Genomic DNA, 71,062 nt, shown 5'->3' on the forward strand with positions numbered 1-71,062 from the left:
CATAAAACTTATTGTAAGCTACACGTTGTGCTTACTTCAGGCAGGTGTGGTTAGTCGTGATAAATAAAATACACATGGCAATATATTGTTCTTTCTCCACCAATTTTCTTTACCCTAATTAACATTTTCATTATTATCTAATTATCATTTTTTCACAGTACACCTGAAGAAGCAAGCTTATACTTGCAAAAGCTCGTGTCGAAAAGTATAAAGTTAACCTTAAGAGTGCCAAACTAAGTATCCCGTTTCTTATTTTACTTTAAAATTTGGTTAACACGGTTCAGACAACATCACCCTAATTAACGTAATACATGCGTGAGGAGGTAACATTTGAACGTTTATGAACATCCTGCATGGCTTGAAACGTCATTTAGATGTGCAGTATTTGTAGGGATGGTGACAGAGCAATGTCCAAGACAATGCTCCTGCTTCTCTCACCGTCGGCAAGAGCAAGACAGAGTTTCGCTATCTCTTCGTACCTTACGGCGGTTTTCGATGCTGTGTATTTTCAACAAAAATCTAATTATTAGTTAGCGAAGCACACAATTAAAAGTAGATAGTTACGTTAGGTGGATATTTTCAGGTAAATTCGAAATAACACTATTCAAGGTTGGACTAACCACAATTTTGTGTCTGTCTCATAGTCATGTTTAATGCACCTTTGCCGGTTAGAAACCATTAGCATGCATGAAATTGGTCCGTGGTATAAAACATTGGGGACCGCTCACTTAGTGTGTTAGAAGTGTACCGTGTTAAGTATTTCCTTTTAAAAACGTTGTATAAATAAGCTGTAAAAATAATTGCAAAGACAATAACGTTGCAAGTGAAACTCTGATAAAAGGCCAATAATTTATATATAAATATATATATATACATCGTTTGTACCAGAACGAAGGACCCAAGATAATGTGGTGCAAAATTTGTTCCGTCTGCCCGTTGTTTCGGATATTGTGACGTAGAGATGTTGCAAGACCCAGCGTAAGTTTTCCGCTCAAAATCTTTGAGATTACCGTCGAGTTCAGGAAAAACTTATAAGGATTAAGGTTAGAAACTTCACGAAGAAATAAGAAAACAAAACTTGCAAATTTACAGGGAAAGCAAAGTTATTGTTCCGAAAACTGACGCCTGCTAATGCGGCATGTTTACGTCACAATACCCAGAACAAATTTGGCATCACAACCTCACAATTTGCAATCAAAATAACATTTATAAAGCGTTTTTTTTTAGAATTTTGCCCCATCTGCCAAAAATATTGCTTTGCCCCTTTTTCAAAAACATGCATATGTAAACAGTTAGTGTTACAAAGTGTGAAAAGAATCAAAAACTTAAATGTATACAGTCAAATGTTTTGACTATATGCTTATAGTGAGAGGCAACTTCAAAAACAAGTTGGTCTTAATTCAATGAGTAGTTGTCAATAAATATACTGGAGAAAGAATTTGTACTAAAATGTACGGATTAAGCAGTTATTGCCATAACTAAGTGACAAAAAAGCGCAAATTCATCGCTTAATTATGCCGCAGATCAAAGCTTTTATTACGTCACAAGAAAAGAAGGCTGCCACTATTTTACTGGAAAAAAAATGTGCGTTAAAAGCTTATTTTTCAGCTTCTTGTTAACCTAACGTAACTTAAATGTTATAACGTAGTAACTTAAATTTACCTTATAACCCAAATCTAACTCCAATGAAACCATACATAGCTAAAATCAAATTTCTGCATACCCATTCTCCTAACCTTCTACTGTATCTGTAACACCAGGCAGCATGAGTCGTTATTATGGCTACTAAATTGCCAAGTTGATTGTATATGGCAGGGGTGGCCAACCAGTGAGAGACAAAGAGCCTCACTTCTTACTGTGTTAACCACAAAGAACCACATCATACACATTATGATTTATGACGCTTTTTCTTATTACGTCATAATACTGCATCAGGTTTTGTTTTAGTTTCATCATCTTTATTCTGGGTCGAAATCTGATGTAATCAGTCATTATTTAGCAAAAACCAATTGAACATTAGCCAGTAGAGATTACTTTTCTGTATTATTTATCTGCCTAAAATGGGTAAAATGTGCTCTCTTTTGGAGATTGAATATGAACGAAAGAGTCGCATAATACCGGGCAAAGAGCCGCGGTTTGTCCAGGCCTGGTTTATGGGTTTAGTGATCGTGCTAATTGTCACCAGCAAGTAGGTCTATAAGCCTACTTTTGAGCACGTTTTACGCCTTTTCGGATTTGTTACTTTTTCCCATTCGTTAACTCATGCTAAAAACAACTGGCTTGATTTCTTCAATCCCACCGCTCTTTTGACAACAAATATAGGCTAATGATTGATTTTGTGAAGACAGCAGACAGTCTCTGCCAAAAGTGTATACTGGCTTGACTCATTTATTCTTTGACAATAACTGCTGCGACAGATCGCTTACCCAGTTATCTATGGCCACTACTTGAAGCTTTTTCAAGGATGTTACGCGTGATAATATATTCGGTTCTGCTTTCAATAGTAGTGCAATACTACTTTTATGGTTTTCCGGCAAGTTATGTTTTTAGGATCAAAACTGTAAAGGACATAGGTTGGAAATATTCTGGTAAGTGAAACGGAGTGGGATCACTGGAAATCCGGGAAACTTCTCGTTTACCGCCCCCCCCCCTCCCCCCATAATGGACCATGCGTTTACGATTTTTGTATGTTGTATATTACAGTGTAACTTTTATTCTGCTCTATTACAACTTACAATAGATGAATAGACACTTTCTGAGATAATGTCTGGGTGGCAAGATTTTTTTTGGTTGCTTATAGCAGTGCGGTCGGCAAACGTTTATTACGATGGCCCAAATTTTCATTTCATTAGTGAATGAAGGCTCAACATCACATGTGGAATATACTTAGCCTAATACAGTAAATATTTCTAGCTTATTATTAATTTCAATGTGATTTTTGCTTTTTCTCAGCAGACGTTATTTGTTAAAGCTATTAAGATAACTTCAATTAACTTTTAACAGTCAGTTCCGACTACCCTAAATTTAACATCTTAATTATGAGGTATGAAATTTAGATTCAGTTTTCACATTTTGTTGGAAATTATCGTTACTGATGAAATAAAGCTTGAACCTCTGTATATAACTGTTCGCTGACTGAAATGTGACTTAGATATCCGTCCAACACTCACTGAATTATTCAATTATTGTCTAAGCCACAATTGTTATAGATAAGTGGTAGGGTAGTGAAGGATTAGCGTTATAAATAAAAATAGGCTTGCATTGGAAGATTACTGGTTGTGTTTTACAGATGTTTTCCGTTATAGCTGTAGTTAACCTTTACTTAAGATGGAATAAAACCACCAAGAAGTGGATTGCCAGTGCTTCAAGTTAACCAGGCTGTAATGATGTATGAATGTGATGAATGTAACGAAGTTATTATAGGTAGTAAGCAAGATTTGTCGCGTTTAGTATGCAAGTGCACAACCGCAGGATGCCTTTACTAGACCCCAGCTACTCAGACTGTGACATCATCTGGTTGTGCACTTGCTCATATGGAAAGAAAGTGTAGTGCACCGGACATCTCTGGTGCACAAAGTATCTATCTGGTGCACAAAATAGGTCAAAAAAGCTACTTTGTATGCTAACTAATTCCCAAACAGGGACATGTAATGCACACTCGCACATAACAGTGTACAATCTTTGTTCTCATGTTGGTTCACACCAGTATTTGACATCTTTTCTGTAAATTTCTTTTTAACTACTTTCTCTGCTTGTGATTGAACTTTGTACTGGAGCCAGTGTACGAAAAAAGATCAACTATGGAAAAATGCAATGTTATTGATAGCAAATTAATGTTAATTGATGTCTATATCTTAGTATATAATAATATATAATATATCTTAGTTGTCAGTATACAAACAAGCAGAGAAAGCATGCTCATGTAGTCAGCTTACACATACCATTGGTTTTTGAATATTTCCAATTGGATATGGCCTATTTTGTTTGGCTTATCTAAAAGTAGATTATGTAGGATGCATGTGATGGTATAAATTTTGTTGTGGTACGTTGAGTATAACATGTTTTATGTTATTTTTGTTTGAATCAGCAAGGTAGAGTTATTTTTCGTACACTGGTTACCTAACCCTAGGACAACTTAACAATGAAAATTGTCAACCCACTTTGATTCTTTTTTAAATTACAAGCGTTCTGGGCATTGGATTATAAAGATTTCACTCAGGTTGGTAGCATATGAATTTCTTTAGGGGATAAAAAAGATAATTTGAGAATATGTTGCCTTATATAGGGTGGCCACGGTATTGCACCCACAAGGAAATGCATCCACATGGGATTGCACCAATACGAAATTGCCAACAATATGGAATCAGAGAGGTACATATAGGGTGCTCAGTGCCCTGGATCCGGGAACAGGGCAGTATTTGCTCCCCCACTTGTCATAATAAATAGAAAAAATACTCAGAAGAAGCGAATTATTATGGAATTTGATAAATTTCTGTGTTTGGCTAGCCTGTCCATAACGTGGAAAGCTCAAATTATGAAATGTATTCTAATATTTATACATATAATAATAGCTTTAAACTTATGGTGAACAATTTTGCAAGGCTATATATAAAGATTTTGTAATGTCATGTAAAAATATTTTGATGCTGTGTAACCCACCTGTTAAGGTATATATGCATATATATATGTTTTCTTAGGTTATATATAGAACTGATAAGCAATTGCACACAACAAAACATGATAAACGAAAAAGAATAAAAACGTGAAAACACCGATGGCCTCTAAAATGGTGTTTGTGAAAGAGCATTAGAGGCAATAATGCCCCATATAGTGCGAACAGCATTTCGCAACCTGACAGTTCAATTATAAAAAATTCTGTACATGTGATCATATTTCCTTATATATTACAGTGCTTGCTTGGTACAGTTCCGAATCCTTAACATGTGCAATCCAGTGTGGGTGCAATTACGTGTGGGTGCAATACTGCAATTACGTGTGGGTGCAATCACGTGTTGGTGCAATCACGTGTTGGTGCAATCACGTGTGAGTGCAAATATGTAATTACGTTGGGTAGAAATGTGCAATTGAGTTGGGTGCAGTCACTATGAAACCGTTGCCTAGTTGTTATTTTACAGTGGTTTGAATCCTACACAGTGGACTTTGTTCGATATGGCGGGTAGATAGGTGATCACTGATCAGCAAAGTATGCGACGTAAAATGCGTAAGCGTTTGCATGGTATATGCGGTGCGTTTAAATGTAATAATTTGGTTTGTATTTACTTCTAGTTGATTATTTCTCACTTTTCGCTTGACATGCAAAACAAAAATTGCATATGTAATGCACTACTTCACTGCTCAATGGACTTAATTTTGAGTTATTCACCGAGTTTGAAGTTAACTAAATAACTTTTTTTGCAAATCTCCCTGTTTACATCTTTCACATTCTGTTTCTTTATACTGTAAATGTAACCGTAGACAAAAGCAACATCTTTGGTGCAAAACATGCAATAGTATATTATAGCTGATAAACAGTTCCAGTTTCAGTAATTGCTTTGTTACTAAAGTCCTAACATTAGCACTTACTTAGGGGGCGGGGGGCCATGCCCCGTAGGAATTTAATCAATAAACCATTTTAATCATTGCCTGTATGCATATGTTTTGCTATGTAATTGTTGCAAGCATTTATTACTTCTTAACGTCTTTCGCATGTATGTTTGTCTCATTATATTATACCATTTTGTATATTTAAGGATCTTCCTATTCTGAAAATGAAATTCGTCGAGTTTTTGCAACAAACTATCCTGAAAATATATTTAAAGAGGCTCAATTTCCATGGCTACCTTCCAGTGCAGGTAAGGAAATCTGACTATGTTTCATAGAATGTGTTTAAAAGTAATTGCTGACTGTAAATTTAAAGAATAAAGATGTCTTTGTTTCTTTACTCTTTAAGTTGTTTCTGGAAGATAGGCTATACCTCGTATAATTTTTCTTGTTAGTTAGAGTAATAATACCAATTATGTATCCATTTGTATGCTATAGCATAGCTATATGCTATTTGTTTGTTTTTTCTGTTTAATAGTAAACATTTTAATCTTGAAACCCTTTTTTTTATTTATGATACTTTTTTATTAGTTATAAAAATAAAATTCTGTGCCAGTATAATTTTTTAGCTTCAATTTTCACTGGTAGTGTTTGTTGTTGTATTTTATTTATTTCCACTGACTGAGAATGCCCAACTGTGGCCGAATCATATTTCTGCTTTTTAAGACCCTACACTAGCTGACTTTGGATCCAATTAAATATTTATGCAACTGATTTTTCGTAACAAGTTCTACCCACAATTTTGCAGCATGTTGTTTTTTGTGGGCACAATGAAATTTCGAAAAAATCTTAAATATTGAGTACATGCTATATTTAGGGGGCGTGCATGGATCTATAGCATTGTTGTATGCTTCATTCACAGAATTTTTAGCACTATATCATTCAGAAATCGAATCAACTGGGACTACAGGTGTGTATATTAGTTTGAATTGCTAGCAGAATCAGTAAAGTATAGTATTAAATTGGAGTTACTTACATCATCAAAAGTCAAGTATAAGTTTGTACATGTCTTGGCATATCATTTGTTTTATATTAACTCAAGGTCGTCACTTCATGAACATATCTGTAACTGTGTTGCAAGGAAATCTGATGGAGTCAGTTGATAATGTTGCACCAGCAATCATGATTTCTCCAGGTATTTAAATCAAAAAATGTCGAACTTGTCAACATTTGAATGACTAAGAAAGTTATTGTATGGCTTAAAGTGAAGGGCAGGTATAAAAACAAATTGACCTTAAATCCAAGAGTTCATTTAGTATCTCAAAGAAACAATTTTTTAATAGTACAGTAGAATGTGCATAATATGACCACCCACTTTATATGACCATTTTGTTGTGGTCCCGAATTTTACTATATATAACTCTCCTTTTACTATGACCAGTCTTCGGATATTATGACCACATTTTCCATCTATTTCAGATTTTTCTATCAACTTTTTGTGTCAGTTATGCAACTTGACTGTGACGGTTGTGCCACTTGTATTTCCAATTCACCTATTGATGTTCTTTTTAATGTTACTACTTAATGTTAGTGAATTAAATGATAAATTTGACATACTTTGTTATTTATACTAAACTGTATTGATCCTGATGTGGTTAATCAGTACTGTAGCAGTTTTGGTTATTATGACCATTCGGATATTATGACAAATAATTATACTAATTAATTATTTACTAATTACAATAATTATATTGTTTTTCAAAATTATGATGTCACAAGGTGCATGACTGTGGTCTCTACTATCCAGATTGTGCAGGAGTAAAAATTGCTTCAATTTTTTTATACTTGCCCTTGACATTAAGTTCGCTCAAGAATCCCCACCTTTTCTGGGCTTAGTGGCCATGCCAACCTGCAGTTTTATACCAAAATTGTAGTAGTATTATCATTTTGCATGTTTTGAAGCCTTTGGTGTTTTGCAACTTTTTTCGGCTAATTAGCTGTTCATGAGCGCATTCTTTATTGTACTATATTGAATGCCACGGAGTTTTCAACAGTGATGACTTAATTGCGAGCTCAGTGCTTAAACCATCTAAAACTTAGCTATCTGTAATGTCTTTAAATGTGCTAATCTTTTTCCTTTCAGGCAATAGTCATGTCTTAAGATCAGGAAGATCCTCTACTGTTAAGCTTTCCAGTGGCACAACGTTACTTCTTTATGGTAGGGGCTTTCTTCCACTCTCAATGGGACACGGGATCTCCAATTCATTGTTCAGTGATTGTGACATTTTGCTGGTATTGGCTACCATATGGCATTATCTCAAAGGTAGGCTTGTGCAAATATCAACAAAGTTTGGGTTCATGATAACCCAAATTATGTTGATATAACAATCATTCTTAAGAACAGTCGTATGAAGGCTCCCAATCAAGAACAAAAAAATTTGGCAGTGCTACGAGTGTTCTATGTGGTGTTCTTGGCTGAGTACAGTGGTTAAACTCTTGACCCAACAAATAATGTTTGTGACGTAATAACGAATTTTTATGACCTGTTTGACACCATCAGCATAAATATTAATAGTTTTATTTTATAAAATTAATAACTTATAGTGTAGTATTTCAATTAATTGCATAAAAACACTTTTCACTTTTCCTGATACAGTGTTTCTCCATACACCCTTTCCAGTCATACATTCTAAAAGATTAAGACAAAAAGTTAATTCATAATTTAAAAGTTGATAGTAGGTTAACAGTGTTAAACCAGCATATAATAAAACGTTTTGATTACCTTCATATTTTGAAGTTAATGTAAAATGTAAAAGTTAGTAATATGCTGCCATCTTTCCGACTACTAAGCTACAGCGCAGAACGTTTTTCTGCAAGGGTTTGGCTATTCTGGATCTTTCAGCATTTTTTTGACAATACCGGTTACGTTTTTTTGCAATGACCGCATAGAATACCGAAATGCGAGTTTTCGGCCAAAGCAGACACTTTGTGGTTGTATGAACATCTTAAAATGACTGCCCCCTGAACCTAGCTTTAATGTGTGACGTCATCATGAAGGAAAGAAAATTTAAGTTTAGGCAAAGCGCCTTTATAGATATACTAACGCCTAGGGCTTGGGCTATATGTTTGGTTAGTACGTATGCTACATATTAGTTATCGTATTAAATGAAACCAGTTGATTAACAGAACAGGGGCGTATCCAGTGGGGGTGAATGGGGTGATCAGTGCATCAAAAACATTTTGAGGAACAACATACATAGGCGAAGAGAGGCTAAGTGGTTTAGCCCTGCAGCATCAACACAGGGATATCCTTGTTTCAACAGATGCCAATACTAATCTGTTTCTGTTTGTGAATTCTCAAGGTCTTGGTTATTGACTGATTGTCTTTAGTTATTGCATATATCCTGTACAGTATATGATTTTATTTCATAAAGAAAAATAATGATTTTTGCTCGAATGTTCTGTTTGATTTGACCCTCTTCAGCTAACGCATTTTTCGGGATCCGTCTGTGAGAATGATAGATCTTATTCATGAACATAATAACGGTACCGCACGCAAAAAAATAACTGCCGATAGCAAATAATAGAACACGGAGTTTGCAATAAAGTAAGCTTATAGTTTATTAGATTAATTCTCCCGCGGCAGCTATACGTAGCCTACATATCCCAATTAAATTGCGTTCCTTTTGGTAGTGTTTCGTTTTAGTCACAGGAGAAAAGCCAAAAGTTGCTAACATCGAATGTCAAACAGGGTCAAAATGTTGATAAAATTATGATAAAACGAAAAGAACTATCCTGAAAGCGATTGAAAGAACACTTTATGGCACAATATAAGTCTTTACGTTTCTTTTGAAACGAACTCTCCCACAGTAATAAATATTCTTACGAAAAAGTAACGCTTTCGATAAACCCGAGAGTGAAGCGGTGGCATTCGGGTAGGTGTTCAACACATCCCTGGCTATAGGTGTAGGCTACCTGTCTTGTAAAATACTTACGTGAAGTGAAATACAGATATAGCATCACGTCATTCTTTGCAGAGGCAATGGCTTTCCACTAACTATGGAAATCAAGTATAATTTCACTCCCCTTCCCTTTGTGTCTTCATCAGCATATTTGTACCACTCAGTTAAACAGCTTTATGAGATTGCAGCGCGGAAACGTGTCAAAGAAATATGTAAACATAACATATCATAAATTCTTTTCAGCTCTTGCAGTTAGCCACTTATATCTTTGGAAATGGGCAGAGAACTATGCATTATATCTATGGGACGCCTTATCTGGATCATACTTTTTGGGTTGGTTTTCTGGACTTATGAAGAGAATTTTTGTGACGGTTCAAACTGCATGGAATGTAACGTCGCACGTCGCGCAGTAAACAGAAGCAGAGAACTCGAAAAGTCGAATGTAGCTGTGCATGAGAACAGATCTTGACTGTGATTTGATGCGTAACTGCTGCTGTCTTTGCGCTCCTGACATACCGCTTTCCAGCTAAACGTTTTTGCTTGCCTGTTTGTGTCAATATTAAACGCATTGTACGAAATACTGGCAAATTCTTTTATTATTTGATTACATTTAATGGTTAAGGGTTCGAAGTGCAGCATGTGTTCTCTAGGGAGATCACGCCTTCGCATTCTTATATTAATAAATTGCAGACAGATATTTCAGAAACTTACTTGTTTGTGCAGCACTCACTTTTGTACAAACTGGTCGATATGTTGCTTAATCTTTTTCTTTAGATGCCATCAACTGTGTAATACTAAGATCTCTATGTTTGTGTTGGACGTCTTAAGAAAGCATTTAAATCAGTGGTTCCCAACTGCTGGTCCGCCTAATTTTTTTGCAGGTCCGCAAAGTATCTTACTTTCTGCCAAGCTAGTTTTAATATGGAATCATAAGCATTGCAAAGTTGTTACTCCCTGTAAAACACCGAAAAATTGTTTTATAATAAAGGCTTACCTTCCAATGACCTAGAATGTCTTAGATTATATGCCGTTTATGATTGTTTCATAACACTAGGCGACATTTTTCAACTTTTTTTTTATTTTTTTCAAACAATTAATTGAGTTTACCTAATTTGACTATGCTGATTCTGAATTTGCAGTCAGAATTCACCCATCACGTCACACTTTTTTGCAAAAATTGAATGAAAATTTTACTCAAAAATGGTTTTATTAAGGGCGCTTGTGCCCTATTACAGGCCAAGAGCTCCGTACGTGAAACGAAACACAGCCTACAAGGCGCTTAACTTACTCAATTGGATTTGAGATTTTGTTAGCTTAAACCTTTACCCTCTAAACCTAAACCCTAGACCCCAGTAGCACATAATTATGTTCATTTGATCAATAAACTTTTGATTCAAACAACTTTTCTTTCTTATAGGTGTTTGGCATGTATTTTCTTCTTTTAGCTTTTCTTGCAGCCTCACTCTTCTCGCAGTCGCGTTTCAGGCACCAACAGTAGTCCGCCATCATCGTTACATCCCATCGCCCTTGATACCGCGTATCCATGGCTTTGATGTCCTGGTGAAAACGTTCACCATGCTCCTCACTCATGTCACCCAAGTTTTTAGGAAAATAGTCCAAATGTGCGTGTAGAAAATGAACCTTTAAGCTCATTAGACAACCAAGTGCTTGATAAGAAACCAACATGTTTTCTGCAATATTTTGGTAATCCGGATCTTTAGTATTTCCAATAAATTTAGATACAACTTCGGTAAAAGAGAGCCATGCTTTTTTTTCCACATCCATCATGGTAATAAGAAATTGGGGGTCTTTGGTGAGTGTTCTGATTTGAGGTCCAACAAATACACCCTCTTTAACTTTCTCGGCACTCAAGTGTGGAAACTTTTCCCGAATGTATTTAAAACATACACCTTCTTTGTTGAGAGCTTTTACAAACTGTTTCATGAGACCCAGTTTAATATGTAATGGTGGAAGTATAACATTAGATCTGTCGATAAGAGCAGGCTGTAAAACATTTTTATAGCCTGGTGTAAGATACTCCCTCAACGGCCACTCACGTTTAATCCAATGATTTCTCCTGTCTCGGCTGTCCCATTCACACATAAAACAAGGGTACTTTGTAAATTCAGATTGTTGACCCAGTAGCATATTTAGGACTTTAAAATCAACGCAAACTTTCCATGTATGAGTGCTATATTGCAACTTCGAAAGAAAAAGTTTCATATTTTTGTAAGACTCCTTCATGCTAGTTGAATGAGCTACAGGGATAGAAGCAAATTGATTTGTATTGTGCAACAATACAGCTTTTAGGCTTGACTTCGATACGCACAAGCTGGCATATGGTACTGTACATGTGCTTGTATGTAGCCTGGTTTACTCACAATAAAATCATTATGACGTCACAATGATGTATAATGGCTATGACAATAGTAAGTATGACCCAACAACGAGGAATACTTCATAGAACAGGCTGTTATTAGTAATGAAGTGCAAAATTTTAAATCACAAATTATAAAAAATCTTGACGTGACAGAAAAAAAGCGACTTCATATTCGTAATCAGCGTGAGCAAATTATCTTAGAAGTCACCATTTTTGCCAGAAAATAAAAATCATGTCGACCAGTGTAATCAACTGCGTCTAGCTTTCAAAAAATTTTGGTTGTCGAAACAGCTGATTTAAATAGTTGGCTAGACCAATCAGAGGGCTGTATGGTTGGTGTTGTTTTTAGCATTCAAATTACCCTACCAGTTGGCGTGCATTAATGTCCTAGGTCGCGTGCAGGTATAGTCTAAAAATTGCCATGAAAGTAGCTAAAATTGTTTTTTGGCCCAAAATTTTGGTGTATATTGTGCGCCTCTAAAGTTTGAATCATGGCTTTTTAATGGTATTGTGACGGTTACGTCACGAGTTGTTTTGGAAACGCTGAAATTTTATTTTGGGATTTTGTAATTCAGTTGTTGATCAAACTTAAATTTTTCTTAATGACGTTCAGATAAAATTACGTCGCTTGAATTGGTGTGCCACATATAATACTGTTGTAATGTGTTCAATCTCTCCTTTACCCCTTTCTTTTTCGCTTGTTACGAAGCGCAATGTAACATTCAGTAAGCTTTGCCCGAAGGTGAAAGCCATTGTGTCCGATAATTGTCACCATTTCAATAAATAAAATGGGAACTTTATCATTTAGTAATATGCATTGACAGAATTTAAGCAACTAACAGCATAGTGAACAAGCAACTAACGCCGTTTGAGAAATGACAACTCATATCATCCAAGCAGAAGCAAAACAACTTATCAATCGTCCTCGCTCATCCTATAACAACAGCCGCCAGTGTACGCGGTCTTTATGGCGAATATGTTTGTTGTGTAATACTTCACACAAGTAATGGACAAACGAATAATATTTTTCATAGTATTTCATGGATTGTTGGTCCAAGACTCCAAGGCATACTAAAACTATGTGCAAAATTTCAAAGAGACCATATAGGTTTTTCGAATAATCTGCTTTTTTAGTAAATTTACTGTATTATAAAACAAACAACACTTTCATGGCAATTTTTGGTGTCGGTATGCTAAAATTTTGCGATATCCGTGATTTTGTTGGACACGCGGTGCTCAGAAAGTTGAATCCAGATGAAGAGTAAGGAAGGTTGCGTTTGTTCGCAGTGAGCACGAGCGTAGCCTACTTGAACAATCCAGACTCTTCTCAACTTGTATTGTTGATCTCGTCTGCTTGAATGACAAGTACGCACACATATATCTAAGAACGAGCAAATTCCACCCATACCACTAAAATCAGTGCAGACACGAGTTAAAGTAATATGTCGAAGCCATCACAGATGTCTTACGTAATGGTTAAAAAACTTGTGTTAGACCAATCAGAGGCCAACATGGGCAGTTTTGTTTTTCAGTGCGGAGATTACTCTAGCAAATGGCTAGTTAAAAACTTGCAGGTCGCATGTTTAGGTTAAAATTGATCAAATTTGACTTTTTTGGCCTAAAGTTGCTGTCTTGACTTTAACGTTTTATTGAAAGAGTTAGAGATACAGTATGTGATTTTATTAGGATTTCATGAAATAATAGCCTAAGGTATATTAAGGTGGCATACAAAATTTCATGGAGCCCCATGCGGGATTTTTCAATTAATTGCATTTTTAGTAATTTCACCTTATAATAAAAGTAACAAAGAAATTAGGCCTGATTACAAGCATGTAGCCTACGGCGCTTTAAAGTCACTGGAAATTTGTGTTGATGGTTCTATGTTGGGCTTACAGATTCATCGATCTAGATATGATATTCTCCTTGCAGATTTCCCAAACCTTCCAAAGCATCTGCAAATTCATCAACATTGTCAACTTTGTTTAACGCGTGACAGTGGTGACGTGTTTGTGGGGTGTCAAAAGAAAGTAAGTCCAGATCTTGGCAGGTTTCAGCAGATAAAAACGGGTTTTATACCACCTGAAAAGTAAGCACATAATATATTCCTTTAAATTCGCACTCAAGATCGCATTGACCTCTTGGCGATATATGCGTTACATCATACAATCTGAGTTTACTTTTAGCTCAGCGAAGGTTGCCTCTTAGTGAGAGTAGACAAAAATCTGCAAAACTTATTGTGTTGCATGTTAATACCGTATCTAGTCGACATTTAATGTACCTTGGTGGTTTATTTCTGTATCTTAATTGTAACGAAACGAATCACTGCTTCCCTTTGTACTGAAGATTTCCAACATTTTTTTCATTCGAAGTATGGAATTAGTCCCCAGAAGGGTCATTTAGCGTCATTGTTTGCGGTTGCTCTGTCATAGCTTTAAGTGTTTTATTGACGGGTTTTGTCTTTTAAAAGACTTTCTTTCGTAGTTTTTAAAATGCTATTAATCCTATTATGCTAACTATTTCTCCGAATTTAATGTAGATCACGCAGCCTTTTGTTAAAGATAGGAGGTTAGACTAAGAGAATGGCTATACAAAAAGTTTTTAGCAGTTTAAGATTTTATTGGAGTTAGATTTAGATTAAAAGGTAAATTTAGTTTAGGTTTAGGTTACTATTTATACCATTTAAGTTAACAAGGAAAGGTGAAAATAGCTTCGAAAGCAGGATGTTTTCAGGTGAAATAGTGACAGTCTTTAAACTTATGATGATGGCTTCGGAGTTTTCAATGCATTGTGGCTGATTATGCGTAAATGTTCGTTACTGCTCACATATCGGTTGCTCAGGGTAATTTTGGTTCAGACAAAACAGACAGTTTTGCAAGTTTCTAAACTCACACGATGCACTTAAGCGGCGCAGTTTGGATAGATATTGTCAATTGGTCATTTGTTTCATTAACATTAACTCCTTAATCAGCTGTATTAAAAACGTAGCGCTCGTACGTGATGCTTGTTTGCGATGTAAAATGCACTTAATGGCGTTCAGGATTCTCTCAAGATCTACTGTATACCCTCGACGTCCATAGTAAGGTGTTGATAGATCTGGAAGCACTCTTTGCCAATTACAACAAGCAATGTAGCGACTCTTACCCAGAAACGTAGCTAAGATTTTTAGCGCCCGGGGACAGAGAACAAAAATTGCAAGCACTAAAGATTCGAGCTATAGTAGAGTTTGCCGTACGAGGCATGTTTTCTGGGTTTCCTGGCTTAGTAACTAAAATATACCAAAGATCCACTTATTATCATTATCAACGCATTTGAAATTTTGTAAGCATCATGAAAACCTCTGACCTTATTTGGCGCTCCTATATGGCTGCGCCCGGGGACTGATGTCCCCTTTGCATCCCTAGCTACGCCACATATTTCACCTTAGCTGCTTTTGTGCTTATGTCAGACGCGATTTTGTAAGTGTTCTTACTGCTCTTTCTGCTTTCTAAGATGATTCTTTCGTTTCTATATTAATAATTAATCTTCCATCAAATGGGCTATAACCTTCTCCCCCTCCCGTGCTGCCACCAACCATATTTCATTATGGTTATTTTTATTTAGAATACCTGTCCTGATGGAGCAGCGAACGAGGCAACAACAGACAGAGCAAAACACAGAGATTTTGATGTCAAACCAATGCATATAGATATTGTAAAACCCTGATTTTATAATTTATTTTTATTGTGTTTTATAATATCTCTATGATATATATACATATGTATTACAATAGTACTCTCTATACTTTCTGTAGAGAGTCCTATTGTATTATCTTCGCATAAGCACAAGGTGTGAGATTCTATTTTTGTCATAGACATCGAAAATATATCATATATTATTTATATTTCCGATGTCTATGCTTTTTTGCAACACCAACACCCATAATGTTTACCTTTTACGGGAAAACCCCCAAACCGATTGTTATAACCAAGTTGAACTGGTGTCTGTGGAATGTTGTTACTAGAGTTTTATGCTGATTGAGTTTTAAGTGCAGTGCAGTGCACTTAAAAACTTAATCAGTCAAATATCATCTTGCCAAGTTTTTGTCATGAGTCTCACACATTTTGCTCCCTTTCTCAACAGTAAAGCTGACCACAAAACCTTAAACTAGAATTCTACTTTTTACATTCTTTGTATGAGCAGTTATACTTATTATTGCAAGGTATTTTGTTAAACCGTACAACACTATGAATCGATTCACGTACATTTCAAATGATAAGTTTTTTGGTGAGAGTAACCTTTAATAAAATTGGTTGAAGTATGACTGTCAAGCGAACATTCTTCAACCAATTACGATGGTTAACCTGGAGCAATGTTGGTTATTGAGAATATACACTAGATGAAAAAGCATTGGTAACGAAGCAGTTGAGTAGTGATGTTATTCCTTTGTGTGTGGCTGTTCAATCAGTTCCACATCAAGTTGTCAACCTATTCAGCGGGATACGGGTGGCGTAATAAGAAAAGCAGGCCACGCTTTGCACTTTATTTTTGTACTGCTACGCAAAGGGAAAAAACCAGTGAGCATGCCAAACGTAACGCTGCTTCATTAGCATAAGGCAGTTTATTTACCATTTAAAAATCAAATCAATATTTTTTCCAAAAAAATATAGTTCAAACCACTTGGTATTTAACAAGATATAAATTCTTAATAATAGATACAAAATTCGAGTGAGGCAAAACCTCCTAGTAAAATGTACTTTACATGTATGGAAAGTACTGTATTACATACAAATTTGGGCAAGCTTATTTTTAACCTGACGTTATGAAAAGCACAAATGCAAACAGGTAATGGTTAACAGCACAAATGCAAACAAGTTTTTTAAATAGGTAATGACTCTGAAAGGATTTATTAATAGAAAGTTTCATACCGATAAGTTTAATACCAAGTTTCATAAATCAACCTTAAGCAAAAAATGTATTTTAGAGGGGAGCCAAAAAGCACTACAGCTCATGTGTATTTTGAGCGTCTTTGGCACCCGTGTAAAATAGGTTTAAATACTTCGTATCTCGGCACTGGGCTTAGGCAGTTGTTTTGTGAACCTCGAAGATTTCATACATAGTCTAAAATGGTTTGGGGCAGTACAGTGCTTTATGGCTCCTCAAGACTTTAAATCATTCTTTTTATTTTCGTTCCCTTTATTTCACCAAAAAATAGAAGAACTCTTCACAGTTTCTTGTTAACTTAACTTAAACTTTACAACTTAGATCTAACTCCAATAAGACCTTCAATAGCTAAAATCAACTTTTCACATACACACAGTGAAATAGTCACTTTGTTTATTTTTCGCCTTAATCGTGGAGAACGGAAAATTGTGCTGACATAAGTGTTTCTAAACAAATTAGCAATCGATAAATAATCTAATATTGTAATTTCTAAGTTACATATGAGGTTAACAGGAAACCTTGTAAAATTTCTTTGAACATACAGTACATATCTTCTATTGAAATGATGGCAGTCTCATTTATTCAGAGTGACTACAGTAAAATCTGCTTAATATGACCATTTTGGTACGGTACTTTGCCATATACATTCTCTGTTTACTATGACCAGTCTTCAGATATTTTGACCACTTTTTCCATCTTTTTCATTTTTTTATTATCAATTTTTGGTGTAAGGTATAACTTTACTGTGACAAATGTGCTACGTGTATTCTCAATTCACCTACTGATGTTCACTTTGCTGTTGCCGTTTAACATTAATCAAATCAATGATGAATTCCATATTTTTCGTCATTTTCTACCTAACTGTATCGATCCTGGTGTGGTTAAACAGTACTGTAACAGTTTCGGTTATTGTGACCATTCGGTTATTGTATCCAAAATAGCCTGGTTCCAAGGTAGTCATAGTAAGCGGAGTCTACTGTTTTTCACTGGAAATATTGGTAAGTTATACAGCTCCTTGTTAAAAAAATAGGCAGTTAGGTTAGCAGAATGGGTATGAAAAAAGTCGATTTAAGCTATAGGGTTTAGTTAAAGTTATATTTAAATTAAAAAGAAGATTTAGGTTACTGTTTTATAATATTTCAGTTAGGTTAACAAGAAAACATGAAAAATAACTTTAAACATATATTTTTTTCAGTGAAAAATAGTGACAGACAAATTTATTGTAGTAATAATTCATTAATTTAAAAATAAGTCAATACAATAAACCTGATGGTAATATTTGCTTATATATTGCTAAAGTCACATTTAGGATCTGAAATAAGACTTTATAAAGCTGCAGCAAAATGTTTATGACCTGTCGCAATCATTTTTTAATGATAATTAAAAATCAGTCAGTTTTTCATCATCATACTTGTTCTTATCAAGTACCAACTTGGGCAAGCCATTTGAAAAATATACCAAGGAAAAGGATCAAGGTAGGCTAACACTTAATTTTGGATTACTTGGTATTTTGTTTTGAACCTAGTATGTGTGGAAGCGAGGCTTTAGCTTGTTTATTGCATAAGAAATAAAATTCCGGTGGTTGTCACTGATTGCAATCTACTCGATGTCTTGTGTTGCGTGTTTATTTACACAAGTTTTTACTAAAATGCTATTCATGTCTTGTATGTATTTATACAACGTCAAAAACATTAGCTGGCAATGCTTCCAACACCAGTGCAAAAGTGGAACATAAAAGGCATTCCTGATGGGATAGAAGTCTTTGTTAAACGTGATGATATGACAGGAAGTACACTTAGTAACAAGGTAATGTAAGAATGTAGCAAATACACGTCATGATGACAAAATACTCTTTATCCAATAATTTAATAGATTTTCATTAAAATTATATTTCAGTTGTTAATAAAACTATATCACCAAACTTAGTCAATAACAGCTTACAGGTAAGGAAGTTAGAATTCCTACTTGCTGATGCTGTAACACAAGGTTGTGGTTCCGTGATTACATGTGGTGGGCTACAGTCAAATCACTGCAGAGCAACAGCAGTTGCTGCGAGAGAATTAGAATTAGATTGTCATCTTTTTCTAAGGGCTAATGAGACAGTGAGTTTTCTACTAAATAATAGGGATGGGCATTCTACAATTTGAAATCTCTTGAATCCGAAAATTGTCAAATCCAAAATGTAAATTTACTTGAAATAGTTTCAACCGAAATGATTGCAATCTCCAGTAAACCAAAATAAAACAGTCACATCAATTTGTCTTACATTTTCTGCATTTTCAATTTTTCTTCGATGCTACTATTAAATTACTGATAGCTGCGCTGATTTGTTTTTCTGTTTTTAACTCTTGTGCATTGCGAAAATTTGGACACATTGATGATGTTTCCGTTATCAAAAGCATTGTGATGGTTGTTTTTTTCTAATTACTGTATCATTATATACCGTAAAAACGTGTTTTGCGATGTAATTTAAGTCGAGACAGCATTCAAAATGCCATTATGCTTTTTATGTAATGTTTCACATTTTCGTTTAATAAATACAAAAAGGCACGCTGTCACTTCATGTAAACCTCCAAAGTTTTCAAAAACTACCCTGGAAAAGGATTTGAAATTGTAAATTTGATTTAACTATTCTAGAATAATTTTAGAATTACCTTTTCTATATTGCCTATCCCTACCAAATATTTAGTATGTGTGTACAACTGTACATTAATTCTGTGGTGTATATATTTCAATTTTCAGTATTATAAATATTTTCATCCTAGCACAGGGGTCGGCAACCTGCGGCTCCCGGGCCGCATGCGGCTCTTTCATCCTTCTGATGCGGCTCTTATTAATTTATTGCTACAGTAGAAACAAACAGAAGAACACTCGCGTCTTTATCTCACTGAGCACATTACTGTATAGTAAATGAAAGCATAATCATTCTGGTTGTGACGTCATAATTAGTCGATTAACATAAAGGTTGTTTTTAGCAGTCTACTAGCAGCAGTTAGACTAGTTATTATATTTTCGTTTTATTGTGAAAATAGTTTTGCGGCTCCCAGTGATTTTGATTTTGTGGAATATCGGTTAAAATGGCTCTTTAAGTGCAAAAGGTTGCCGACCCCTGTCCTAGCAGTACTAATATGTCATTGGTTTGTCTAGGTCTAGGATATTTGAGGATTTTATACAGTTTCAGCTGTTGTTAGTAACTGTAAATCTGCTTAGACTACTGATACGTTATGTCTTTGTTGAAAAAATGTTAATATTTTTATCACTGCAGAACGTGAATTTCTTGGATTCCGCTGGTAATCTTCTTCCATCACTACTTTGCAATAGCCATATTTATTTGATCCCAAAATTTTCAAAATACAAAGTTGATATAGCACCAAAGCAGGAACTTCTGGCCAGCCAAATTAAGTATGTAAATTGTACAGCAAAATTATGTATGTCACACTTATTATGTTGGTTCTTCACAAAAAAGATAATTATTCAAATGGTAATGGTAATTGTAATGGTAGTTACAATAAAATCAATTAAACATTGATAAAATTTATCAAATATCAATTAACCACTCAAAACAACTTGGAAAGACTTTGCAGTCTTTGAAGTCTGTTGCCCTAGATTCCATAATAAAATAAAACGGCCAATTTCACATACAAAATACTGATTAACAGATGTGGCTCCTTACTGAGACATTCCAAAAACAGCATCCAAGTGACCCTCATAGTATTTGTTTTAGAATTCTGGAAGTTGACTGAGGCCGTTTGTAGCAAGTGCAACTTGGTGGGGGGGATGGGGCAAATGTTTTTGTACAATTTGATTATGAAGAATTTTGATTCTTTGATGTTCCATTAGCATAATTTTTGGTTGCATACATACTGCCTACATAATGCAAACTTTTCAAATTAGGATCTTTATCCTTTAGTTTGTCACCGTTTGACTTCTAATTCTTCTGCAAGTTGAAAGCAAGAAGTTGAGATGAATTTATAAGAAAAAAACAACAGCAGAGCTCAATAACGTTTCTGAAAAACTGTTTCAGAGATGTTCCTAGTAACGATCGAACGGCTGGCGTAAGTGTTTTGAAGACAGTGATGTTTTGCATGCCGTTTATGAAAAATTGGGAACCTTCAAATTGAAGTTGGCATGCCAACTACCATAATAGTTTTTCATATTCTCACTTTTTCATGAATGATAACTCCCTCAAACTTTGATGGATTGCTCTCAAATTTGATATGGTAATGGGATTGGTAAAACGACGAAGCGAATTGTTTTTAAGACAGGCCAAGTGATTTCTTTTCCAAAACATCCTCAAAATTCACACTTTTTTCCACTTAATAATTCCTTGATAATGCTTTGCTTTGAAACTTTGGTCAAGGGGAACAACATTCCTGTGAAAGAAGGTTTGGGTATTTTAAGGATCATGGCGAAATCACCAAGTACATAAGTTTCTTTTTGCATGAATTTTTTTATAGAGCCATAGGGACTCTGTTTCAGTTCTAAATCTAATCACAAAATAAAAAACCCTCATTTTTTGGGCAGAGTTGTTTTATTTGTATTGTTGGTTTTGCAAAAACAGAGAAAAGGAAATTACAGTCAGACCTCATTAATCCGGACCCGAACAACCGCAATCCCCACTATCTGACACAAAACTGCAGGAAATGGATATTTTCTCTTGTATTTTACCCCTATAATCCGGAAACCTTGCTGTCTAACTTCAACGCCAAAGTTTCCGAATAGATTTGCTGAATCAATAGAAAAAAAATCCAATAGACCGGATTGCAAATTAAAAATGACTCTAACCAAAAATTGGACATATCACCACTTCTTCAAACTTTACCAAATCTTAATCTTGAGGTTGAGTAGGTAGCTTTTAATAAAATATACAGTAATTTAGTCTGCTAATAAACAAAAAAGTGTAAGGTGGTTTATTTACTTATGTTGCATGCATTGTATCTAAGTTTTCGGTTTGCTTAAATCTACATTTCTGTTTCCCTTTGGGTTTAAAATTATTTGAGTTCTCCCCAGCTACACAGTAATCATTTGTTATGGTTTGCCAGAAAACTACTTAAGATTAGGTATACATTGATCTGCATATGGATCCAGGTCCATCGAAGAAGCTCTATTACAGGTTGGTCAACTACACACAAGTTTTAATTAATCTTGGGGTTGATCTGCCAACACTATTATTAACTTGTAAATCTTTTTTTGTGATTATTCTTCAGTCATCATCTTTTACGTAGATAACTCTTATATCTTAGTATTTCCTTTTTAACCTTTAAACAATTACTGGAAGTATTGAGTAGACAAGCGTGATATTGTTTTTGGTGATGATCATGTATACCGTTTTAGAGGAATTCCCCAAGACTGTGAATTTGTTTGGTTTGAGTATTCTGATTCAGTCAAACTGATTGATTGAATTGAATTCATTCAGTTGTTGGGCCTTGTATTGAGCATTTTAATCTGAGTTCTGAACTTGAACAGTATAAACTCAGCAAGTTTAGCTCACAACACATTTTATTTAGGGAAACATGCACATTTCTGGGATTTTGCTTTTTCTCAGTTTAAACATTTACTTTTTGGTGAAATTGTATTCAACAGTACAATGTTAACTTTAGTAAAAAATGTTTTTCCGACTTTTTTAAAAATTTTTATTTCTAAGTAATCACATATTTTTAAATCTCCAAAATGCAATTACTTGCAGATGCGGAGTAAAATTGATGAAAATTGCTCCGTTTGTAGATTGGGCAATGACAAGTGCTTTAACAGTTTTCATTAAATAGCAAAGAAGTTGAAGAAATATCATAATACTAAAAAGTGCCTAAAATCAAGGGCATTCCCAATAGTGTTACAGACTTTTGAATTATGTGATATCATGCTAATTGTAGACCTTATAATCTTTTTTTTTTCAGAAAGAAGAGTGGCAAATCAGCATATTGTATACCGGTTGGTGGTTCCAGTGGTGTAGGTGTCTTCGGATATATAGAAGCATGGGAAGAGCTGATCACTAGACAAAACGTTATGAAAAAATATGATGATATAGTTGTTGCTTGTGGCAGTGGAGGTACTATTGCGGGACTCGCAATTGGAAACTATCTTACTGGAGAGAAACTAAAGTAGGTTGTTTGCTTTTTCTAAAGAAATTGAGTAGAAATCAAGATCGATCCATGGAAATACACACCAATTATGTGCAAAGCTTTTTGCGTTGCAGAACCTATTATTGATTTAGCTTTTCTTACCAAACAAAGATGTGAAAGTATACTGGTTTTAGAGAGTGCAAGGATAGGGGAAAACTTGAAGATGTTTTCTTACTTACCACGTGCAAGTAAGGTTTTAGAATCTACTTCATCGATTCATTCTAAAGTTGAATCTGCTATGCTAAAATTAATATTATGGCAAATCCTTCATTTTTAGGGAAATTTCTGATTAAACTGATTAAGTTACAATAAAATTTGCTCCACATTTGAAATCATTGTTTTCTAAAGTGTTCTAACACATTGACAGTCGGTAGTTTAGATTAAAATGCACAACTGATGTAAAGAAAACTTTGATAGTGGTCAAACTATGTAATGAGTGAAGTAGGCCAAGTGATTATGATCTAAAACTCTGTTTGGATTATTGATTAAAGCTGAAGGAATTTTTGTAGTTTTTTCGTTTTCCTTGTTGTCACAACATTACAGAATATTGAGCACGATATGTGAGCCATTTTCATTTGGGTTTAATAATTGATCATTGTTGATTTGGGTTTTACTTAACAAAGACTAAATTTAAAACCAAACAGTACGCAAAATCAATAAAAGTCGTTTTTTAGTTTATACGTCATTAACCTAAACTTGTGCTTTAGTTGAAAAGATGTTTGTGTTTTATCAGCAAGCTGCTTAGTGATAGACCTTTTATCAATTCCGTTCTGTAAATGCAAAATCTTAATGAAAATCTTCTTAATTGTATTATTTACTAAATTTACCAGTCAATTTAAGTGTTGTGTTGTGAGGCCCAACACTTTTAATATATCTTAATTTTCGGCTTGAAAGGCCTATGTTGAATGACAGACGGAGCCATGAAGTCCTTTTAAATTTGGTAGTCTGTTATAGCAAATCTTTGTGCCTGTACTTTCGGTATGTTTTAGTGTGTATCTACGAGCTCAGTAGTGTCATGTTTTGTATTATTTCTATAAAGAATAAATAAACCTGGATATCAAAACCATGAGGTAGCGATACAACATCGACATCATAAAACAATGTAGTAAAAGCAGCACTTCAGTACACTACATCTCCCTCTTTTTAGATTAAAACTACCTCAAAATAAACAATGACACTAGTATGTTGTGGGAACAATATCACTGAACAGGTATTTTTCCATTATTACACTGTAACATGTTTTTTAATTTTTTAAAATCCGATTACAATCGAAGCTGAAAAACCAGGCTGCTCAAAGACCACTATTAAGAAAAATGTTTATTGTATATTTATTTTTAAATATGAACAATTTATAATTAAATATATTAATATATTTCCTCAGTGTGTAGATCGTGATATTTCCCCCCGTGATATTTCTTATGCAGTTTCTCTGCTTCTTCATTAATGTTTCGCCACCAAACTTTTGTACAAAGCCTGTTCTTGGTTTTCATAGTTCCTTGATGTCTTTCATGAGCCAAATTTAACACTTGTTTTTGTAATACTCGCAGCATTAGAAATCCGGTTCCTTGTAGTAACAGTTGTCCACAAATACAAATTTCATCTTTCACATGAACTTGTGCTAGTGCATTTGGACCAATCTCCTAATCTGACGTATCTTCTTGTTTCAGCAAGTTGCAGGAAAAATTGGTAGACTCTTCCTTTATTTCTTTAGGCATCAAAACAATCGACGTACTGTTGATCACCACCAATCTCACAAAATCATCTTTGAGTCTGCTTTGTCTCTGCATATCTTCGAGTTGTATCTTAACAAACATGACCGTTAATCCATTATTACAGAAAAGTTTGCAAACTTTTTAACTCGGAATTGTTAGATCATAACTGTGCTGTCCTGTAAGCATCTGGGACTCTATTGTAGTGATAGTTGCCACTATGTGTTCGAAACTCTTTTAGAGTTCCTACCCTTTCTCCTACCCAAATCACCTATCTTTAACAACAGTCTGTGTGACCTACATTAATAACTGGTTTGAAAACGTGTAAAAGATAAGAAAAAAAAATACTGCCCATATTCTAGGTTCTGAGTATGAGATTTAAAACGGTATGTACAAAATTTCAACAGTTGCATATAAACAAGCATCCATCAAAGAGTTTTTAAAGCATAGTAGAAAGTGATTAATCCCTTACCGCATTTATTAGATGCGTGGCGCAACAAACCTAGTATTATGTATTAAATGAATATTCTACATGCCTGACATAGAACAAAATCACAAAAACACGATTTATACTCTAGTGGGCTATATACGCAATACGATCCTGTGTACAATTGTGATGTCATAGTTCAGTGCGAAATCCACTAACGCGACAACCCCGCTAACACTACTTCACTACAGCCCCGCTGGTGGTCGACTTACTGGGGTTCTACTGTATATGGGTTCTGGTTTCAGTTAGCTTTCCCAATGACATTCGCATAAACCTCTTTAAAGGTTTCGATTTGACACTCTTCAAGAAATTGCCTACACTCACGAAAAATCAATGAATAGGAAGCTTCAAAGTTTTCAACAGTACAAAATGTAAAGTACAGTGGTGCTATAACGATAGTCATTGAAAACCTTAGCTACGCCTTTGGTTTTAGCATTTTGTATATACGCATAATATCCTGTGCAGAGTTTTCTTGCAGGTCTTTCACCAGTTGCATATAACCTCTTCCCCAGTTTTTGGTTATAAAAAGATACTAGTATTTTAAGTTAGCATATGCTGGGCGATATAGAACTTAGCAGTATTGTTAAACTGCACACCAAAACTTCTTTGCTCTCATTAACAAATAATATTCAGTTAGGTAGGGGTTATGTTAAATCATTTTTAGTGAGCATAGAAGTCAGAATGTTTAGCAACTATTATATTTTTCAGGTTTTGGCATTCTAATAAATATAGTAAATAACATTTATAACTTCATAAATTTAATAGCGATTCACTTATCAAAAATATACGTAGTTATTCAATTTCAGAGTTCATGGAATTACAGTATGTGACAACAAAGATTACTTCCACTCACATGTAAATGAAATGCTCGATACACTTGGAATTACAGAAACACGCTCTCAAAATATTGTTGACATCATTGACGGATATAAAGGAGCAGGCTATGGGCAGAGTACATTTGCAGATCATGGTAATGCATTTTAATTTAATGCATGGTAATGCACATTCATGTTGTGCATTTCTTTCAGATTTACTGTAGCACACCGATTCCAATAAAATATGTTTGCCGAACGCCAAGTTTAAATATAATGGAGCAGCAATGCATTTTAGTTGGTGTCTCAGTGCCATGGCAACCAAATTTTTTGGGCGTCCAACATTGAGCTGAATGGATGCCCACTGGGCACACATTACTTTTTAAATGATATATGATAATGTATCATATATATGAATAATGCCATTGTTTAAGGATTGATCTATGTCAGACTATGCTAAGTTTAAAAGCGTATAACTAGTATGAAAAGCAAGTATTGGAAATACCCAAGGCAAGTCATGCTACCAAACTAGCCAATACCGTACTGAACTGTGGCTAAGCATTCACTATCGAGCAAGTGCAGTTAGTTACTAACGGGGTGTAGTAGTTATCCCAAATCCAAGACTTTACATTAACCAGCAATTTTCTTGTCTCAGTTGAGTTGTTACATTTTAATAGCAGTATGGATACTTGTTTGCCGATATACGTTTGATGGAAAGCTTACAAATGTTTGATTTCAGAAATTATTGCAAAAACAGTTTCACAGTTCATAAAAATAATGTTTTTTTTGTGTTAAGAACGTTTTAAACGTTGTGATCAACCAAACCCATGTCAGTGATCATAAAATTTCAACAAGTTTCTGGTCTTCGCATGTGTTTTTTTCTCATTTTTTGAACGGTAGCCATAACCAATTGTTTCTGCTCTTATGGAACATAGGCTATAGTATTTCAAACATCATGCTTACTCTATCAATGTAATTTTTTACCTGTTAACTCATTTACCTACTGGCTGCCTCAATATGGCTTATGCAATAAATATCTATTGCTTGAGCTTATATGCATTTACGCATTTTACACTTTTGTGCAAATTAAACTCCCAACAAAGATTTGTTTAGTGATTAATTCTCACTAGGACTATTTTTTTCCAGAAAAAATAAATTTTATTATTTTTATTTTGGTGCACAGCAGTGCGGGGCCCAATGTAGTTGCATTGTTCTCATCGCCCTTCTATGCGCAAGCTGAGTTTGACACCACTGAATATTTTTCAGTGATTTAGACATTTTTGCTAGCCTCCGAATTGAAACTGAAATTTGGCTGCTTTATGCATGATAACGGAGTTTAACTGAGAATGTTTTGTTGGTTATTGATGTAATTATTGACTAATTGCAAGAAATCATTTCCCCTAAAATATAAGGGGGAAACCTCTACAGAATGCATAAAATTCGTCCTAATGTTTTGCGCCCGAGTAAATATTGCCTTTCCTTATGACATCACAATTCACAATGTATTGTATATCACGTGTCACTGTAGCTTGCTTTTGGGATTAGTAAGAAAGGAATACGAAAAAAATGTTAAGAACCACTGCCTAAGTTTAACTTTCTTACAACACTAAATATTGGCGGTACATGAACGTTAACTAAACTAAAGAAAACAGTTGAATGCCAAAGTTGGATACTCTGGATACATACCTGAAAATGCCGGGTGCTTCCTGAGAAGCGATGTGGAAGACACTAAACGAGCATTGATTATGGCCACAAGGGAGAGCTAGCCCCGTCATGACATCATTAAGAGTTCAATGCCACCTAACACTGTATGTAGAGTGATAAATTGACGTTGCCAATAAAATGAGAAACGTTGATAAAACTTGTATTGAAGCGATGTAAAGAGAACTGGATCAAATACACTGCATGAATCTCTGCACAAGATGTGCGCATTTATATATTATCACCATATACACTGAATTAGGCAATTGGCTATATGTATAAAAATGTGAAGAATGTGGGGTTTTAAAGGGAAGTGCACAATTGGCACAACTGTGTAGCATTGCATTAACTACCACACTACAGTATATTATTTTTAATTTTGTTTGCGTACTAACATTTGACTACAATGTTAATAGTGGTGCTTTCAGTATGTGTACACAGTACAAGTATGCACAATGATGCTTTTAGTCTTTAATCAGGCTACAGGCAGGAAGCCAGATGCAGGTAGTTAAAACAGGACTATAGTTTGTAAGTTATTTTACCCGTATTTTGGACAGGTTTAGTTGCCTCATTTGTGAAATGTGTCTCCAGAGCCGGTTTTAGACCGATTTCATAATTGTTTGAAGTTGGGCCCCGAGTTAAAGGGGGCTCAGATTGCAGAACAAAGGATTCTCGAATACCTTTTGGCCAGAGTCAAAAATATATATAACGGGCCGATTGTCAAACATAGCAGGTTGCTTGTTGTTCTAGTTATCAAGAAACGAGGGATAAATTTTGATGCTCTTGTGGTGGTCAGTGCCACACAAACGTCTCACACCTCAATTATTTGGATAAGGTTGAACTTTTACTTTGTGTGACCTTCCGTCTTCCGAGAAGCCTCAAGAAGAAAAAAACTCAACTGATCCAGTGAAGTCAGTGGAATACTTCACAATCAAAAACAATATGAGGTTGAAAGTGGTCCCTGTCAGGGCATGGTGTCACAATGTGTGTAAGCCTGTGGAAAGCTATGCATTCCTACATTAAAGATCAGATACTTCGTTCTGCAGCAAACGTTTTTCCAAGCAACTTAGGTTACAAGGACCCAATGTCCGTTTCGCATTTCATGCATAAATGGTGAGGAGTCACAACAGAGCAAGAAGGTTTCATTTAGCAGCCGGGATCTGATTGAAACTAATGTCATTGATTTAGCAGAAGTCATGACACTTCTGTAATTGTCCAAGCTGAGGGGAAGCATACCTACCAACAAAGATGTGACACGATCCTTATCTTGAAGGCCTGCAGTCTTCTGCCATACCTGCTGGTGGATTGGAGTTGCTCATTGGGGGCTATGCAAAGAAAGAACATGACATTCATGCGGACAGGGAAGGAGGTGCCAATTAGCCAACAGAAGTCAGGACTGGTTGGGATGGACACTGATTGGACCAGAACCTACAACCGAAGACCGACTGTTTCTTTAATTTCAACTAAGCTCGTTGCGACAATCGCATCTTGCAGGAACAAATGCAAAGGATGTTTGATCATGACTTTGTGGAGGGTGAAGACTCAGAAGAAAGATGGACAATACGAGTTGGAACTTCTGTGGAAAACAGACAATATCATTCTGCCATACAATCAATCGTTGTGTAGCCGAGAAACGATTGTCTTATTTGACACACAAACTTGTTTGAACAGTACAAGAAAAACATTGATGAGCTGCTGCAATGTGGCTAGGCCAGGAAAGTTCCACAAGGTCAGCCTTATCATGCAAAGGGAACGTGGCACATCCATAATCACTATTGCACTGGAGGGAAAATCAGAGTTATTTACGATTGTACTGCAAATTGCAAGGGTGCATTGCTCAGTGAGAACCTTCTGCAAAGTCCAGATCAAACCAACAGCTATGTAGGAGTGTTGTTAAGATTCTGCCAAGGAAAAACTGCATTCACTACGGACATCAAGGGCTTGTTCTATCAGGTGCTGAAGAATCCTAAAAACTGTGATACCCATGGTAGATACGACATAATGAAGCCACCCGCTGACTGCCAGATGCTGGTTTGTTCACCCATCTGGAGCAACATCGTCACTTTGCGGTGCTACCTACATATGGAAGAAAGTAGTACGAGACAACAAAATCAGTATTAGTCCAGAAACACTACCGGCTGTCAAACAAAGCTTTGATGTGGATGACTCCCTCAAGTTAGTTTATCCAGTGGAAAAAGTCCTGACACTTTCTCAGGTCCTTCATTTGCCGGTAGAGGACTCACTTGATGGAGTACGTGAGCAGCTGCAATGAATTACCTTCAGTGGCTGATCAATACGGCCTAATTCCACCACTTGAATTCAGATGAAGTTCCAGTGGAACGAAATACTGCCACTAATGCATATAAGATTGAAAATGTCAGGTCAAAGCCGGCAACACATCCAGGAGTTCCACGATGAGCCAAGTCTTTGATCGTGTGGGTTACGTTCAGCCCTCCCTTCTGCTAGTCAAACGAACCTGGACTGGGATGATCCTGCTGCTGAACATATGGAGCCGGCCTGGCTGAAGCAGATTCACACTTTTGCTGACCCAGGAGCCATTTCGATAGGGAGATGGGAACTGCAAAGTGATCCAGTTTTTTATGTACAGTTTATCACTTTACCTATAAGAACACTGAGCATGGAATTTCACCAAAGCCAACCGTGGAGGAGACATCAAGAACGGAATCGTGAGGGGAATCCAACGACAACAAACTCATTCGTGACATATGGAAGATAACTGAGTTAAGGTGGCCAGGCGCGGATTTCGATTTGTGAACAAACGCGGACACAATGCGAAACATACTCTAGCCCAGTGGTTCTCAACCTTCTGATCTTGGCGGACCACTCTTGCTGCTGTCAAAGCAGTGGCGGACCCCTGAAGTTTAAGCAAACTAAGGGTTCTGAGACTGCACTTAAATGTTTCTTTGCTTAGTTTTACTTAATAGTCTTGGTGCACAACTGCGCTATTCATTCAAAATAACATCAAACTATGCGGATATTTTTGCTTAAAATCACTGTATCCAGCTGTCTTCTCATATAATCCGCAATCTAGTGCATCACAATAGGCCTTCCCTGCGGGTGATAAATCTCAATAAGCTTTTGTATTGTCCCATCACAATAGGCAATTAAGCAAATGTTCAAGCCTATTTCAAAAAGCAATGATAAACAGCAAAAAATTTTTAAAAACTCGTACTTTATGCTGCAAATTTCGAAGTTCTCACGGACTAACTGAAAACGTTTCGCGGACCCCCGGTTGAGAACCACTGCTCTAGCCATTCCCAGGGCAAAACACATTTTCATTTGTACATACACATTTTTGTAACTGTGGTAGTTGCCTTACTGTAACCATTTGTAGCAGCTTTATGTCATTTTCAATGTTGTGTGTATGCTTAGTTTGATACTGTTGATTTATAATGCTTGCCATAGATTTACTAACTGACTGCCAATTTTAATGCCTCATTACTAAGTTCTTCAGTAATTTAACTCTTAATAACTAATAACTCTTAAACTTTGGGTTTCGAATTTACCGAAGTTGTTTATGTCTGTGATTACTTGTAAGATGTTCCTTCTTCATTTACCATCATTATATGAAGCTCATTAGCCATGTTAGTGTGACTGTGTTGATAAGTTTTATGACAACTTAATGTTTCATGTCAGTTGCCTATTGCTAATTTCCCATATGCCAATTTCTTTTACTTGCTGTGGTTGAATTTGTCCGTTTTGTATTTGAGAATAACCTCATTCCACTGCGTCATGCTGGGGCCGGTATGCAACGTTGTATATTCAATTTACATGACTTTATGTTACCCAAAACTTCAAATGTCTTTGTGCGTGCATACACTCACGGTATTGTAATCCCCCTTTCTTTGTTTAGATCTGGTGAACTGTGACCTAGTTTGCTACCATCCAGTTTGGTATATATATTGCAGTTGTTAGGCTGGTGTTAAGTTAGTAGCCAGTAAACCTGTTTTAATGTTTATTATAGTTACCAGTATTTTCGTTTATTATTGCTACTCACAGGGTTTACCCTATTATTTTTTATATTTATTTTATTATTATATTACCCTGGTTTCTGCATTTCACACCCCACATACAAAAAAAAACAAAACAAAGACTATGTCTAATCTCAACTCCAACACTTGCTGGAAATAGAGAACAGCTGAGAATGCATCTGATGGTGGGAAAAGGACAACGCATGACATGAATTAAATGAGTGTAAACTACTAGGCCCACACTGCACAATATGTCACTAAAAATACGTCCAAGTGCCCTAGTGTTTTTATGGCGGTGTAGGCTTTAGCAAATTTTTGTGAAGCTGTAAAATCATTTAAAAGATAAGATAAATCAATGCAAGGTTTGCGAGAAATCTTTTTTCCATGATAAGGATAACATTAACAGCATTTAAAGTAGGTCTACATGTGTTATTCATCCGGTACCGGTGTTTTTTTCCAGGCATTGTGAGTTGTGACGTAAAATATCGCACGACTCAACATATGTTTTCCAAGTAAATTTTGTTTTCTTATTTCTAATATGGAATGGTTCACCAGGGCCGCTGGACGGAAGCAAATGTCGTTTGCACCTTGCTCAGGGTAATAAAACGGTACCACCACTGTTAGCCAACAAAGTTCAATAATTTTATTTTTTGTCAAAAGCGCGGTGGGGACAAAAAATCAATCCAGTTGATACTAACACGCACCAATGAACAGGAAAAAGTGACAACGCCAAAAAGGCTTCAAACATGCTCAAGAAAAATAATGTTAATATTTTCTGGTAACAAATAACACGGCCACTAAACCTATAATCAGTTAAATCCATAAAAAATAAGTTTAAAAGTCAAAAATTAAGCAGAGAAAGCATTAAGTTAAAAAAATTTAATTCTTCATTGCAGAATTCGTTTCAATTCAAATCGTTTCTGCAACCACCATAACTTTGCTAAAATTGTGTAGGAAATGTCAAATTTGCTTAATGGAAGCATTGCAAGTACTAGAAACTTAAAATTACCCTGTTAATTAAATCTACAAATTTTGGCGCTTATTAGTCAGCATGCTGTACCTAAGGTCCATTTCATACCAAGGTTGTAACTAAGTCATTTTTTTCTGACTCGATTAAATTAAGTTGTGACTGAAGTTAAGTTGAGGCCTTCAACTGAAAAAGTATTCTGAGATCACACTATGGGTTGCATTAAATTGATCAGTATAACGTTGTGGCTGTCTACAAAATAGTCTGGTTGATACTTTTCACAGTGTGTTGTATTTGTTTGAAAAATAATTGAGAGTAATTTTGGACTTTGACTCGAGTCACTTAGGACCTTCGACTCAGTCATTACAACACTGTTTCTTAGATTTTGCATTTTGTACGTAAATGGTAAATTTTGTTGGCTCTGAGCCCCTGATTTACTGTGTAACGTAAGTATTGAGTTTAACTCTTAAGAGTTAATATGATAGCTTCAAAATAGATTTGCAACAACAAAATTCCTAATCTGATTTATTTTTGTCAGAATTTTACAAGTCAATAGCACATGATACAGGCATTATCTGTGACCCTGTTTACACTGGAAAAGCTTTGAAGGGTATGCTGACAGAGTTACACAATAACAAAAACAGATTTCAAGGATCTCGAATTCTTTTTATTCACACAGGTCTGAATGATATGATTTTGATTTAAATAGATTGCTTATTCCTGCAAAATTATCTACTAAGTAAAAAGTGCATTAATGATGTTGCAGGTGGAATATTCAGCTTGTATGATGGAAGAATCACATCACAGCTGAAAAATATCTGGCTTAAAAACACTTACAGGTGGCGGCAAAATGCGGCAGAACCAGAGAAAATATAGTGCATGAAAAAACGGTAGCATTCTCTTAGTAAACATACAAAGACCCATCTGAAGGTGTCAGGTACCCTGAGCCAATCAAAACAACATCTACTAAAGTCCATATACCAAGACCGCCAAAGCTAAAAAATTTCCCCAAGCCCTCCCGCCAGTATCCAAGGTAAAACCGATCAATACCAAAACCACCAACAGTAATACTTAAAGTAAAAGCAGTGGACCAGCTATAACCTGTTGTCCAGCTACAAGGCATCATTTTGCTGAATGTTCTGTTTCCCAAACAGAAGATGTTCTTGTTAACTATGCATTTTCCCTTGACCCTTTGTAGAGGGGTACCATTTGCTTTGCATGAAGTGTTATTTTGTGTACATGTATGCTCCTTATTCTCTTTCGTTAGGAAGCAATATTGGCACTGAAATGTTTTCTGCATAAACTTTGGTCCATTGCATGTTTCATTCACAGTGCAATTAAATTTAACAAGTTGTCCAATGAGACAATTGTCACTGGTATCACATTTGTAGCATGAAGCAGGTAACCTTGTGCAATTCCCACTGCATTTAAGTGCTGATTCATTAGGTATAAGATTTGTCGGTGATTTAGTTCTTGCGATTTTCATACGATCCTCACTCAAGCATGTCAAACAGGGTATACCTAAAATTAACAGTACATGGTATAATATAGCCGCCATAAGTCATAATTTTTCTAAGTTTACGAAAACTGTTGGTAGCAATCTTTCATACTGCTATAAAGCCTGCAAAATAACAAAACCATGGTACAATAGGTTTTGTGTAAGTCACCACCCCAAGAGAAACAGAAAAAGTGATGACTTATGCAAGAACACAATAATAAGCACAAGCCTACACGAACTTGAGAACCCATTATTTCTGTTAAAGCTGAACTTTTGAGAAAGAAAAAAAGGAAACAAGAAGCACTTTTTGGATTGTTGTAAAATATTCAATAATTATTGAATAACAACTAACATTATAATTTGTATAGTGTTTACACTATTAAAGAAATTGGGCATTTATGATTGTTTTACCTTCACCAAAGACTTGTCCATTGCATAGGAATAGGTTTTGTAGGGAAGTTAAAACTGATGAATGCAGTGCAAAGTGACAAAATAATGGGCGCATAAACACATTGAGATGCACAATGGGGTTTTGTTATGTAACAAAACAGCTGGTTTTTCCATATATTTACTTTTAACAACAAACACAAATCTACATAAAAAACTTAATCCATTTATTTTGTGACGGACGGAGAAAATCTTTAAACAATGATAAATAATCTAAGTCATTTAAGAAATTTCTACTAAACTGTAATAAGCTTTTTGATGATCTAGTCATAACCTAAAACTCTATTAAAACTCCTGACCTTGCCTTCAAAAGTACAATTTTTATACCAGTTTTAAAATGGGGTTAAAATGGAAGAAAAAAAAACCTTTAACTTGTGGTCACTAGCAACGCAAAAGTTACAATATAAAATAGACAGCAATGCTAAATTGTTTAACTTCAAGCCTTCCATGACTCATATTAAGCAAAATTTCATCATGATTCCATAGTTAAAAAATTGAGTTAGATGGTACATCATTTTGAAATTCACCCTACATCAGCAACAGTTCACCATATAATGTAGTCATGGCTGATAAGTCACAAGTTACAAATAAACGTAGCCTTTCAAAAATGAAATCAACTCTAAAGCTAAAGCTGCAGGAAGTTTATTATGCTCAATTGTTCTATAATACAAAACTCTAACTTTGAAACGAGTTGTTTTGGGAACTATTCAAAAATGGTATTCAAAAAATATTATTCTAGCAAAGTAAATTATTCTACTTTGCACACCCCTAGCCACAAATGAGCAAAAATACACTAATGTATAATACAAAACTATTAACCAAATTTTGCAAATATTTTGCCTTAATTTAACATTTCATTTTCCCAACGTTTAAATTGCATTGCGTGTTTATTTAGCTTTAATTGCTTCAAACTGTACTGGAAAACACTATTTTTTAAAACTAAAACTTATTGAAAACTAGCTGCACAGGTGAAAGACTCAGGAAACACTAACGTATTTCTGGAAGAGGCCATTGGGGCATGTCCCTCCCTACCAAATGAATTTTTCGAGCCATAAGCATTTTTTCACTTGTAATTCTTTATCGGCTTTGCTGCTATAACAAACACAAGATGCAATCTGGACTGCAGATTATGATGCATCTAGGTGCACAATTACATCTTAATGTACACAGTTTGACTTATTCAACCTTTAAATCAATTAAAAATTGAGTGCACAGAAGTTCCGTCCAATTCATTAAGTGCAAATTAATGTATCTTAAGTGTGGCACTGAAGCTCATTAAAAGCAGTATAAACTGTGCCTACGCAAAAATCTGCAGTCTAGGGTAATGCTGTATAATGTCAGTAACTACGCTACAAAAGCTCCAAACAACATTGTTATATGAAACAATGGCCACAAAGTCAAGAATATAATTGGCTGTTCATGAAACATGATAGGTTGCTGTCATACTTATTGCTGAACGTTCTGGTTATCAGGCATCCAGAGAAAGTTTCTAGATTTTTGTCCATTGTTTTTGTTAAAATATAAGTGGTTAATTAAGTATTAAAACTTCACAGATGTCACTGATCGTGGTGGTGTCTTTCTATCTCTCTCAGCAGATTAGCATAAAAGTTCCGTTTAGGAAAAAGTTAGATTCAGATTAGACGGTACCGGTATAGGGTCGGGTATCCAGTGTACGAAAATACTCTATCTTGCTAATTCAAACCCAAATAAAAACAAGTTATATACTCAACGTACAACAACATCTGTTGTACCAATTTATACCATCAAATGCAGAATATCATCCTGGCTAACATAGTTTTAAACTGTGTTGTTTAGCCAAAAATTTTCAAGTAATTGTAACTTTTTTGCAGTTTACTCAGGGTTACCTTGAATGGAGCTAGTCAACGAAATTTCCACTAGTGTATGAATAAAAAATTTTTCAGTTTCACACATACTCATGCTCAGTTCACCGTTTTCTGATTGGTGGGTTTTTCAAACATAGACATCAGATGTTTTTAGTATTAAACATTTTGGTTGAAGACTTGGTCTGCAATGCGTACGGTACCAAACGCAAAAACGACCGGTTAAACGGGAAGGTGTGAGTTCATACTTTAAATAAATCCAACAAAATAATCGTGTCTAGGGTTAATTCGATTGGAAGTAATTAAAAACCAATTGTACGTGCAAGCTAACTAGACAACCATGCTTTCTCTGCCTGCTGTTTCCGTACCAACAACAAGATTTATTACAAATGGAAAAGATCATTGTCACAACACACGCAAATCATCTCATTTACTTCTCAATGCAAACATAAATAAGAGCAGGGAAGTAAAGGTTCTTGTTAAATATTTTATTTTAATGCATATGTATGATTTAATTCGGTATGCAAATATCTTTTTTAAAATATCCCGTATCGTAGCTTACTTTTCCAGAGACATTGTGTAACATTAATATGCTGTCGATAACAATGCATTTTGCCATACTTGATCTTTTCGTACATTGGCTCCACCACAAAAATCAGACCCAAGCAAAGAAAGATAACTATCTATGTAGTTAAAAAATAAAACTACAATAAAGACAGATCAGCAAAAATTTAAAGAAACATAAAAAAGGAATAATTGCACAAGTGTGCGAAAAAGGGCTATCTAACTCGTCTTTATTGTGAGATATTACAGTTTTTGCGCTGGACATCGAGATTTCGTTTTAGGTTTGAAAATATGGGTTTTCAAAGGTGGATAGTTGTATGCAATGGAACTTAACAAAGTATTCTATGTAGACTTGAAATTGGGCATATAGTTAGAACAATAACCCTGCTTACTACCTGCAAAAACTCCATTAGATTGGTCCAAAATTTAATATTTAAATAGGTGAAATTCTTAAATTGGGTACTTTCGTAGACTAGATACCCCGACCTTATTTAGGTTAAATATCATATCTATGTTATAACATTTAAGTTGAGTTATTAAGTAACTGTAAAAAATTAGCTTCGAAGGTATAATAGTTTCCTGTGAAATAGTGGAAGCTTTATTTTAAAATGCCAGTACAGCAGTATGCTAGCCTAGTTGCGCAATTCTTTATCAAGCAATCAATATGAAATAACAGCATAGCAGCGCAGGATAGTCGAATTAGGCCTATAAAACGTTTTGGAGTTCACAAAGCTAAATTTGATGAATATACGCTTAAATTATAAATTTGTTAACGAAAGGGGCCCACCAATTCGTACCTGGAACCGACAAACCTTCTTCGTACCCTGGAGGCTAGAGCCCACGAAACCTGGCTCCCCTGCATTTGAACTAATTGACTCCACCATGTAAATCCGTAGTTGCTGAAATCAATGACAAAATCCTAAAAAAAGGGGAATCCCAATAAAAATGGCTTTATTTTAACAGGCAAAGGCCACATTTTAAAAAAGAAAAAAAGAACAATCTTTCTCAGAGTGAAATTTCTCAATGAATACTAAACAAAAAACAATCAAAACATTCAGAATGTAGAAGTAAATTCCCAGCCTTTCGTTGTTATAAAATTGAAATCCCTTCATCATCACGTTGCAAGATTTTACTATACTGTACAAGAAAGTAAGAGCAAATTACACACTCAGATGGTGGCACTGTGTTGGGTGTTCACCAAAATAAATGTCACCAACAGTGACCGAGTTATTTTTATTTTCGGCTATTATTTGCTTCAAAAATAAACTACGGTAACGTTATCTACAATGGTCGATGTAAACTATATCTTCCCTGTGCTACACTGTAGGTCCATATGCTCAGTAGTCTTCATTACTCATGTTTAGTAGTAGGCTACTTGTACTTCTTAGTTCTTTGTATCGCATTGTATTTTGGAGTTTTTGTATTTTCGTTTTTGTCGTTACATTATAATATGCTTTTTAATAAAGAAAAAAAACGTTCGTTCCCACCGCGCTTTTGACGAAAAATAAAATGATGGATTGTCTTCATCATGACAAGAATAAGCAGGGTGAGGGGCAACTGCAGCTTTGAATGCAGTTTCTCCCAACCAAGGATTCATGGAAAAGTTGCAGGTGACAACATAATCATTCTTAACAAATACATTTGTCAAACAGTCTTCAGTCACTTTTCTTTTAAAATGTTTAAGTCCATTTCCGGGTTTGCATTAAAAAGCACAAGTTTTATGGGTCAATCACAGGTTCACATAAATAACTAATTAGAGATCAATGACATTGTGGTGTATGGGATTGGTTTATCAAAGTAATAAATGCGGGATTCAAAGTAGTTATCTGACGACCGAAGCATTTGACTCGATATAATAAATATAAGAAATCATGAGTTGGATATATAGTTAAACCCAAAGTCGGCTTGCAAATTGTAAACAGAAGTATGTTTCGCCGACAGCGGACATCATCATACTTATTGAAATAGAATTAAAATAATATAAGAAAACAAAGGCGTTTTCTTCCCAGTAAATAATTGTTGCAGTTCGTACCATTGCAATAAATAATCAAGCAATCAAAAAAACATTGCATGTATTGCACAATGTGTGTAATTGCCGCAAACTGACGAGCAAAAATGTTTAGCTGGTCAGCGGTAAGTCAAGAACGCTAAGACAGCAGCAACTACTTATAGAATGATGGTCGATGAGATCTGTTCCCATCAGCAACCAAATCCGACTGTTCATCTTCTCCTCTTCTTTCTGCCGCGTGCAACGTCACATTCCTGTGATATCATGAAACGTGTTGTAATTTATTGGTGGCAAACTTTAATGTGAAAATTTGTGCTTTATATACAGCGAGTTTTAAAAAATCTGTTTAAAATACTGTAAAATCACCAAACTATATGCACGGTTTCAAAACAGTTTCAATTCAATTTTACGGTTCAAGCGAACTTGTATATTTTATGGCAACCAACCTGTTTGCCTTTGTGCAAGTTCTGGTTATTACCACCCGCTTCGTCAAGGATTAGCCCATAGGAAAGGGAAAAAAGATTGCACGGATTACCCATTCGTATGGGCTAAAAAGAATATTTCCATCTCTTAAAATAATTGTTGGAAGGTTAATCGTGTTGGTATGAGTAATCCAACCGAGCGATAGGTCGAATAAGTAATCCAGTCGAACTGCTGTGGCTGGTCATCGTACGGTACGATTGGATGGCTTAGGCTACTGTTAGGCTACTGTTGTAGACTACTGAGATCTATACCGGTATGTATGGATAAGGTTTGTATAGTGATTGATGCACGTTGGAATGCCTTGCACAAACTATAAACGGATCTCACTAAAAATCTGAAAAGGCTGAAATGAACAAAATAGCCTAGTTTTCGATTTCAGTTCTTTCATGCGTTTGGTGTGTCTGGCATTAACGCTGCTTAATTGGTCCTGTTTCGTAGACAAGATATAGGTTATCTACCTCGGGCTTCTAGGCACTGGAATAGCTGTATGCTTACTTACTGAATGTAGAATCCAAGCAAGTTCTAAAGACTGCTTAATTGTTGCACAGTGCAATGCACAATGGTGTTTGAACTGGCAATCCAGCCAACGATAGACCGGTACTCTAGTAGCCAAAAGTCACTTTTTCGGGTTTGCAGTGCTCATGCAATGTATTAAATTGAATTGTGGTAATTGCATGGTGCTTTTATTCAGCATCAGGTTGAAATAGTTTTGCCTTCAAGCTGGTGTGATTGCATCAATTATATACACGTGGCATACCACTGCTGTGGCATAAGGTCAAAGCGTTTCACAGCAATCAACATGATTTTCTTTATTTGGCGGCTAGGATAGAAGTATAACTTCATATGTCATTTTAGTTCGCTTCCATTAACCTTTGTGGTAATCTTTAATTGCTCCAGCCCCACTTATCTGGCTAGCTCTCAAGCAAGTTTGGAATGATACACATATGTTTTTTATTGCTTGAATTTAGGTATGTTTATCAGAAGCACTGAACTGGAGCAAGCATTGGTAATACCCCAAGGGCATAACAACGGTAGTGCTACTGGGTAGTGAACACTGCCTAATTGCCAGCTCTAACCATTCGGCTACAAAGCTGGCTACTACTCAACATTGCTGCTTTCTTACATAACGAGCTTGCAGAGTACAGTGATCTTGTGTGATTGTCAGAGAACTTCGAAATCCTGAGTGGAGTGAATGAGCAACTTAACATTGTAGTATTCCAAAAAGGAAATCCATCTGATATGCAGATCATAAGCAAAAGGCAATCATTTAATTTGTCTTGACTTTCGACAAACGAAGGTTTCAATCGTTCTCAAAGAGTGCTATTTGTCGATTATATGCATTCATGAGTTTGCAGATTATTACAAATTAAAAATGATAATAAACGGCCTCTAGAAAATAAATGTCTTGTGTAAAAATATCCCTGTTTTACCATCAGCCTGCTTCCTCTGAGCAAGATGTTATTTGGCAACACAAACTAGATGTTTGAGCTTGAGTCAAGTAACAACTGGGTAATGCTGCCATCCAAAAATTGATGACTATGTATTCCATGGGGAACGTGGGGATACAATAGCTGGATATGTTGTAATCTTTATTTTGCAATCTTCTTTGTGCTACGTTCACAAGTTACAATGTTTGCCATTCCCTATTTTTACAGGGTTGAGCAGAAACAACCATCTCCAGATAGCAGGCAATTAAGTCCCCCACGCCATCCTCAGCAGTGTAGAGCCAGTGAGCAATGGGTATCTTGATTTTATTTATCCGGCTTGCTTTTTTGCTGAGGCAAATAGTTTCGGGAGGAGCAATCAGAGTGGCTCCGTTTCATAATGTGCAAGGTACGGACGGAGTGACTCTATCGCACTGAAGCCCAGCAGGTTCAATGCTCACAAAAACAGAAAAATTGTCATGCTGTGGGGTTCTATAGGTCTACATCCAGTCACAGGACGCTGTTTACTATAACAGTGTAGATTTGGTGCCCAATGCCCATTAGTCATTTTTTGACCAAAGATTTAAATTTTCTGCAAGGTGTCACATGGTGAGCTGTTGATGTTAGCTTTAAGCTCACGTTTTGCTACCTTGGTGTTAGGGTAAATGGATGCTAACACTCATTGGTAGCTTTATTCTCCAATTTTGGATATATGCATTGGCCAAGGGTCAGCTCACTGTTTCCCAATTTTTGGCCGAGTACCCGATCTCTTGGTGGGTCGTTATTTAAGTTCACTCACCACTTGGCTCAACTGTGATGGGTAATTAATTATAATTATTTATCTCGATTCATTAAGAACAATTAGTCTATTGGCAAAGATGCTGTCATTATCACAGTCATGTGTCATGAGGCAAGGTCCATATCTGCTGGGGACTCGCTCAGCATACATAACTTGCTCTGTTGACATTGTTTGCGCTTACTCAGTCATGTGAGTCACAGCAAGGATGCTGATATACTTCAAGACCTTCTATGGTAAACAAGCCACTAAGCGATACTGTGTAGTTCGTACCGCACTACACATCAGGGATGTTTTCAAACGTACCCAAAAAGGACAGGCATCAACGCAGACATCTGGGAAGTGCTTGTTGATATGCAGATCATGCTGTTAGTAGTGGCATCAAGTGAGATTAGGAGAAAATAATTTAAAGAGAGACAACAAAACATAGTGACCAACCAGCAGTCAGAGTAAGTCAGAGCACACGCTGTGGCAAAAACTGCTGTCCGAGAATTTTTCTGCTGATCGATGTAAGATGCTGCGCTTAGCGAAATTGATTACTTTTGAATGTGCTTCATTGCTTTTTAACTTAAGACAAAGGAAGGTTTTGTTAGATTACACTGGTCTGCATGAAAATTTTATTCTGTATGATGCCAACGTTTTCTAGCTAATTTTGGTGCGCTGATTTCAAAAATGCCATCCGTTTTTGCCTGTCACATCAGGTTTTAAAGTTACGGTCGAAAAACCACATAATTTTTCGCTTTTACGTTTAACTACCCACTTTTTTGTCAAAAGGATATAATTTATCAAGATAAATTTTGTTATCACAACGAGCTACGTATGTGCATCAAAGCTACGTATGTGGTACCAGAAAAAACTCAAGAGCCTTCCCTTTGGCGTCCCTATGGTATGTAGGGAGCAAAAAAACCATCGCAATGACTGTTATTTTTGTATGGTGTATTAAGGGGTTTAACAGAAGAAACAAATCCAATATCAAGTACCCTAATTTAAAGTCAGCATTGAGGCCTGTACCACATTGTGATGAAATTCCTGTGCCGAATCCTCTAACAGAGATGCAAAGCTCCTCAGAATCTGAAAGAAGTGCAGGTGATGGAGAGCACAATCAGGAAGGAATAAACGATAACTCTCCAAAGCTGTTTTCACAAACTCAGCTGAATGATCTCACAAGAGAGTTATATCTTTCAAAAGAATATGCACAACTTCTAGCATCAAGATTAAAGGAAAAGAATCTTCTAGAAAAGGGTACAAGTTTTGTTTGGTACCGCCACAGAAAGAAAAAATTTACAGAATTTTTTAGTAAAGAAAATACTCTGGCTTATTGGAAGAATGTTCAGGGTTTAGTTGAAACATTTGGGATATTATATTCAGCAGAAGATTGGAGACTGTTCATAGATTCTTGGAAGACGAGCATGAAAGCTGTGTTGCTGTACAATGGGCCATCTGTGCCATCTACCTGTTGCACATTCTACTGAGATGTCAGAAACGTATGAAAACAGTAGTTCTGTTGCAAATGATAAAGTACCAAGAGCATAACTGGTTGATATGTGCTGATTTAAAAGTTGTAGCTCTCATACTATACTACACTAAATTTCCCTGTTTTCTTTATCTCTGGGACAGTAGGGCAGATACTTCCCACTTTACTCGGAAATTGTGGCCAGCAAGAGATGAGTTTCTGCCTGGATCTAAGAATGTGAAGGCACATCCTCTTGTTGCTCCAGCAAAAGTTTTTTTACCGCCCTTGCACATTAAGTTTGAGTGCATGAAAAACTTTGTGAAAGGTATGGACAAATACGGAGAAGGATTTAGGTACTTGCAAGAAAAGTTTTCGTCTTTATCCGAAGCTAAGCTGCAAGCAGGTATTTTCACTGGACCTCAAATCAGAGAACTGTTGAAGGGTGAAGATTTCGAAAAAAAAGTCTATAACGGAATTGCAAGCCTGGAAGGGGTTAAAAGCTGTTATCCAGCAGTTCCATGGAAATAACGGAGCCTCCAATTACAAACAGCTTATTACAGATATGCTCGATGCCTTACAAAAACTTGGGGGTAGGATGAGCGTCAAAATGCACTTTTCACCCTCCCACCTAGACTACTTTCCAGATAACTGTGGGAAGTTTAGTGAGGAACAAGGTGAACGTTTTCACCAAGAGATACTGGTGATAGAGGAATGCTATCAGAGTAAGTGGAATGTCAGCATGATTGCTGACTACTGCTGGTGTCTTAAAAGAGAAGACTCTACTATATATGTGAGAAAATCAGGTAGACGCGCATTTTCAATAAAATAGATACCGAGGTAGTGAACCGCTGTGCTTTCAATAATAATCATTTTACTGGATTATATCGTTATTGCTGTCATATTTCAAAAATCTTTATTGTGTTATCATAAGAAGACAAAGATGTGTAACAATTCTGTGCAAACTGTGAATTTTTTCGAGTCAAGCTTGTTGTACACCTTACATTATTTGCGATTGTTCACCAAAAACGCTATATCACGTGTAACAGTTATCTCAAAAACCTGATGTGCTAGAATAAAACGGACCACAGATTCGGAATCAGCGCCCCAAAATTAGCTATATTTGCATGTTTTTAGTGAAAAAAAAATTTTGAAGTTGAAAAATGCAGGCCAGTGTTATGCAGAGTTTTTTTGATGGTAATAATTATTGTCAACAGTAAAATATTTTGATTTGATTTCGTATTTTAAATTCTTAAATTAAAACTATTTAAATTTTTTAATTTGTTTGGAATGCAACATTATCCACCACCAAACATTGTTTGCCAGCTGAAATCTTCTGTTTGATGCACATTGTGAATGACTGAAACTTGGCTATTTTGGGAGAAACTTCACTTGGAAGTAAATACATAATGCATGAAGTTGTTTAATTTGGAAACGTTTTTTCATGTGTATCCCTTTACTGACCTTTGTTGTTGTACCAACTTTACCCTAGTTTGGGACCATGAAATTCTGAAGCCTGTCTTGACTTTTTTATTATCTGTTTTACATATTCTTCAAATTATTTCAAAATATACCACTACCTCCGACTAAAAAGTGTCAGTAAGATTTGTTCTACCTTTCCAAGAGAATGTTTAGAGTTATTACTGAAATGTGTACTTTGGCTCTAGTGCTCTTGATTTGATTCTTAGTCCATGCGAAAGCAACCATCTCAAGTGGCTGCCATCAAAATTACCACAAATAAAAGGTTGTTGTTGTCTAAACGATTGCTTTTCTGCGAGGATTGAAAATAGCACTTCATTTTGGTGTACTGTTTTCAAAATAAAACTCAATTTCTTCCTGAAGCCACCTACTTTGTATGCTTTTCAGACCAAACATTTCAATTAAGAAAGTTACGATTAGCAAAGTTTTTGAAGGGCTCCGGTTACTACAATATATATGATATAATGGATTTTAGTTAAAACATCCATGCTTATTGCTTGATAAAAGCCCCGATTAAATACAACTTGCCACCTCTTAAAAGCCATCCACTTTGAACAGTAATGCTGGCAATTTATTCTCAACTGCATTCAAGAATGGCCTATTTAAACAAAAAGCTGGTCAAAGAAGTTGTGCAGATAAATGGCTATTTACTCCGAAAAACAATCGCTTATTACAAACAAATATCAAGTAAATTGATTTGAAACATTTGTCATTTCATGTCACAGCTACTATCGCTTATATTTTTACATTTTTATAGCATCAATGCCCATAACTTGGTTGTGCTGAGACAGACAATGACCTCACCGAAGTGTTTAATTCACATCAAAGTATGTGCATATAAGCTATTAGCCAAAAGAACATTGTGGTATTGTAATACTATAGTGCTGTAGGAAAAGACTTATGTGTACCATATACATAAAAGGGTTGGCCAAACTTCTTGATAATCTTTGAAGCCTTTATGATTTGAAAAGGAGTTGAAGTTGAAACATGCGCTTACTGTTGATTACCAAGCACCAAGAAAATCATATCTGTGCACAGTAAATTTTTGACATCTGTAAGACTTTAGTGTTGAGCGTTTGCTTTTATTGCAACATGTGCCCTAAGTTATATTATTTATTAGGATGACTATCTTTATGTGTGTATGTTCTATTCTTAATTCATATTGAGTGGTGATTACTTCTTACAAAACTAATTTTTATCCAAACAGTTTAGTTTATTGCATGTTTTAATTTTTGTAAAATTGTTAAAATTTTGTCGTACTATTTGCTCTTTTCTGAGTAACATGGCAAGCACTAGAAGAACTCGGTTAGTTCTTCATGTATAATAGCTAACTTATATGTATATATCTGTTGTATATTTAATTCGATCTTTGGTCATAAATAAGTAATTGTTAGTATGGCATTTTTTTCATGTCACTCTGTTTATTTGCATACAAGTCACTAAAAGTGTTAATAAAACGCTATTCTAAATTGCCGTCCAGATGGACGTAAGATATTTCGTGTAGATACAGACAACCTGTGTTTTCAATTTAAAAAAAAAAATTTTTGTGTCTCACTTATTAATAATTTGATTTGCATTGTTCAGTAAGGACATTTCACAAAGCCAGCGGGATATGCTTATATCTTTGTGGGAAACAAAAGGTATGAGAACTGCAAAGTCAGAGCACCTCAATGAAGCAACCATTAATACTGGTTTAAGTAAAAACCAAATCAAGGTGATTCATCGTAGATTAAAGTTTTAATTGCCATAATTCATACTTGCTGTAGTTATCAGCTCTTTCAGTATTACCGCAAGCTGTAGAACTGCACTCCCTGCTTTACAAACAAGTTACAGTTCATTACTGTAACTCTATGCTGTAATTTCCGCTTGAAGTAGGCTATTATGATAGAACTCTGGTTGAAAGATGCCATTACGTACTTTAAGTTCAAAGATTGCAACAGTTGTCTTCGCCAAAATAATCTTGTTGGCTGACAAAAAGCTCCGTTCCTTGTCCGGGACAACTCTCCAACTTAAAGTAGTTATTGCATGTTTATTGCATGATCTTACAAAATGATTAAAGTGTGTCCCTTTCTCAGATCTCTTGTATGATGGTATGTTAAACTGCCACTACTAAATACTTTTGCCGCTTGTTTACTAGCGTTTTGACAACTGCTGTGTTTTAGCGCTGGATTTACAATTACAATGCATCAATAAGGCCAAGGGTTCAAAAAGTTAAACCTTTTCGAAAACGAAGATTCACAGGCTACAATCTATTTTGTTCTTCCATTAAGAAACAGAATATTGGTATTTTTAATACAGTTGCATGATTTCTTCCCAAATTTTCAAGGGAGAAGCTTCTAGACAGCATCACATGTGTTTCATTTAAGATATGTACAAGGTCTGATATTCTGGCTGGTTTGCTTAATTGATCGCTTGCTTCATTGAGTCATTAGCATTATGTCGTTAAATGCACAAATGTAGTTCTCACTGAAAATAATTTTCATTGTTTTTCACCTGATATATTGCATTCATTGATTTCATGCTTACTGTGTTCGTTACTAAATTTGCATGTCGTAATTTTTTTTTCTCGGTTTGATTGTGAAACTTGTGTCACAGTGTTAGTTCGATTAGTGAAGAGCATGATACATAATGAATGATGCATGACTTGAAGTGCATGCTATTTGTGACCTCACATGATACGTGTGTAATGAATTTCCAAAAATGTGTTTACTGTTATGTTGGTTATTAGAAAGCCTTAGATATCGAAGATGTTAACATTGATTGACGCTGTTAAATCTTAAGAGTTGTAAGCTTCTACTCAACTTCAAGATTTACATAAATGAAGGTTTCACTATGTTAACAGCTGAACAATGAAAGTACTAGTTTAGACAAGTTATCAAAGTGTTTTGCATGAAGTAAGGTCTTACCTGTTTTCAGTGTTTCTTACTTTCAATTTATGTTCATTTTTTTATAAAGCTTTCAAATGTTCTGTACTAATTTTTAATTGCTGTTTTTCAAGATTTCAAACTCTGGGGTAGCAGGTGGAGAGAACTTCCGAAGCAAACGAAACAAGTTTGGAAAGAGAAAGCGAAGACCTTCAATTCTGAAAGTTCCATGCCACCAAATGAAATGGATGGAAATATGAAAAAAAAACTTAGACAAAATGCCATTGCTCGAATAATTCAAGCTGTATGTTGCTGTTCATATTATACTATGGTGTAATCGTGCTGTACAAGAAACAAAGGTAACTTGTTCCTGTTTTAGTGTGGTGAACTTGAAGAAATTGGTGTGGCCGTTGGTGGAATGGCATTTGTTAACGATACATTCAATGCATTTGGAAGCAGGGATGTAAGGCCATATTTCTTGGAGCCAAGTGTTCAAAGTGGCTTTATTGAGATATTACATTGCGGAAAAGGTAATTTTATGTAATTTACTGTGATATTTCTAAACATTTGCAAGAACATGATTAACTACAGTTACATTTACTGCAAGCATATATTAAAAGGAACTTTTATAGCACTTATTTTTTAACTTTAACTCATTGAAGATTTTTTTTGCATATGAACCTGAATGATATTAGTGTCATTATTAATCATGTTAATCATAAAGTATGAAAAAATTTTCATTAGAAGTAACGTATGCTATATATTTGTATACAGCTTGCAGTACTTCAAGACAAAAAAACACCGAATTGCAAATGAAAGTTCGAAAAAATTTTAATAAGAAATATTGTAAGTCTTTTTATGCCAACAAATTGTCTTTCTTTAGCCTAACGGTGTGAAATAAAAAATTTTATTATTAGTGTTGCGTATTTTTCCAAGCAATAGAATGTAATACAATAGAATTGATGCTAATTGTTTCATCTTAATTATATTAAGTTGTGTTTGTGCATGCCTTGGTATCTTTGCTCTGGTGCTTTACAGGTGAGACAATGCACAAATCCAATGGACGTATGCCGTATGCTAAAATTAACGAGTTCAGCATCACTGGAATGCCTTGTGGAATCCCCTTTCGAAATCCCGGCAGTTATGGTCCAGTCGATTGCCAGAAAATTATAGATGAGCAAGAAAATATTATAATTATGAAAAGGGGGTAAGTGATGGGATTTCTGTAATCTTTGCATGCATAAAGGGATTACATTGCAAATTTTACGCTGTGCGCTTTCTGTTATACTTGTTGCTCTTTATAGTAATTTGGAGCTGGCAGAAAACAATTTAGTTCTTTTGGTGACAACGGAAGAATGTGAAAATGAGGAACATTAGCACTTTGCTGAACCAACACATAGAACAGTAGATTGGTAATTTGTTCGTGATTCAGTGTTATATGTATAACGAGTAAAAATTCCCGTATTTTACGGACCATAAGGCGCACTTTAAATCCTTTTTTCTCCTCATAGATTGATCGTGCGCCTTATAAGCCGGTGCGCCTAATGTATGGATCATAATGCGTATGCGCATGCTCACAACGTATTTTAATGAGCTTTATACGGTAACACATGTGCCTTATAGCCATATGCCCTTATAGTCCGATACGCCTTATGTATGAACAAAAAACTAATCAAAGCAATTTATTGACAATGCGCCTTATAGCCCGGTGCGCCTTATGGTCCGTAAAATACAGTACATCATTTGCCAGTTTCGTTTTGGTAATGTTTGTTATTTTTACATTGCCGTACAACGGTGCAATGATTTCTTCTGACCAACCTATTGTGCTAATATACTGTACAGTATATAATTATATCACACACGTATTGGTGAGCGGATAGTTACTTTTCGCTAATTTTCCTTATTTGTACAGTTAGATTTGTAGTGTGCCTCTTTTATAGTCTTTTATTATTAACGTAAGCTGCGATCATTCATTCCATTTTAGCACCTCATCCTTTATTTATGTCCGCATTTTCGTCATTGTATAAAGTTAACATTCGTTAAAATTGTTTGTTGTTTTTTTACTTATTTCACCGTCTTCAATATTTTCGTAATTTTGCTTTTCACTTTTTGACTGCGCTTTCGGAAAATATACTGTGCTGAATCAAAGCATTTTTAGTGATAATGACTCACTGCTGTATTTTGGTACATTGATTTTCTATTAAGGCTTAATTTAACATTAACGTTTAACTTAATTTAACAAAATTCCATAGTAATATGGGGGTTCAATATCACTTTTCGTGACACTTTCACTAAAAAGTAGTTGCAATATGTGCAAAACTTTGATATGTAGCCTAAACGAGTCACACTTGCGATTACGTTAAAAGTCAATGACGTGACGAATACAAATGGACGTAACATGATAAGAGGTTTCTTTGATAAGTTGGTCGCATGCTAATTTTGATGTGGCCACATTAAAAACAGAAGATCGTGATGTTAACTTCAAAATGTTACTCACACCTTTTTAGGAAGGTTAAATTAACCACTTTAAAAAGGACGCAACCTAACAATGAAAATTCTATGCAATATAAGTTGAAAGCTCTTATCTCTTATTGACGTGTGGGTCGAACACATTTCATCGTAATAATCTCTTCTGTCGTATGATATGATATTATGACATGATATTATTGAAGAGGTAGGCGAGCTCAATCGCTGCAAGGCTATAAAATTCAAGTTTGTCATAAATATCTCCAACAATATCATGTCGGAATTTGAAATGCTTATTAACACTCAACATGCGTTTATAAAAGTAGCCTCTAACCCTTTTGTTGTATGACATTTTGATCCTCTTTCGGGTTCACATGGTAAAACAAGATCAATAAAACGCATTTTTAGATCTTTTTGCCGGTTTTGCCAACTATTACAATTATGAATAAGTTTAACGAAAAGAAAATTTTCTCAAATGGTTAGTTTTTTTTTATTAAATCTGTATTTTAATAAAATATCAAAAGAGAAACCTTGGCAAGACTTACAACCTACTGTTATTATTTATTGCATCGCTTCAGCAATTATAACTTTAAAACTTAGTGACACACCACATCACGTCCTTTACCACCGTTCTTTTCTCTTGACGCTGTAGATACCGCTTCTAGTAAAGCAGCCCCTTCGGTCTTGCAGAGACCCAATCCCAAGAAGCTAGCGCTGTGGACAGACCTATAAGCTCAATACTATCAATACTCCTCACAGTGTCTTGAACAATTTCGCTGGCCGGTCAGCTTACTCAATACGCCCGCGCTTTTTCTCATCCAACACATTCGCCACGCAACTGACTGAATGCGGAATACACGAAAAGAGGGACCAAACTTGTTGGAAAAGAAGTGTCTGACCTTTAGAGGTTAGAAACCCCTGATGGCGAAAACATCTCTGGCCATTTCTCTCCAAATGACTTCGCTGCTGTGCTCTATCAAACAAAGCCAAGCAAGGTTCTGGGTCACAAAATTTCAAGAGCTTTTATCATCGTGATTTAGGGCCCGAAGAGTTGTTGCCCCTATCTCTTTTGTGTGTCCTCTTGAAAGTCCGCAAACGCTTGGTCTACCCCTGCGTCGAACCCATAATCGACAACTTCTCCCCTGGCTGAATTCCAGGTCACCCTTATGACCCAGAACATCGCGAAAAGCTTCGGGATTAACAAAAAGGCTGGTGCTGTACTTCATAAACTTACAGCTGCCTATGATACAGTATGGCACCGAAGCTTTGCCTGCAAGCCGCTGCGTCTACTCCCAGACAAAACAGGTACATAATCCGTATAACCATGGAGCTAGTTTACAAACGGAGAAGTACCTTCACCCCAGGTCACAATAAGCGAAACAAGCTATGACGCCTTAAAGACGGGATCCCACAAGGATCGATGGCACTCCTTCTTAAACATCTACGCGCTCTTCTGTCCAGTCCCCAAATAAGTCGGAATAACAGTTCGCTCACGTTTTGTCGAACTCGAACAGTTGGCTCACGTTTTGTCGACAACTTGAGTCACTACGCAAGAAACGAATATCCCGGATCGCCTTGAAAAGACAAATGATACCTTTTGCTCGGGCACTAGGCTGCTACTCTCCGTAAAAAAGCTATGGTTTTACTTTACTCCATCGCTGAGTAGCTTACTGCACTTGTGTCTGGTGTCGCATCACACAACCACCAAGTCCACATTGTCATAAACGGTATTTTGCATACTACGATGTTTAACGTACTGGATGTCTGGGTCCCATATCATTGGAAAACCTTCTCTTCCTTGCGGTCAGCAAGTTGCCGGCATCCAACCTCCTGTGCTTCCACTCTTTTCCATTCAGCTTGATGGGCTGAATAACAACTGGATCACACGACGACAAATACTACTTTTTTTGTTATTTACTAGGTGAAGATTTTGACACGGAAATGAAAATTTTCCATGATTGTAGCTCTAAGAGAATAAAACAGCATTGAAATATTGAATAAACAAATTAGGCATGGTTAATCGCAACAATTTAAAAAAAAAATTCATTTTTTGTGCGGACTGTTTTAAGAAAAATTGTGCATTTTTCATTCATTAAAGAAACCAACGCCAATTATTATAAGCCTTAGCCTGTATCTAATTAAAAAAAGTTATACCGGTAACATTTTTGCTTTGGCCAGCAAAAGTATAGACTAATAAGAAGTTTGTTGATCCCACGCACGTTTATAATTGAAAGTTAAACAAGTAAGCTTACAGCGAAAGAGTGACAAAATACAGAGTGTACTAAATTTTGCATGCTCATTTACTGGACAGTTTCATCGAAATTAGAGAATGCTTGAACTCTGAGGGTTTGATGTGTTCTGGCAACAGAAGCGGGGTCTTAATCCCTAAAATGCTGTTTCTTATAACCGAGTTCTATTTTAACCGTCCATGTGCCTATCAACAACGAGCACGTTCTGTAAGTTTCCTAAAATCTTATTTGGTACAGTATCACCGTGAAACGCTTGGTGTGTTGGGTAGCCGTCGTTAACCTTTCACCGTTATAGCACAAAGGGTCAAGGTCTTTCCACGTTTTAGGTCGACGTGCATTGCTCCTTTTTGCAATCATCGTACTCTTCCTTTCCGACAATTAAAGGCGAAATATTTGATAGACTGCCTACTGCCTAGGAAACGTTTCTGAGGCAAAACAAACATATGGCAAGTATATATGTAATGAACGTTTAATAACTGAAATGCGTACAAAAAAATGGAAACAAATGCAGTTAAACGTAATTTTGTGGCATAACTGACTCAAGGACACGGGTTAAAACTAATTAGTTTAAGCTTCATCTTCGTTATCTGAACCTTCGCTTTCCGAGCCAAATTCAGTTAAAATGTGTTGAAGCTCAGATAAATTTATTGGTGATTCACTTTCATCATCTTCTTTCTCCATTGGGTCCAATTTTGCCATATCGGAAGTGCCTAGCTTCTCATTGAGCAGAGGTGTATTTGCTTGAAAAGGTACTGTGCCCTTAATGTCATTTATGAAAGAAAGAAGTTCGATCTCTGCTTGCAACTGATGGGTAACCACATATGGTTCCACAACCTCACAGCCTTCTACAAGATTAGACACTATGTTTATTTGCTTTTGATAGAAGTTCATCACACTTGTCATATCTTCTTTTAAATGACACATTTCTTCTTTGCACCTTTCCCGAATGCAATGTTGTTCCTTGATTTTTTTTTCAATAAAACCAGGTACGTTTTTAACTGGCCCAGACCCGACAACCATTTCAAAAGTTATGCTTTTCATTTCATTTTGTGGAACATTCTGGTATTTATTATACATAGTAATCTGATGACGAATGTTGTTGTTAACCTTCCTGATGCTTCGCACTAGTCGTTGAACAATTGTTTGACCAGCTGAAAAATCATCATGTACAAACTTGAAAATAACAGAACAGTAGCTTTATCGATAATGTAACCCCATGCATAGTGCATGCACAAATTACCTGGGTATTTTTGAATCAAAGTAGATAAAAATTTTCTTTCGATATTTAATTTATAAATGTTCTCCAAAATTTCTGCTCTTTTTTTCTTCACAGCACTTGACAAATATTTAAGCATCATATCATCTTTTACATCCCAACGAATCAATATACCGTTTTCTACTTCAACTTTGGAAAGATGACTGTCAAGTCTACAAAACAACGCATACAATATGTAAAATAGAAGAACATGCAATACATCGATGAAGAAAGCATATATCATGTCCTGGCAAACAATACTCTTGGCAATTGAACTCCCATATACTGTATTTTCACCATCATTGTGTGGGTTTTAACTTTATCACAGTAAATTTGGTGGATACACTGTTGTTACTGTTTTATAAGCTTTTCTAATGGTTTCTGATGTTGCAGCAGTGGGAAGTAACAATATTCGTTTATGTCTGGGGAATTATTGTAGTAACTCAATTTAACATTGATATGTCCTTCAGCTTACTTAGCAATTTGGTCAACTTTTCCAGAAAGTATTTCAGACGTTATTTCCTTGGTCAAATCTTCAACTTCTTCTCTACAAATTAACAAAATTATATAGTTTCCTATACAATTATACAAAATTCTATTCCTAAAGGATTCAGTACTTAAATTTGTATGTTCAACATCATTATATAAAGATTTTGTCATACAGACAACAAGTTTTTCAAAATTAGACCTTAATATTTTCGGTGAATTTCTTGTGCTCAGTGTAATAAAACTAAAAGACTTTGACCTAACAGTTGTACAATATATAGGTATAAAATATCATGTTTACCTGACAAGAGAAAATATGGCCATATGAATGAAAAACAGGTACTGCAAATGTTATTTTATTAAGAATTGCAAAGTTTTTTCGGACCTAAATAATGAAATCATATTGGAATCCAGAAAGAAAATCACAAAATCTTAATTATTATTTAAACATAAATGCAGTATTTTATGTAAGCAAAAATGATTAACTAACTTGCACATACAGCATCGTCTGCAGTATGCACTAACATTAAGAACACTAATGACATGCAATCAATGACCCAGGAGTAGATTGCTTACAAATAAAATATGTTTCGAAAAATGGGTTGTATACCTATAATTTAAACGTATATCAATGTTGCCATACTAACACAATATCATGTGTAAATTCTTAAAGGTATACCTGAAGATGACCTTTCAGTTTGCAAGCTATGTCATAGAAAACTCTTATTTTATTTTCGTTTCTTTCCAGAAGTTTTTCAATAGCTAAAACTGCATATGCTAGCCTGCAACAGAATCAGTTTTAAAAACATTGTTTACAAATACTAATACACAAATTCTACATATACCGTAGTAATACACCTTCCACAAAACAACTAAAGCAAGAATGTACACTTTACCTTTCACCATGTTTTAAGTCAAAAAACATTGTCGGAAACTCATGTTTACAACAAACACCAAATACACCTTTGATAGCCAGTTTACTGCTTTTAGATTTCGATCTAATGATGCTGCCTGCTTGAAAGTCATTGCAATTTTTGGACTAAAAATAATGATTCTAATTAATGCATAAGTATGCAGCATTTATTCTTATAAATATGCATGAAATTCCTTGAAATGTATAATAGGACCATAACAATATGATTGGAAATCAATTGTTGAAGTTATGTACTTGATTTAACATTTTTAATGCATTTTGGTACATACTGTTAAGAAATAACTTACAGCCGAGCCATATTTGTTTTCATCATAGGTGTCTACAAAGCTGTCGACTTCGTTTTGGTTTAAAAAAAAAGATTGTTTGTGGTGAGGATCACAGCTTTTACTCCCGGACAAAATTCTTCTCACCAAACCAAAATTTGCATCTAAGCAATATGTCCGCATACCTTCAGGATTCTACCAACAAAACGCAGTTAAAGCCAAGCATTTACACTCGATCACAGAGGCCTGGGAACTTTCAATCACACTTCTTAGCTTTACCCCTTCACATGCTGGACACAGGGTACCCGTATCTATATCATCAGAAGAGACCAAACCATGCAGATGTTGCAGCTTATAGACATGGTGTCTATATGCCTCAACCACTTCTTGTAGCAAAACTCTTGACAAAGACTTTACCTAAAACAAAAAAAACAAGAAACATCCACAGGTTGTTTCGGATTTTCTTAGAAATACAAAACACTAAAAAGTGCTAACCCCTGCTGTATATCCAGGTACTCGCAAAAATCTATTTTCAAGAGCATGGCAAAATCCTTCAGTGGAAAGATGTTTTTCGAGACACAAGGCTCGAAAGTATTCCAATAGGTCAATGGATACTGCTAGTTTAGGCTTTTTGGGCGAACAGGTCCACAGATTTAATCTTAACAGAGTTTCAGGCTCACTCTCACAATAGCAAAATTGTACAGAAACCACATTTTCAAAACCTAAAATGCAAACTTTGCCAATGAACAAGAAAACAATGGATGAAAGAATGGCAGAGATGATTTATAATAAATGCAAAGGAATAATAAAAATTATACCTTTGTAATCAACCACTGTAATGTGTCGAGTGTAACTTGACTGACATTCATGACCATCAAATCTCTTCAAAAGTCGTACCGGAGTGACCATTTTGCAAAACATGTTACCCTGTAAAGTGTAAATAATACCATTAACAATGTGTTACAAGTAATATGTTGACTAAAATTGCAAGAGGATGTTTGGATATTTTAACTAAGTGATATTGGTACATACACAAGAAATACAGGAATAGTTCTGTAAAAAAACTAAGTCTGTTTTAATCAACGATTTTAACATGGGTAGAAGCTTACCGCTTAATTTTGTTTTCCTATGTGGTCAAATACCACAACAACACATTTTTTTGGTTTCGTGTAACATGGCTTCTACACTGAAATATTTAGGCTGTCTCAAAAAGCAATCATTTACAACCTTATCTTACTCCAACTGTCTTCTGTGATACATTGTGAGCAGAAGCAGCTAAACTTTAACGAAGAACTGCAAAACGTTTTCCCTAAATATATGCTTAACTTAAAATCTCCTTCACCACTTTAATTCTATAATTTCATCATGCCTGGATGCTTCACTTTGTTGCACAGAATTTTTTGTTCCAGATTTGTCTGAATAACTGCCTATCATTGATATAATTGATGACATTGAGCGATTTGAAACAACTTACAGCTAAAAAAAGAACAAGCACAAACATCATTCTCCAGCTGCCAGTCTTGCTATTACTGATTTTGCAGAGACCTGGAGATGTTTGAGCATTTAAAAAAGTGTTATTAGTAAGTAGTAGTGGTATAATGGAAGGGCTTTGAAAAATGTGTTGGAGGGGAATCTTTTGAAGGCCATGAAATAAAATGTGTCATACATATGGCACCAGTATTGTCTTTTACTTTTTATACTTCAGATACATTTTTGACACATTTTGTATTTCTCAGCTGTGAAAATGTTTTCAACAATATTGTAAACAGAGATCTAAGTTCAACATTATTCGATACATTCCGGTAAAAATGTAGGAATAATTGCAAAGATACTTGGTTTACAGTATTAACCCAAACAGTTTTTACATTCTACTGCACAAAAAGCAACTATGACATTGTTGTCTAGACCAGTTTAAAGAAATGTAAGCTACTGTTTCTTTTCCTCTAATATTCTGCCAGTGACAACTTTTTCTTGTGGTAATTAATTAAAGGTATGATAAATTATTTTATGTAGACGAATGTATTTAACTTATTATATATATACATTTGAAATAATTATTGTTGATTATCAACAGACAAATTAATAAACATTTCTTAAGACTGCCTACAGCACTAAAATGTTTACAAACATTAATGGCCTTTTATATCCAGATAAATGAATGGTCTTTTTGTGAATAACCTTTACAAAAATAAAGATATTTGTATATAATTATTAATTACCATCCATATGTCTGGCAAATGATACCAAACAAAAGAATGACAGTTATCCCAGCACTGACGACAGTAATATACATTTGGCCCACAATCTCCACAACGAATTATGTTGGCAACTTCTTCAAAGCATACACAGCAAGTACGTCGCTCAGGAGAATATAGGGTTATGGACAACTTAAACAACTTTTCTTCAACTAATCGCCAATCTGAAGACAGCTTCTCTCTTCTGATTTTGTAATTTAAATTTTCTTCCAACTCTGTGATAACATGAAAATTAAAATGCAGTATTCAATAAGACTGTTAAGTGATTATTTTCAGAAAAAATGTAGCATAAAAATGTGAAATATATTGTAAATCTCCTTATATTATTTCTTTCATTCACCTCCACAAGAACTGTTAACATTACTAGTGCTTGGTATTTCAGGATTTGTAGCAGTTAGATCACCTTCCACAGAACCTCTTGTAACTATGTGACTGTTTGCATTGGGTTTCAACGCTGGACCAAATGTTTTGCCAAAGAGGTAAACGGGTCGTTTTCTTTTTTTGGGTTCTTTTACCCAATATCGAAACTTAGCTTTTGTAATTCCCTATGCAATGGAAAAGATATATCAATATATTGATTACTCTAACCACTATTATTGCTGCCCCATGTAGAAAAAATAACAGGACTACCCTGATTTAGATTAACAAATTCTTGGTATTAACGCTTGAAATTGGTATGAAAAGAAACTAATTACTATCTTATTAGCTATCCCATTTAAACAGACGTTAGATAAAAAACGTAAAAAACATAGTAAAATATAGTAAACGTACTTACTCCTTTTATTTTTCCCATTTCTTGACACGTAGGTCAAGTTTCCATTTGCAGTAAACATACAGGCAAATTCTTGTGCTATAGATATTTTTGTCTAACAATTACAACAATAAATTCAATCCTACAAAGAGGGAGGGGTTATGTAAGAGTGTGCAATATTCATTTCAAAGTTAGATCACTACTAACTCAGTTAGATTTTGTAGTGTAATTTGAATCAGCTGGGAAGCCTATATCTGAAAATAAAGCTAAAAAGAATACATTCAAATGTATATATAAAATATACTGCATATGATTGCACAAAAGTTGAGAATACCTGGTCTCAATAGCTGTCTCAGTTAAGAAAAAATTATGATCCTATGTCATGATTCATAATTTACAATACAGTGTTGCAGATTATAATTATTATTTAATGTAACTATATTAGCGAGTTTTTCAAGTACTGTATGTATAAATTACCAAACTTACCGGTGATACGAATAAACAAGGCATTAACATGGAGGTACATACCATAGTGTAGTCTATTGTTTATGATACCTGCATACCATTGCAGCGACTTGCTTGCCCAGACAATTTGATATGATATATGCCACAAACACAAGGTATACATATCTCAGCAATATATTTAATACTTGAAAGTTCTAATCAGTGAGATGTGAGTCATCCACATCTTTTTGGGTCTGTTTAGCCAGTGGCAGTAGCCTACAATATATACTCATAAACAAGAAAACGTTTTCGTGCAAATAATTTTTGTTCATAAAAGGATTGCATAGGTTAGTAATAGCCCATTGGTTAAGATCTGCTCATGTAGACCAACAATATATAATAAAAATTGAGTAAAATTCTATCTGCTTATGAAGTAAGTAACATGGAATTCTAACATTTTAAATTAAATTTAAGCAATTTAAGGTAAGTTAAGTCTTACACCACACTTTCTACTACGGTAACCAGCAAATATTTACAAGGTTCATTTCATTACAATTGGGTACACAGGGCCTGGAGAATGAACTATGCAAGACTCACAGGAGCTCAACCTGCTGACCCATGATGTTTAATCTAGCCCTTGAAATCCTGTGCCGGTAACAAAAGTCTGTGTGATGTGTGGAAGACCTTGATTTTCAAACAGTTAGTACTTATAAATTAGCTCCTGCACAAAATGCCAGCTCAAAGATGTAGCAGTTAAAGCACCTGGCTCAGCTTGCTACCGCTCGTAGTTAGCTATTTCAAATTCACTATACAGTTTCAAATTCGAGAAATACAATATAAAAAATTCAAATAAAAAAGTTGAAACTTAGACAAAAACAAGTTCAGTTACTAAACTCTAGTCACGCTGCGCAAAGATAAAGGTTGTGATTCTGTAACGAAAAAGTTGATTATTCTGTCTAACGCTGTAACCGTTAAGTTGAAAAATTACAATGCATGCAATCAATGTTATATTCACAACTACCCAACTGTGAACCGTAAATACTGAGAAGCAAACCTTCCACGTGACAGACTAGCCAAACTGCCATTTTTCATATTTGTATTTTCTTACTTCGGCTACTGGCAGCTAGTGAAATAAGTGTCTATTTCAAGACCCAAGTAGACTAGCAAAATACAAATAGCGTAAGCTGCAACCGACTAGGCATGTACAGTTGTAGTTTTTTTCTGAATTTAGAATCTGACCACACTGAAATCATTGCACCTTTCAACGAGATCTTAGAAGTGCAAGATGGCTGAAACTAGAATGACTAGGTGGAGGATGAGTAGGGGTGGGGTGGGGTACACTTTGCAATTTGGTTGGCAAAATCTAGAAACTGTGGCCTGTGTTTGCAAGAGGTAGTGTCTACATGTGAAATATTCGGGTGCAGCAAGCATAGTCTTTAAAAACCTTGATTGTGTAGTTGCCACGCATTCCACAATGGGTATAACTGGCAGTCGGTGAGATAGATGTCACCCAAATTGCAAAGTTAGGCACGGAAGCACCCAATATTGTTTTTCATAAACGTTAATGTCACATATTGGGCTTGACAGCTTTCGGTGAATGTTCATACTTAATGATGGGGAAAAAAGCTCCAAACTCAATTACTCAGCAGTCCGGGATGCTTACCACCACTAGCTGACAATCATCATGATAGATGCAATATTTAATATTCTACTGAAGTGTGTTTCAAAGTTAGTTATAGGGCATATAGGCCTTCTTGCAAACATTTTAGTGTGTCGGTGCAGTACTGGAATACTGGTAGCCCGTACTATAGGCCTAGACTATATACCTATATAATCTGTAGGCATAAGTCATTTCATTACAAAGGACATTATGTAGGCTATAGGCCAATACAGGGTCCTGTATTTCAACTACCGCCAATTGTTTTAGGCCTATGTAGGCCAAGCACCCTAGCTTATATGCGGGATGACACTATTTATTACACTGTAGATGCAATGAAGTCACTGTAAATTCACGTATGCTGTCTGTTTTCTACACAGCTACCAGCAATGTGACGTGCCCAAATGGATTACCTCATTCGAACACGATTAGCCTTACAACAATTATTTCAAGAGATGGAAATATTCTTTTTAGCCCATACGAATGGGTAATCCGTGCAATCTTTTTTCCCTTTCCTATGGGCTAATCCTTGACGAATGGGGTGTTATTACACATTCTTAGATGTTTTGTAGTATTCCCCTAACATAGAACTGACCACTGAACAGGACTTCAATTCACTGACTACAGTAACTGTTATTTTCCAACTTTGGTAAAAATAAGTGTCTACTTCACCGGCCGCCGTTTACCTAAGTAAAAAAATACCAATTTGCGTAACCAGCTAGCCGTTCACGAAAGTACCTAAGTCTTTTCCAAATTCGGTAACCGGTGAAATAGACTCTGCCTTTAGCAAATGTTGTTGTTTGACCAAAGTTTAGCACCAGAACACAACAATCTGCCATCATGTATCGGCTCTATATCAATTCACTTAATGGCATGTTGGACGAGCGTTACGTCGTTTTTCAAATATGGTCTTGCAAAGATCTAATGCAGTAAACATGAAGCAATTACGTATATAAATTTACCACAGGCCTATTCTTTAAATATTTTTTGTTTTAATTTTTACCTATAGATTTTGAAGATATGTAGTCAATTTGAACTAAAGCTTGGTGAGCTGGATGATGTCCAAGTTAGGTTCTGCAGAAGCAGTAAATATTTAACTTTCACTGAGGCTAGCTGGATAACCGCCGCTCGAGCTGTGAGGAGTTGGGTTTAAGTTGTGCAAAGACTTCACTCAGTCTAAGGATAAAGATATCACACCATACCAAATCAATGTCAGCTCGGTAGGCGAGCATTTTAAGAGCTGCCTTCGCAAACAATATGGCTCATGTTCGATACCCAGTGGTGCTACCATTGTAGGCTAATACCCTTGGGCAAAGCATTTACGCTTTCTCCTGTTCAGTGGACTCGTTGGACAGTTCTTAATTCGAGCAATATAATATAAAAAATCAAAAAACCAAATAAAGAATGTGTGACAATCGAAACTTGCACAAAGGCTATCTCAGTCACTGGGGCTTGAGCGATGACTAATCATTGCCATGTTTATTTCTTTCAAATACTTTTCTAGCCTATATCCGAGGATAAAAATTATCTATCATACCTGTCAGGTCCACATAATAATTTTGTTATTTTTCATGGACAGCAAAAGCAAAACAGTTTATAAACAGTGCACCTCATTTCAGTGAAACTACAAAAAACTTAATGGTTATTAAATGCCTTATAGCTTTTTTCACTACAGTCAGACTTCGCTAATTCGTACCTCTACGTTTCATTGAAAAATGTCAGTTTATCGAGGTATCCGGATTATTCGAATAATACCACAGTGAAATCAGTTTTTGTAAGATACCACACACAGATTAAGATACAAAAAAGGAACTGTATATGTTGCAGTCTCATGGTGGATACCATAGCAAGGATTCGTTTTTTGGGTAGGGGGTTAGGACAAGTAAGATCTGACTATGTTTGTAATACAAGTTTGTCACCATAATAATTAATTTGAAAGATTTAGTTTATAACTTGCGGACAAGCAATTATTTAAGCATGTTTAACTTGTTGTATTTAAAATGCCTGCACAATACTTCCATGGGTATTACAATGGAAGGTGTCAAAACTGGAATTAGAAGCATTCACTCTTTTACTGCACACTATAAGTTTGGAATCTTTTCATCAGTTTCTGTGCCCTTCACCAATCCAGTACGTTATACTAAACGAGGTGACTACAGATTTCTTGTGAAATATATTTGTTTTAGTTTTTGTAAGTGTTTTGATAATTTGCATCAGTGGTACATTTACAAACATCTTGATGGGGATGTTCTCGGGCTGAAAGAAAATTTTGGTTTACCAAACTAGGAACAACTATGTTACTCCTTTTGCAGCCACATGCAACTCAAATTATGTTGTTGCACAGTACAGGTGCACTTAATGTGTAAGAAGAATAACAGGTTTGTGTAAACAGACTAAGAAATTTTTTATATTTATGTCAACTAAAACCTATGTCAATTAGCCACATCTAGCAATTACACAAGTATCGTCAAGTATGACATCCCAAAGTGGTTTTTGATTAAACTGTAGCACATGCCCTTTACATTCAATTGGCAGACACGCATTCTGGACATCCCTGGTCTAGGCTATAGCCGGACGTAACCTGGTACAAACCTGTTATCACCTGAACATATTGTGACTGTGATGACAAGCGCATTCCTTTAATTACAATGTTTCGAATGCAAACTTAGTCAAGAGGAACAAAATTAAGCGTAGATGTTGTAAACGTGCCAATTGTAATCAATTGATATTGCTTTCTTTGATTTTAATACTTCGTCATTGTATGATTGATGATAATGTCATACCAATTATTATCGTCTTGGATTAAGTAAATTCAGGTCAGGTGCATATAACTGCAAGTGGGTTTTTATCTCTGCTTGCACAGTTTTCTTAATTAGAATTACCGAAGCCAATAAAAGAGGGATAATAAAAACAGGTCAATTTTTTAAGAGAACACCCCCCTAAGTCTGCCATTAAATGTTATTATTATACTTCATCATTTCTCACATTTAACAGATTTGTTAAACAGCTCAGAAATACTTTTTGAGAACTCGCATATAACGGACAAGTCGGGGCCAGCAATAATCATCACGAAATTGATCCTCGCCACACCACTCAGGCTGAGTTAATTTCAAGTCAGTAACAACATACTGTACATAAGTTTTTATCAGATCGCTGAGAGTTTGTGGCTTAACACTAAATTTCTATCCAATGTCACACTTTTTCCTTGAAGGGTTGTCTTCAACAAACTTCTCAATTTTTCTTCATCTGTTTTGCATACTTGTTAATACAGTACACGCAATACAAGTGAAAGATCAAATCAAGCGTGAAGAAAAATGTACGCTTTCTTTGACAATAACAATTGTACTATCAACAATCAATTTTCATCCGTTATATGCGAGTTATACTGTACTTTTCTGGCTTCAGTAATATTTAGTCAAGTGTCGACTATTGCTGTAAATAATAACAACCCTGGGAATATAAAATAGTTCAAAAAGATTTTTGATATTGACTGTACCAGGTTTCCTAAGCTCTTACGTTTTCAAACAAACATTTTTCATTGAGAACTCTGTTTTAGGTGTTGATTTTCAGCCAAATACCTTCAAGCGAATTAAAAAGCATGGTTGGCAAACCCGAATGAAGACAACTGACGGAAAAATAACTATCATGCGAAGAATGATGCGAGGGATTTCACGAAGAAAGTTAACACATTAATTAGTCAATTGCTGCCTTTACTAGTTATATTACTTTCATGTTTTCATGTGGTATTGTGAACGTTTTGAACTAAACAAGCAATACATATTTGTCACGCACAATAAGTTGGTTTTGAGAACTTTTTTCAGTCATCATCAGAATCACTCTCTTCCATAGACTGTTTTGCGTATTGTTCAGCATTCTCTACAATTTCAGGAGGGACTTTGCAATGTAAGCCATTGGATTCTTTACCCACCCAACTCAGCTGAAGTTGAAATGCTTTGTCTTTTACTTCATCATGCACCACATAGATAATTTTAGCAGCTTCATTAACTGCTTCCTTAGAACTGATTTCTCTTAGCTTAAGTTTTTCAATTTCCGTTTTTGCTGCTTGCTTTGCTTTCCCGATAGCACATCCATTATAACCCAAAGGAACTCCTGAAGGGTCAATCATGTAAAGCTGTGCTTCGTCGTTAAAATAAGATGCAATCAACACACTGGCGCCAAATGGACGAACAGAACTATATAGGGTATAGGCATGCATATACATAGCCACACGTTCTGTCAAGAACTTCGGGGGGATAGGTGTACCATACTGCAAGCGATAATTGCTTGCTTCATTCCTTGCAATGTCCACAACTTCCCTTGCATCAGTAAGCAATCCAGCAACAGCCATTCCGACATGTTTGTCTACATTAAAAATTCGCTGATTTGAATCACTTTCATGGAGTTTCGATGTAACTAACTTTTCAACACCTAAAATAATTCCATCATTGCACCGGATGCCAATGGCTGTACTGCTGTTTTCAACAGCTTTCAATGCATATTCCACTTGAAAAACTCTTCCATCTGGTGAAAATTGTGCTGCCGATAAATCATAGCCAGTGCCAATGGAGCTCATCTTATTTTTTGTAACCTACAGATTTTAACAACCTAGATGATTCGTAACAGAGATAGTAAACCGATACGAACAATAATGTTTACAATAGAATATAACATAGAGCAGGGCTGCCCAAAGTCCGGCCCATGCAAACAGCTTGGCCGGCCCTTGGTCAGTCTCGCAACTAGTTTAGTCAGATTTCCAAGTTTGAATGATCAAAGAGCAAGGAAATAAATAGATGATTTGATAAGCCAAGGCTTATAATCAAAAGTTTTGATCAGCAAATTTTGGCATAATTGCTTGTGGCTCTGCAACGTGGCCTGCACCCTGGGTGGAACAAAGGGAAGGGACTTGTATAGCAACAAATAGGCTAGCCTACATATACAGGGTTGAAAAGCTTCTTGAAAATTATTGAATTAGTGTCAACTCTCAGAAGAATATCATATGTGCAACTGAAAAGCATTAACGGGGAGCTGCAATAACAAGTTAACAACCTAGTACACCTATAAAAGCATGTAATTATCAGGTAATCAATACAGTAGAAATGGCCTACATTAACATTTCATCTATAATAACATTTTTTGCAAAGCTCCAAATGCACACCATTTACATGTTTTACATAATAATAAGTTCACTTACAGTGACTCCACACTGCAATTTAAAAAAGAATCAATTTCCATTGTTAAAATTGCATTCATCGTATGTAGCATATAGAATTTTTTAGAACTATACACTTGTGATGAAGAAAATCCAAAATCTGTGTACTGGCTATTAAATACCCAATTTTTTTTGAAGTACAATCCTGCATTTATAACTAAAAATGACAGAAAAATTCTTTTAAGGATGTTTACTGGTGTCACATTTACAAGAAGGTGAAAACTTTGGGGCTCATGAGCGGGGTCAGAAAGTTAAAATTTTCAAAAATGTTTTTGTAAATTTAGTTTTGGTTGATACAGAATGGGATTAATCTATTTAACTTAAACTTTTTAAACATGACGTGAATATGAAGAACACCACATCTTAGCATCTACAGTAACCACTACAACTACACCAACGGTGAGCTAGTTTTGGCTTATTTCAGTATTTAACATCAAATGTTCCTGTTATACACTTTCAGACTTAAGTTAGCTTTAATTATCTATTACTAGGCTATTTAGTTTTCTGTCGCAGGAGACATCCTATTGATACCTGAGTCATCCCTTTCTAATATGGTGATGTAAAAAGAATCGCCATCCTCATCACAATTAAGCAATGAACTTGTGGTTTATTGCTACTTATTTATGGCGCAGTAATGCTTAACTACTATATATTAGTACAAATCCTTTCACCAGTGTATCTATTGACAACTAGGTCTACTCCTTGATTTAAGGCCAACTTCGTTTTGGACTTGTCCCTCACTTCAAATATAGGTGATTGAAAAAATCTTGCCAACCACACAGCAACTTAGAAAGGGTCCATTTAGCATACAAAAGTTTTACCCAAATCATTAAGTGTGAAATTACACACCTAAAGTGCGACTATGCCAAACTCGGCAGTCTGGGTTACTGAACTAGCCTTTGTGCAATATTCCATTGTCACGTATTTTTTGATTGATTTTTTTATCGTTATGTCGCTTTTAATCAAATTTAGAACTGTTCACTGAACAAGATCAAGCGTCGTTAATGTCCTGCCCAAGTGTAATACAACGGTAGCATCACTTATGGGTAGGCCTATCGAACACGAGTCGCATAGTTGCGACTTGCGACGCCATTGCTCCGACTGACGACTGTAAGGTTTGGCAGTTATAACGAGGTATCGTGCGCTCAAAAACACAAATTTTCTATTTTGGCATTAAGCCGCCGCTTAACAAATAATACAGTTTAACAAAAATTAACAGTTGCTTGGCGTGGGGCGGCGAAAGACCTACGGTTATTGAACTGTCGAAATCGGCCGTTCCACAAATCACAATTCGTGGCGTATTTTTTGCAAATTGGCTTTCAAACAGCCTTTCCTTTATTATTAATATTGTAAATCGGCGTGAAGTTAAATAAAGTCTAGCGTGCTTGTCACACTTTCCACTATGTAGTTTCCCTATAACCTCGTCTGGCTAGGCTAGATACCCTACTCTGTAATCTTGTCGAAATGGACCAATATGACTAAACAATTTCATTCGAAGTTGAGCTGTGTTGCCAAGTAAATTTTTACAACCATACAAAATTGGAAAACTATAAAACTCCACCCTACAATTCTGCAACTGAGATAATCAAAAAAAATTGAAAACAGTTACACAAGAAATAGACCTTTTGCACAATTTACTGATGATTGACAATAATGAAGATTTACACAATGATTGTTACAATGTAAATCGTCGTAATATTTCGCCAGACTTGGCTTGTGCGCTATCGCGTAATTTTTATCGCTTGGTCGCGCTCGTGGTTAATATCGTGCTGCTGTCCTTTGAAAATTAATTCTTGATCGCTCATTTAAAGCTATTTTACACATGAGGCCTGAAGGGGCTTTTTTACCAATTTTCGTTGCTTTGTCCCATCAATGCGGCGTGACTGCGTAACATATCAAGATGTGCAAGGCTGAGGCCCCAAGACTATACTACTAACATTGTGGTATTGTAACCAAGATTTTCCTCAGCCAGGAATCTTCCCGCTCTAACGGCTAGTCACTTAGCCAGTTCCTGCTCACCTATTTTTACGAGCATTCTTTCAATAAAAACAAAGGTCTTTCTTGTATTAAAACCAAAAGTAGACTGACTCAACTCTTCTCCAACAAAACACAGCGCAATCAATTAATCATCATTAGCATGCGAGGATGGAAACTGCGGGCAGCGTAACATACCTCGGGGGGGAGTTGCGGGGCGTAAAACGTATGCGTGTGTAGAAAACTTACTAACAAGAAAAGGAATCACAAGTGAAATATCGATGAGTTACTAATACTAAATAAAAACGCAGTCACACATTATAGCCACAACAATACGGGTGAAATACATCTTAATATAAATCTAAAAACACATCGTGGAATATACAACTAACTATACAACCAAAACGTATCAATGTGCGGTGCTACATAATAAAACAAGTGTGTAGAAATAATCCCGTGACATCTCCCCCCATCGCGCATTCTTTCCGTCTCGGAAAGTTACAGACGGGTGAACGACCATCGTTCGTAGCTCTTCGTCAATCGTCTGGCGCTCCGTTGTTGATGAGCACAATATAACCAAAATCGATTGTCCATCTTGGTGAATATCTCTTCCTTGGTGTCGCTGATGATTTTACTGTACATAAACCACTTGAATGTCTCATTTCGTTATTGTACCAAGACAAACTTACACCCCAAAGGAGCTGCTTGCTGGCTGGAGTAGACTCAGCGGCCTGCTCTTCGGGAGCGGGAGCTTCAGCAGCTTGTTCGGCTGGAGCAGACTCAGCGGCCTGCTCTTCGGGAGCGGGAGCTTCAGCAGCTTGTTCGGCTGGAGCAAACTCAGCGGCCTGCTCTTCGGGAGCGGGCCACAACAGTGACACTGTACTCAGTATTTGCTTCCAGGTTTGTATCGATGCGCAAAGATGTTGCTGTTTCATCTGAAGTTTCTTGGCTTCCACCTCCATCATCTGCAGAAGTTGGTGAATATTCAACTCGATACTTTGTAGTTGCTCCTTTATTGGAATGTGTCCAACTAACAGTGAACTGGTTAGATCGAACATCGGTTATTGATTCAATCGGTTCATTCGTCCGGGGTTGAATCGTCCTGGGTTGAATCGTCCGTGGGTTGAATCATCCGGAGTTGAATCGTCCGTGGGTTGAATCTTCCGACCACCGTTGTGTTAATCTAGCCCAGCGTGGTCCAACTTCTTTTCATCGCGGGCCAAAATAAAAAAAAATTTTTATCTTGCGGGCCAATGTTTTTAAATTAGAACTGAAGAAATGTGAAATTAGAACTGATTCATCGGTTATTGATTCTTTGATTACGTGGAATTTGTGTTTGATGAGGTGTCGCGCTCGGCTGGGCGAGGGTAAAGCAGTTACGTTTTGCCTTTATGGTGGAAAGATGGTCGTTTTTATCTAAGATGTATGCCATTAAATGTTAATATAGAAAACCGAGCTAATTGACTAGCTGTAAAGCGGGAAGGTTCCTGGTTAAGAAAAAGTTTGGTTACAAAGATAGTTATTACACATAGAGGTTCATATTAAAAGCAATGTTTTATGAGTAAAACTTTAAAACATTCACAAGCACAGCGAGCAGTAGACTGGGTGGCCATGCGAACCCCATGTTGTGTCGTAGAAGCAGTTCTGGGCCCCCACAGACATCTAAAGCTTCCCAAGAGCCACAGCAAGCTGCCATCTAGCCTGAAATGAGCATCACTGTCCCGATTGATAATAGTCTCCTCAATACTGACTTTATCCAGGCAAGTCTTATGAGTTAATCGACTTGTTTAAAGCGTGTAATAATTCGTTTAATTAATACTTGTTTAATTTTGTAAATGTAAGTTGAAAAGAAGTACAATAGCTTTAGCCTGATCACGATTATCATATCATGATAATCACATAATATCATGATGATTTTTACTTGACCATGATCAAGCATATGATAGTATTGGTTCATATTCAAACAAAGACCCGCTGTTGTATTGGACACGTTTGTTTTAAAAATCCCCCATTAGCGGCTTACTCCTTCAGATTAGGTGACCTACCAGTTGTTGTTACTCACCAGGATTCAGACGGGGTCCAGCTCCCGTTCCAAATCAGTCCCGGTAACATGCAACTTGGGGCGGAAGATGACAACATCACCCTCCAAATCGACCCCCTGACATTGCAACAGACCGTACAGGAACCTAGCACGCTCAACCAGCTTCCACAGTGACAGTGAGCTTATCACTTGTTTGTCTCACTTAGTCTGGCATTATCGGCAGTTCTATGACGTAATAGTGCTTACATATATTACGTCAGAATACCCTGCGTGACGCCGGTACAACAACCGGCCACATCAAATCAGAATTGGTCAGCCCCAAACGTAGTCATCCAACCCCTCAACCAGCTATGCGTTCAGCCCATAGATATCCTATAAAACACTAGATCGCTCAACTCGCCTCTGGAATTGAAGCCAAATTGAAACTTTGCGAATCCGCCATTAAGGGACCCAGTCAGTCAGTCAGTCCCAACTCCCAACAGTGGTGCTGAATTGTGATGGAGTTGTATCGACAATTGTCTTGTTTCCAGTACGGTATATTTGTAAAAATAGCCTAGTTCTAACGTTATACAGAACTTATACGGGCTAGGACTCTTTATACATCGTAGGATACGACGATGCCGTATGTAGCCTGGACTACCGTATATTTTGAAAATTCATAGCTTTAGCACGATATTATTTTAGAGATAGGCTACTGGAATAATCGGAGATGGGCATTGATACAGTACCTTCGTACATTACTTTATAATACCATGTTCCGAATCCCAGACAGGAATGTGTTACATTGTAAGCTATACCGTCAATACTGGATTAATTTTTTCTTTTAGTCGTCTCAACAGCTAAGCTAGTCGCCATCGGTACTTTTATAGTGATAGTTTGAAGATTTTGAGAGATTTATGCCTAGGCTAGTTTTGGTGCTATGCCAGTACTTTCAAAGTCAAAGTATTGACTGCCCACATCTGGAAATATGTTCAGTTAACTGTAGTCTATAGGCCTAGTTTTCTATTGTGCCACACTTTAACTACAAATAAGAATCTGATTTGTTGGACCCTATCGTAAAACGTGTAAAATTTGGTAAAAAAGGACATAAACATTTAGCCAAATTTATTTACTTGTACAATTTTACAAAACAAAAGAGATAAAACAAAACCATTCACTTATCACTATACTACATACATTACTATGTCAATGACTGACATTTGAAATTAAACAGTAACGAGTCATCCACTTGTCATTACTGATGGCTGAATAGTACAAGTTTGTTAAATTTTTTTCGTATCTTTTTGCAGGTAATTTCTTCATTGTACTCTTTTCCAAGGTGGTAAAGTCGAATTTTGCAGTATGCTTTTGAAACTAACTTTATAAGGTCAAAGATATGGTTGTTGGTGACACTTGTGTCTAACATATGATATTGAAGATTGCAGAATGCTAAGGATAGGTTGATATTAGCCAGAACAGATGTTGCAATACCTTCTGATACTCCTTTTTCTAAACTGACATAACAAATTCAAGGTATATATGATACTGTATATAATCTTCTATATTTTTTGTAATTATGCAACTAAGCTGTGTTTACATATATATCAGATAAATATAATAATCATCAGATAAATATAAATTATTTTGCTACATTT

At 35.8% G+C, this 71,062-nt stretch overlaps 7 protein-coding genes and 1 long non-coding RNA gene across 19 annotated transcripts in view; 4 read left to right on the forward strand and 4 right to left on the reverse strand.

The window, feature by feature from the left end:
• The window catches only part of LOC143449591 (uncharacterized), a 2,705-nt gene extending 856 nt beyond the window's left edge, over window positions 1-1,849 (reverse strand). Inside the window, exons 1-2 of the long non-coding RNA XR_013114593.1 lie at window positions 1,663-1,849; window positions 36-498 (exon numbers count right to left, since the gene is read on the reverse strand). This is a non-coding gene — a long non-coding RNA (uncharacterized LOC143449591). The remainder of the gene's footprint in view (window positions 1-35; window positions 499-1,662) is intronic.
• A 2,296-nt stretch (window positions 1,850-4,145) lies between these two features.
• Window positions 4,146-10,507, forward strand: LOC143449820 (sigma non-opioid intracellular receptor 1-like; the record flags this gene model as incomplete). Its single annotated transcript, XM_076950146.1, has 7 exons — window positions 4,146-4,219; window positions 4,286-4,371; window positions 5,751-5,852; window positions 6,419-6,511; window positions 6,644-6,736; window positions 7,685-7,864; window positions 9,747-10,507. Coding segments are annotated over 7 exons (798 nt in total), but the record flags the coding sequence as incomplete, so codon positions are not given.
• A 7,575-nt stretch (window positions 10,508-18,082) lies between these two features.
• Window positions 18,083-33,969, forward strand: LOC143448309 (uncharacterized). The gene is made up of 8 exons (XM_076947985.1): window positions 18,083-18,278; window positions 18,499-18,609; window positions 18,747-18,905; window positions 20,069-20,205; window positions 22,698-22,901; window positions 25,925-26,088; window positions 33,129-33,269; window positions 33,357-33,969. The coding sequence occupies exons 1-8, from the start codon at window positions 18,147-18,149 to the stop codon at window positions 33,464-33,466; spliced, it is 1,158 nt and encodes a 385-aa protein (XP_076804100.1). The 5' UTR covers window positions 18,083-18,146; the 3' UTR covers window positions 33,467-33,969.
• LOC143448310 (TM2 domain-containing protein 3-like) lies at window positions 32,244-37,833 on the reverse strand. 3 transcript variants are annotated; one of them, XM_076947989.1, is made up of 2 exons: window positions 37,738-37,833; window positions 32,244-34,111 (listed from the first exon to the last, which is right to left on the reverse strand). In XM_076947989.1, exon 2 carries the CDS (start codon window positions 34,074-34,076, stop codon window positions 33,492-33,494), a length of 585 nt encoding a protein of 194 aa, XP_076804104.1. In that variant the 5' UTR covers window positions 34,077-34,111; window positions 37,738-37,833; the 3' UTR covers window positions 32,244-33,491. The 3 variants fall into 3 exon arrangements, with proteins under 3 accessions (XP_076804104.1, XP_076804103.1, XP_076804102.1); XM_076947988.1 differs by lacking the exon at window positions 37,738-37,833 and adding an exon at window positions 36,939-37,029; XM_076947987.1 differs by lacking the exon at window positions 37,738-37,833 and adding an exon at window positions 34,500-34,697.
• A 6,006-nt stretch (window positions 37,834-43,839) lies between these two features.
• Window positions 43,840-49,592, forward strand: LOC143448812 (uncharacterized). Of its 6 annotated transcripts, XM_076948699.1 has the most exons (7): window positions 44,015-44,499; window positions 46,165-46,294; window positions 47,579-47,748; window positions 47,824-47,974; window positions 48,219-48,290; window positions 48,483-48,651; window positions 48,749-49,592. In XM_076948699.1, the coding sequence occupies exons 3-7, from the start codon at window positions 47,674-47,676 to the stop codon at window positions 48,819-48,821; spliced, it is 540 nt and encodes a 179-aa protein (XP_076804814.1). In that variant the 5' UTR covers window positions 44,015-44,499; window positions 46,165-46,294; window positions 47,579-47,673; the 3' UTR covers window positions 48,822-49,592. The 6 variants fall into 6 exon arrangements, with proteins under 6 accessions (XP_076804812.1, XP_076804814.1, XP_076804813.1 ...); XM_076948697.1 differs by lacking the exon at window positions 47,579-47,748 and having other exon boundaries at window positions 43,840-44,499; XM_076948696.1 differs by lacking the exons at window positions 44,015-44,499; window positions 47,579-47,748 and adding an exon at window positions 44,540-45,885.
• Window positions 49,593-53,445: 3,853 nt separating this feature from the next.
• On the reverse strand, window positions 53,446-59,648 carry LOC143449029 (uncharacterized). 2 transcript variants are annotated; one of them, XM_076949055.1, is made up of 12 exons: window positions 58,128-59,647; window positions 57,693-57,897; window positions 57,317-57,567; window positions 55,916-56,024; window positions 55,593-55,819; window positions 55,377-55,514; window positions 55,122-55,292; window positions 54,797-54,939; window positions 54,580-54,682; window positions 54,202-54,285; window positions 53,890-53,961; window positions 53,446-53,587 (listed from the first exon to the last, which is right to left on the reverse strand). In XM_076949055.1, exons 1-11 carry the CDS (start codon window positions 58,143-58,145, stop codon window positions 53,950-53,952), a joined length of 1,461 nt encoding a protein of 486 aa, XP_076805170.1. In that variant the 5' UTR covers window positions 58,146-59,647; the 3' UTR covers window positions 53,446-53,587; window positions 53,890-53,949. The 2 variants fall into 2 exon arrangements, with proteins under 2 accessions (XP_076805170.1, XP_076805169.1); XM_076949054.1 differs by lacking the exons at window positions 53,446-53,587; window positions 53,890-53,961 and having other exon boundaries at window positions 54,074-54,285; window positions 58,128-59,648.
• A 4,087-nt stretch (window positions 59,649-63,735) lies between these two features.
• Window positions 63,736-64,831, reverse strand: LOC143449910 (proteasome subunit alpha type-3-like). Its single transcript, XM_076950247.1, has one exon. The coding sequence runs from the start codon at window positions 64,775-64,777 to the stop codon at window positions 64,022-64,024; it is 756 nt and encodes a 251-aa protein (XP_076806362.1). The 5' UTR covers window positions 64,778-64,831; the 3' UTR covers window positions 63,736-64,021.
• Window positions 64,832-69,913: 5,082 nt separating this feature from the next.
• Window positions 69,914-71,062, forward strand: part of LOC143450306 (zinc finger BED domain-containing protein 5-like) — a 6,883-nt gene continuing 5,734 nt past the window's right edge. For all 4 annotated transcript variants that reach the window (XM_076950788.1, XM_076950787.1, XM_076950789.1 and 1 more), the window contains exon 1: window positions 69,914-70,940. The gene's annotated coding sequence lies outside the window, so the exon portion shown is untranslated. The remainder of the gene's footprint in view (window positions 70,941-71,062) is intronic.

The sequence above is a fragment of the Clavelina lepadiformis genome, chromosome 3 (assembly GCF_947623445.1).
Source record: "Clavelina lepadiformis chromosome 3, kaClaLepa1.1, whole genome shotgun sequence".
Classification (NCBI taxonomy): domain Eukaryota; kingdom Metazoa; phylum Chordata; class Ascidiacea; order Aplousobranchia; family Clavelinidae; genus Clavelina; species Clavelina lepadiformis.

Excerpts from the sequence above, each read along its gene's own strand:
- LOC143448309 (XM_076947985.1), top strand. The coding sequence starts at position 18,147 with ATGTTTATGACCTGTCGCAATCATTTTTTAATGATAATTAAAAATCAG. Across the intron at positions 18,279-18,498 it reads TACCAAGGAAAAGGATCAAG|CTGGCAATGCTTCCAACACC; the intron begins GTAGGCTAACAC and ends CAAAAACATTAG. Across the intron at positions 26,089-33,128 it reads GAGTACATTTGCAGATCATG|AATTTTACAAGTCAATAGCA; the intron begins GTAATGCATTTT and ends TATTTTTGTCAG.
- LOC143448310 (XM_076947987.1), bottom strand. The coding sequence starts at position 34,593 with ATGCGCCCATTATTTTGTCACTTTGCACTGCATTCATCAGTTTTAACT. Across the intron at positions 34,112-34,499 it reads TGGACAAGTCTTTGGTGAAG|GTATACCCTGTTTGACATGC; the intron begins GTAAAACAATCA and ends TGTTAATTTTAG.
- LOC143448812 (XM_076948696.1), top strand. The coding sequence starts at position 45,863 with ATGGCAAGCACTAGAAGAACTCG. Across the intron at positions 47,975-48,218 it reads GATATTACATTGCGGAAAAG|CTTGCAGTACTTCAAGACAA; the intron begins GTAATTTTATGT and ends ATTTGTATACAG. Across the intron at positions 48,652-48,748 it reads ATTATAATTATGAAAAGGGG|TAATTTGGAGCTGGCAGAAA; the intron begins GTAAGTGATGGG and ends TGCTCTTTATAG.
- LOC143449029 (XM_076949054.1), bottom strand. Across the intron at positions 54,683-54,796 it reads GACTTAAAACATGGTGAAAG|GCTAGCATATGCAGTTTTAG; the intron begins GTAAAGTGTACA and ends ATTCTGTTGCAG. Across the intron at positions 54,286-54,579 it reads AACTGAAAGGTCATCTTCAG|GTCCGAAAAAACTTTGCAAT; the intron begins GTATACCTTTAA and ends TTCATTATTTAG.
- LOC143449910 (XM_076950247.1), bottom strand. The coding sequence starts at position 64,777 with ATGAGCTCCATTGGCACTGGCTATGATTTATCGGCAGCACAATTTTCA.